The sequence below is a fragment of the Salminus brasiliensis genome, chromosome 21 (genome assembly GCF_030463535.1).
Source record: "Salminus brasiliensis chromosome 21, fSalBra1.hap2, whole genome shotgun sequence".
NCBI lineage: Eukaryota > Metazoa > Chordata > Actinopteri > Characiformes > Bryconidae > Salminus > Salminus brasiliensis.
Window position 1 is genome coordinate 33,548,782 of NC_132898.1, and position 72,089 is coordinate 33,620,870.

A 72,089-nucleotide genomic window follows, 5' to 3' on the forward strand; every position below is an offset into this window, starting at 1 on the left:
TCAGAAATATTGTAGGTTCAAAAGAGGCTGATGACCGAATCACTGATATGACGTCAACTTTCTGCAATGTTAATTAGAAGGGTGGGAGTATTTCTACCTTGTTACTGTACATTAGTCATTTTGGATGAATTGTACAAATATTATTGAGGCTAAATGCTGGAAAATGTTATTAATTATATTTCTACACAAAAATGTTTAATTTTACTTCTTGTTTTTATCCATAATGTCAAAAGTACTTATTACAGACATCAAAAGGCAAATATACTGCCAAATGCTTATCCTGTAAATCTGACCATAACATCCATAACTGTGCTAAACTATGTAAACTACCAATCACACACCACAAAACCCAGAAAACTGAGAATCCAGCTACTTTACTTTACGTTGCTCTGTATATTTACACTTCGGCTTTATTATAATATATTATTATTATTATTATTATTTAATTGAGTTTATGTTGAGTTTTTGTCAAGGTTCGAATTAGCTGGCTAGCAAACAAGCAAATGTCCATCTGCAGTCCCTCAACAGTCAGCTAAACATGTAATTAGTATGAAATGCACAGCGAGTACAATACTAATTACAAAGACAAATACCAGGTTCAGTAATCTCGCCTGTAATCCTGTTTTCTAACCTGAGCACTGACCACATATTGTGAGAATATCAGTGTCCTCAGGTTAGCGGGTATGCTGTGTTTACAGGCCAGAAGTGGACTGGGCTAGCTGCAGATAGTGCAGACTCAGCGCCCCCCTTCAAATAAAACTCCAGGGAGCAAATAAACATGAGGCCATCGGGAGACTGCTCTTCCTCTGCTGGCTCTCCGAGCTGCCAAGATCTGTCTGTTCTCTGCTGAGTGACTTTAGCAGGGACGTGTGAGCCCACCGAGCACTAACGCTAGAAGAGTGCACACCCCAGAACCGCCCTGGTAGCCTGTGTCAGCACTCAGTGAAATCCAGGAGGCCTGGAGAGGAATCCTTCTGCTTTCCTGCCCCAAACACTCAGGAAATCTTCCCTCTCTGATCAGGACATATTTTTCAAAAAGCAGCTCAGGACACGGCGTATGTAGGGAATGTCCTTTACTTTGTACATCAGACAGGCCACGCATGATGCAGAGATGTCAGTGGAAGAATGATGAAGGTTTAAAGGGACCAAATCATGGAAAATTCTCCCTACTTAAAATTTGAATGTTTAATGTAAATAAAAACACAGCATTTACCACTCCATATTTTCCTATAGTCCTCCCTGGACTCTACATGTTGGTGTGGTGAATAGTTTAGAGTGATCTGAGCAGAAATAGTGGATATCCAACAGAGAGGTGTCTCTTCTTGACCAGGTGTGTCCTGTTAGACCAACTGTCTAAACAATGAAGAGCTCTGAATGTCCACTGCTGGCTCCAGTCTGGGTTCTACCAGTGAAGAATGCATTTGTTGTGAAAAAGGATAAACCAGCATGAAGACCAGAGTTGCTGAGCTGAGAAAAGAGGGAATATTAATCAGAGCTATTGATAAAACCACAAACTAGACATTAAACAGGTCAGCCGACAGCAGATGGTAGCAGGAACGTTGTGTGAGCTGTGAAGAAAAGCAGACAGTCCACACGGCAGCGCTGAAGGTCTTACGATCTACCGTTCAAAGAAAACTTCGAGAGCTGAAATATAGAAGCCATACCAAGAGATAAAAAAGAGACAGAGGGTCAGACTGGAATTCATGAAGGAGAAGAAATGAGAGACATAAAAGATCTGGATCTGATGAGAAGATTAGCCTCTTCTGAAGTGATTAAAAGACCAAAATGTGGAAAAAGAAAGAATCTGGTCATCCTTCAACCATGGTGGAGGTACTGTCATGGCGTGAGCTTCTGTGGCTGTTCTGGACCAGGTTGACTGATCGTTATTGATGATGTAACTGATGACTGATGATGGAAGCAGCAGAATGAATTATGAAAGGAATAGGAACAGTTCTGTTAAGCAGCTCACAGAGAAACCCATCCAGTCTGATCTAGAGGAACTTCATCGTGCAGGAAGACAAAAACAAGTCTTTAACAGCAGAACGACAATCAACAGACCTGAAGCCAGCATGGATTTCACCTTCTAGAGAGCAGTCTGATGAGACAAGCCCCCTGAAACAAACAAACACAGACAGAAGCTCCAGTAAAAGCCCAGAAAAACCTGACAGAAGAAGAATGCAACAGTTTGGTGAACACTCTCACTGAGCGAATGTTGCTACATAAACTCTCCTAAAATTATTTGACTTCAGTGGAAAAACTGAAAATGCTGGGATCCTAGGATGGGCCTTTTACAGGGGCAACGTCTCTGGGCCTGGTGCTCAGCAGAAACGTTAGGTCCACTGTTTCGGGCTGATCTTTTACTGGTCAGTAAAAGGCTGGTTTTCATGACCTCAGCTTTGGTTTTCCTGGCAGCCTCTTAAAGCCCACAACATGAGCCAAGGCTAGGAATAGAGCATTACTGCCCCCTGGTGGTTAAAGGGGAGATCACATTATGTTCAGCTGCCTAGACGTATGCAGAAACTGAATCAGTTATGGATTAATTTAATATTTTCTTTGCTCAAAGTTTTTAATTCCTGCTGACAGGGGACTTGATCCTTGGCAGGATGGGGTCCTCCCTGACTACTTCCATATGCCTGCTATCAGCCAGACTCTATTTATCCAGTACTCTGTAAACGTCAATCTGCTGAACATGTATAATAATTTGCAGATGGTTTTAAAGGGAAGTAAAGCATGAACTTGTCCCACAGCTTTACCAGCACAGCCGTGCTAACGGACTGAACACTCTTCTGTTCTTTAAAACGTCTGAAACCCAGATCTCTACACTGTAAACACTGTAAACAGAATTCAGCGTCTGAACTTGGAGCAGTAGAACTGTGAGAACACTGAAGTTCTGTTGACTCATTATTAGAAGTTCAGACCCAGATTCTTGTTCTGTTAGATTACCATCAGAACTTCTGCTCCAGATTACTGGTACTGACTTTACTAACGGGCTGAAAAAGTGGAAAACCCATATTTGAAGCTTCTTGGTTGAATTTGATCATTTTAATATGGTGAACCCTGTTCTTTATATTTAGTATAATAAAAGTCTTAATATAGACTAAACAGACTAAATTAAAAGAAGCAGATCATTTTGGTGGCAGTAACCCAAAATAGTTCTGTTACACTCCTTCTTTACTAAATCATGTTCATTAAATTAATCAGTTCATAAAAGCTTAAATTTATTAAAATGTAGTTATTAAAGGTTTAGTTAAATGATATTGTAATCTTAAATTTTAACTGTTAGAACAATTACATTAGTTCCAAGATTTTAGAATGAACTGTTTCAAACAATAAAGATGAAATCTTTCAAAATCTAAAAATATTTTTGGAGATCATTTACAGTAATTATTATGTTTTATTTAATGATTCATTATTATTATTATTATTATTATTTTATTGGTCATTGGTTTGATTCTCAAGTTCATTTTTGCAGCTTGTGTCAGAAAATGAACAGAATCCTTTTAAAAACTGATGCTGCTTTTAAAGGAGCTCTATTGTCCTCTTGGGAATTTGGTGAAATAACTACTACCCAGTTCAGCTCTATTAGTGTGAGCTTTGTTGATCAGAACCTTCTTCTATCCAGAACCTTAAAGAAACCACTCAAAAAATCACTGGGATGGACGGTCCTGTGCCTGGTTCAAGTGCTCTTTAGGTTAGAGGAATGTAAAATTATTTTTTAGAGACAATTTGTCTCTTCATTATGAGGGACCTTCAGACCATCATCCACCCTCACTTGTCCTGAATTATGCATTTAATTTGTCACATTTTAGCACTTGTTCAGGACCTTATTCATGATGTTTGTGATTTAAGCTGAAAACCTGAACTCTTACAGGTTAATAGATAAAAACCCCAGATATATATACAAATATATTTTTTAATTGTTCGTTTTTAAGAGAATGAACGCATTACGGCAAGAAGTAGCACAGTAAACAGCAGGACGTTTGGCAGCTTTATCATTTTATTTGGAAGTCATTGCAGTAGGATGTATACCAGCTGTAAACTGATAAAGATCAAAACCGAAGACAAAGGGACGTAGATTCAGCCCTTATTTTTCATCAGTCCACTGTCAGAAAGGTAAATAAACAATGCTACCCTTTGATATTTCAAACAATGATGAAAAACAAATGAAAATTAACAATAGAAAGATTTTTTTAACTATAAAACAAAGAAGCCTCAATAAATATTATATTTACAATACATTAAACAAAAAGCAAACCCATGCAAGCTGATTATTGTGGCTTCTGATCAAAAGGTGACTCACAAATACGCCCTCGAATTCCTCACGTTTCTTTATGACGTAAGCTGTTGTTATTTTAGGGCTGTATAGTCTGAATGAAACCAAAGCGAGATGTTTCTCCTCATTATTGGTTGGTTGGTTTCTGGTCAACGATGTGATCATTCTGGATGATTACGGTTTATTTTTATTGTTAGGTGGGTGAATCACACTACACTCACATGGCCTGCAGGGGGCAGTATAACACTTCCGCCCCTGACTCTGCACATTCACAATGGAGGTCATCTCCAAGAAATGTAAATGCTGCACCATGTGTATCCACGTGTTCTTCATCTTCAGATTTGATCTGTGATCTGTGTTTGAAGTGCCCTTAAATCTGAAGCAAAGAAGAAGAGCGGCTGTCGTCCCGGATCGAGAAGGAGGATTTAAGAAAAAGAAAGTCTGAGCTCTCACAACCCAAATAAACCTGTCAGCACAGGACTTCACCTCACCTCCTGAACTTCTGCAGCTCACAATGGAATGTACGTTTCAACTGAGGCACAAATCTAGCAGAACATCCTCTAAACTACATCAACTAAACTTACAGCAAGCTACGTGATGCGAGATCACCTGGAATACTGCCTTCATAGACATGTGAACCTGCTGATACACTATTAGGCTTTGGAGGTGAAGGCTTCAACAGAACATACAATGCTTTCATCTTAACAGCCTTGATGGACAGCTCGGTTCTGATGGTTCCAGACAGGAACATATTGTAGCCCTTCAATAGTGTGGATTTGCTGCTACAGCGTACAAACAGTCCTTTTCCACTTTCTTAGTGTCCTGCAAGTTTTCTCTTCTACGATCAGGAATTATCTTCAAACAAGACTGGTAAAAAAAAAAGTCTTTGGAAGTACGTTATCGTTGATGTGTCAAGTTATGGTCACTGGGTTTTCAGTGATGTGCTGCTGGAAGTTCCACTGAGATCCATCTTACTCAAGTCCTCTTCATCCTGGACAGCTATGGAGATCCCTGCTGTTGATACTGTTGACGGCGACGTTGCGACTATGCAGACCACCAATAGACCAGCTAATGGCTTGCCTCAGTTTCCTCAGACACTATACCTCCCTGGAAAAGAGCAGACAAATACAAAGTCAGTACACTGAGCCAATTAATAACCATACAGCAAACACCCAACACCCTCTCATTAATGCAAATGTCCAATTAGCCAATCACGTGACAGCAGTTCAATGCATAAAATCAAGCAGCTTCAGGTAACGTTTACACCAGCCCTCAGAACGTGGGGAGAAACTGTACTCAAAAGAGGCTCAATACAGAAAACACATCCAGTGAGCGGCAGTCCAGGAAACCGAGGTCAGCAGAGAAGGGTCAGACTGGTTGGAGCTGACAGAAAGGCTACAGGAGCTCAGATAACCCCTCTGTACAGCTGAGGAGAGCAGAGGAGCCTCTCAGAATGAACAGCACCTCCAACCTTGAGGAGGATACAGAGCTCCAACAGCAGAGGAACCACGTCGGGTTCCACTTCTGTCACTAGAACACTGGACAGCTTTGGTCTGATGAATCTGGATCTCTGCTGAGGAACCCAGAGGGTAGGGTCAGAATCTGGCTCCAACAGCAGGAATCCATGAACCCTTGTGTGAACAGTCCAGGCTGGTGCAGGTGGTGTAATGGTGTGGGAAATGTCTCCTAAATCTGGTGTCATGAACAGATAATCTCTCCTAGATCATTGTATTATGGTGGTGGGAACATTCCACCATTTTGAAGCCTACACCGATCAGCCATACCATTAAAAAATGCCTTGAATGGCCTAATATTGTGTAGATCCTCCTTGTGATCTGATTTGTCCAACAAAAAATATTTTAGGCAGATAAATTAAACATTGCAGTTCCAGACCTGACTTGTGCCCATGACCTGGTCAGCGGTTGGATCACTTTTTGTTAGGTACTGACCCCTACTTAACACTACTAACAGCCCACAAGACCTGCCTGATGTTCTGGAGATGTTCTGATCCAGTCATTGTCTAGAACATCACAGTTTGGTTCTTCTCAAAGTTTCTCAGATTTTTAGTGAGCATTACAGCTGCTTGGTGTATAGGAGGTCTGACAGTGAGAGCGCCACACAGCCAGAACACAGCAGAGTCAACTGTAACACACTGTCCCAACTGAGCCCCCACAGAAATGCAGAACAGCTCTTTTTCAGAAATTTCCAGATTCAAAAGAACGTCCTACAGAGGTCAAGAAAATTAAACTTTCCGAAATTAGCTTTTCAACTTTGTGGCCAAATATACATTTCGAATGCAATGACATCCTATCAGGGGAATCGATCAGGGGCTTAATTGTACTAATCAAACGTAGTGAGATCCAGGACTTATTTCACATTGTTACACAACGCTCCAGCTGAAACCAAAAAGACAATACGCAACCTCTCTGGCCCCTAACATCTGCCAAAAATAGACTCAAAATACCAGGGAAATCCAGACGTTCTCTCTAATGGTCTACCAAGACCACACCGCAGCTCCTTAATAACTCAGGGTGGAGACTCAGATCGTCAGATAAAAGACGAGCGAGACAAAAGCCTGGACGCTGAAATGCCAGCTTCCCACAGGCTGCGAGACAATGGAGCCTGCCTATCTCAGGCCTTGCTGGGAGCAGGGCTGAGGTCACAGTTTCTCGCTCGGTCAGGCATTATGTAAAAAAAAATAAAAAGCACAAGCAGCTGCCACCTTACCAGCCGATGGAGAGTAAAAAAAACAACAACAAAAAAAGTAACAACAAAAACCAGGCTGATAATAAGTTCTTGTTATGAAAGGTCACACAGTGACCGCATGTGCAGACAATGACCCCGGGCTTTGATGTCAGATTGGGCAGAAACAATCCATCAGCAGGTCGTTTGGAACGGCTACAGGGCTTTAAGAGGCCACCTCTTAATGTTTAGTGTTGACATGACTGCAGTAGGACTGCAGCTGGAGCTGGTGGGTGCAGGATGCTGATAGCACATGTCTGGAATGGAGACTTTACTAATGTTAGCTAATTGGGGCTTAGGAGGGTGTGTGTGTGTATGGCATGGTAAAACAAGGAGTAGTGTAAGAACAGGTGTACTAGGTAGAGCACAGACTGCATGCTCTGCTACACAGCCTCATTTATTTACCCTGTTTGAAAAGCTGTAAATAAAGGTCTGGGTTTGATTCCTGGACTTGAGCAAGACCCTTAACCCTCCCTCACCACTGCTCCGGACAAGTGTGCTCATGGTCACCACCAATGGTGAATGTGGTGGTCTTGTCTTTGACATTGTTGGACTATAATAGCAAAATCTTGTATCTCCATTTGTGCCGTTTTCCACTTTTGAACCTGGCAGTTTCAGGATGAATGGACCAATAGAAACGTTACAAAATGAAATATGAAAATTGCCAAAATGCATCATCAGACCTCTCTGAGAATGGTCTGGGCGTGGTCTATTCTAATGAACATGCATGACTGACAGCCCTCTATCACTGGCTAACGAAACTTTAGTGTTGTGCTGGGTGTGAGGGAGTCAGTCATGGCTCGAGCTGGAGCTTGCCATGTTCATGTTTAGCTCTCCAGGTTGCTCAGACTCAAAAAGAGGGTGGAACCATGTTAGCCTTGTGATTGGTCAGGGGTACGCTAATATAAACCCGATCCACTTTTAGGACCACCCATTGCACACAGAGATGAGAGCAGTACTGGTGACATGTATTAGACTTTGGGAAGATCGTCATAAGCCATACTTTATTAGAAAGAAACTTGATCAGTTGCTGTTCTGAAGATACAAAGATAAGATACATGACCATCACTGCAGTTTAAGACATGGTGTATAAATGGAATTGGTATTAAGGAAACTTACGAGGCAGTGAGTGTAGAGTTGAGCACCATGGTGGTGCGTATCCTTTGCAGTTGGGCCCTGGTCAGCTTCCTATGCGGATGATGCTGCTGCGACGCCTCTGTGTCACACTTTCCCTCCAAAGAGCCAGGGGGTGATGTTCTTCCACCCTCGACCTGGCCATTAGGGCAGCTGAGAGCCCTGTGTACCAGCAAAGTCTCCGCTCGTCTCAGAGTGGTCATGACTTTGCCTGACAAAACATCTGAGTTTTGGAGCGGCTCCCCCTGCTCCCCCTGTTGCCCCTCGTTGTTGTACATGGCCTGTTTGGACAGTTGAGACAGGCTCTTGCTCATGCTGCGTTTGCTCCGGTTGCTCCAGGTCACTCCTGAGTGCGGTGGGGCAGCGAGGCGCTGGAGCAGGTCATCCTCGGATCGTGACCTCAGGGCAAAGTGCTGCAAGTAGTCTGGACGAGGCTGGACGGGCAAACGGCGGCGCAACGTCAGCAAGCGACATCGCGTATCCTGAGTGGAGTTAGTCAAGTCTTCGGTCTCCTCTGGTTCCTCCACCAGCTCCTCCTGAAGATTAGAACGGTCATCCAAGACACAGGACTCGTTAACAGTGACCTGAGAGCCGTTCCAGGCTGTGGAGTCCTCTTCATCCGCATCATCATCGTCGTCATCATCATCAGCATCAGCGTCATCACCATCATCTTCCTCAAAAGCCTCCTCTTCTTCCCACGTGTCCGTCTCCTCTCCCTCGCTCTGCTCCACCACTCCCTTCAGCTCCAGCTCAACGATCAGCGACTCGGGGGAGAGGGTTCCATAGGCACTGTCTATAGACAGAGAGCGACTCTCTGAATCCAGCTCCATGGCAACCAGATCGCCCAGCCCCTCCAGAGCTCGGCCATCGTTGGTGGAAAGCGAGTCCCGTGGGCTCGACGAATCAGAGTGCAGAGAGCTTCTCAGAGATGCCTGCTCTGTCTCCAGGGGCAACGAGGACCTGACCTCATCGTGCTCGTCCATTGCAACTACCGAGAGGGTCTCTGTGGAGCCGTCAGAGTGGCTGGGCGAGAGGGAAAGGCTTTGGAGAAGACAAAGGATGTCCATTAGAATGCTAATACGTCTATAAATGGCCTAAATTTATCAAGCCATTCAGAATACAGGCTTAAGGCTTTACCTCTTGCCTAGTGGCTCTTTATGCTGTAGAGAAGGAGAACTGGATGTGGACATGCTGCTCTCGGTCTCGTCCTCCTCTTCTTCCTCTCGCTCGTCCCTCCGCGACTCAGAACGAAGCTTCTCAAGTTGATTCTGAAAGAATAAAAAACAAAAAAATATATATTTTTAATTATTGATCCTCCCCAGGATTTTGTTTCTACTGCCCGGACAGCTCTGCATTACGCTATACTTGGTGCTACCTATATTTGTCGGTGGCTTGTTGAGTACAGGTAAGAAAGGCTAACTTTCTGAACAAGCACCTGAGCGTTGTAAACGGCCTCCACCCAGCTGCGTCCCTGCGTGGCGCTGTTAGCCTGGAAGCAATAGGAGGCCACAGCAGTGCGGAACTCATTGAGGTAGATGAGGAGGAAGGCCCCTGGGTCTTTCAGCTCTCTGCAGACCACGTTCTGAATGACTAGCGGCTGCCGAATCACCTTCACCTTCTCAACGCGCTTCACCGGCTTGGTAATCAACAGCACGTCCGTGAACAGGAAACAGTACACATCCATCTGGAGAGAGAGAGGGAGAGAGGAATGACCAAGGGAGGAAGAATTACAGAGAATGTTAATATGCACAGATGGCTGCGTCCTATTGTTAAGACTCGGGTTTGAGTTCCAGTCATTCTCAGTCAGAACGCAACCACAACAAACAGCATCTCCAGAAAGACTCCAGTTTGCATTGGTTTGCATGAAGCTACCGATTAGTAATCCTTATGGTGTAATAAAAGTCCCAGAGCATAAAGGGTTAATCATGCAAAGGGTTCTGAGTGTTCAAGGTTCGGTAAAGAACCAGTTCCTTTACTCAAAAACCCTTAAAGAACCAGAGCTTAACCAAGAGGAGGGTCTTCAGTCAGCGAGTAACTCTGCCGTTCGGACACCCAGGGGAAGCTCGTTCCACCACCACTGCCATCAAAGCCCATAGCTTCAGAGAAACCTGAATAATTTCATGGGTAATGTTGGGCAATGGGGAACGGACCCAGGCTATGGAGATTGTACAGAATTATCTGCACACTGGACCTGGGTATGGACAGTTCTGAATTCAGATAACTTGACCATGGCATGCTGCACTGTCTATTTGCTATTAGTCACTTTGTCTTGTAGAAGTCAGCCAATCATAGATACTGAATCTGCCAGATCACAGAACTGTGCCATCAGTGTTCATCTCCCCAATGCAATGATTGTCTAGTAATTTTAAGACTGGATCCAGTGAGAAGATTAAGTCCATTCATTTAGATTGGAGGGATTTCTTATCATGAACTGGATGGAATGGGTAGATTTCTCACCCTGCTCTCCTTTCCCTCCTTCATCTTCAGCGCTCCTTCCAGATGAAGTTGCCGTGTCTCTTCTGGTGAAGCGCCCATCACTGGAGCAGTCAGGTCAAACTGATTGTACTCCCTGAGGATCTGCGGGTTAAAGAAGAGCTCAGATGGTCAGTGTACCCTTTTTCCAGTACTTATTGGGGTTAAGGCTTGGCAGGTGTGAGAATTCTTGCCGAACTGGTTCAAGTCATCTCACCTTTTCTACCTCCTCGCTAGCACCTTCCACAGCTTCATAGGCCTCGATGCGGCTAGCGATAGCCGCCAACTTCTGTTTCTCTTCTCGCTGCCTCATCTGAGAGTCCACGCTGTTGATGAAACCCTCCACTGCAGCAATCTGAAGTAAAAATGGGGTGGAAAATGTTATAGTAGCTCTGGAGGTTTAAACCAACCCAGACTGAATAGGGTTTCGGATGGGGTCGACTGATTGGACAGAAATCAGACAGACATCAGATCTTACCATTCTGGTGATGGCCTCTCGTGCCGCCTGGTCATCAGTTTTTTTCAGCACACTCTTCAGGAGCAGTGGGTACTTGGTAAGTCTCTGGTGAGGCTTCACTAGCATGTCAGTCAGCTTTAGTCGGCTACACTGCTTATGAGTCTCCGCCCACTGCAAAAGATCAGTCAAAACACAGTCTGGCCTTCAGCCACAGAACAGTACCAGTAGACTGGTGCTGTAAATGCTTCCACTAATGCTGTGTTCCATACACCGCATAATAACTGTACACATTTCCAAAACACAGTTAGCTAAACCACAGCTGGTTTGATGATCCTTTACTGCTGTTTTAGAGTGAATTTAACCAAAATACCAAAAAACACTTTTTATACCTTAGGTTAGCACTGTTAGTCATAGTGGTTGATAACGCACTCATCATGGAAAGACGTCCACAGATAGATAGACGTGCTAATAAGCCGTATAACACTACTGCTTTTACTACTGCGAAAGTGCGCTGCAGCCATCTTGAATTTTGGGCTGCTGAGGCTCTCCCAACTTTCCGAGTAGGAAATCCCACTTGTCTGGGGGTTCCAGTTAAAATTGCCTAATTGGAACTCAGAAAATCCGACATTCCAGCATAACCACACAAGACGAAAGCAAAACGAGCCTTCATCGATGGAGCTGGAGTGTCTGGACCACAACAATAAATATACAAACTTCCTGAACTGGAGAATACGTCTAGTCTCGCCACGTTCTCGCTCTGTACCACATCAACAATGAAAACAGCCACCAACTGGGTTCTATATAAGGACCTGTGATGACTAAACAGCCCTTGCAGGGACACAAGCCAACCATTTAGAGCTTACCGCTTCTATTTGCTGCTGGTTATTGTGCTCAGTAGAGGCGGCTTTTAATAAAAAAGTAATACTAAGGGTTCTTACACATGTGCCACATAAATCTTGAGAGGTGTGTTAATGCCAAGAGCTTTTATTTAGTCCTCAAAGACCTCTCTCTCCAGCCAGTATGTGGCTTTGTTCTATGACAGGTTCTGACATACACTGGAGGAAGGGTGTAGAGAACAGTGCAGAACCTTTGTTGGGAATTAGAAAAGGTCAAATGCAATGTAGGACTCATCAGAACAGCTGTTTGACACATGTTGAATTTAATGGCACTTGTGATTATTATAAGCCACTCACCGTCACATAGATCCTAAAGAGCTCGTTGTCCTTCAGTAAAGTGCGCATGTACTCCATACAGCTCTCCTCCTCCATGCAGTAACGGATGTAGGGCTTAAATCTGTAACTGAACTACACACACACACACACACACACACACACACACACACACTTACTTAGCCTTATAGAGGTATATCTAGGTCTCTTGCATTACAGAAATGTAATCTGCACTAGTTTGTAGGCTGTCTTGAAATGTATTGACTTGCATCTCAAAATGAAAAGGTATTGGGACACCTGTTCATTCACTGTTTCTTCTGCGATCAAGAGTGTTGATCAAAAAGTTGTTTGAGAGAGTTTGTTGGAGTAACTGTCTCTACTGTCCAGAGAAGAAGACTTGAAGCATTGCTATGAGGATCTGATTACATTGAGTTAAAAGATATCACCATCCCACCTCATTCCAAAAGTACTGGATGGAGCTCCTCCACCATCATTTCAGAGAACACAGTTCCTCCACTGCTCCACAGCTCCTCAATGCTGGGGGGCTTTATACCCCTCTAGTCCACACCAGGCATTAGGCAGCATGGAGCCAATAGGGTCATGATGTTGATCTGCTCCAGAGAGTCCTATTCTATTGGCAGTACTAATCTACAGGGACTAGACAAGCTGTGTGTGTGCATTTGTACATCTGTGTCAGCAATGGGTGCAGCTTAAAGTAGCTGAATGCATTCATTAGAAGAAGTGTCCACAAACATTTGGACAGATAGTTATTGGGCTGAAGTGAATGGGCTGTTGTATTTAACAACAGCGGTTATGAGAACTTTCACGAGACAAAGCAGAGCAATGCCATTGAGTGTGAAAGGAGCCTGTGTATGTGTACACTCACAGTGCTGAAGCCCTGCTGCAAGTCCACAGGGTCGAGCAGGGTGTGGTTCTGTCTGGCCCGCTCCAGCACGGGCAGCAGGACCTCGGTCCACAGTGAAGTGTGCAGCAGAACGATCTCCTGAATGTTCCCAAAGAGACGAGCCGGTTCAACCTCAGTCAGCAGCCCACTCTCCTGCAGGTTCAACAGCCCGCAGAGGAACAACTGTACACACACACACACACACACACACACACACACACACACACACAGGTTAATGAGTGCTTAAAGCCAAGCAGCCTGGCATTAAATTAGAAACCTGACAGCTGAAGCTCAACTGTTAACTGAGTGTCTGAACTGATTACAGGGACAGGCTACTGCAGGCTACAGCGTTCTAGTGTGAAGTGTAATCCAATATTCCTCTGTCAGCACTTTCCCCACAGTCGAGCTTACATCCGTGATGACGTGCAATTTCTTAATGTAGTCTGACTCGGTCTGCAGCAGCTCCCAAATAGCTTCCTGCTGGTGGCACTGTCGCTTCGGCAGCCTCTGTGTAAAAGAAAGAGGAATATTGCAGACTGCATGAGGAGACTGTGTTTAGCTTGGAATAGCTGAATAATCAGAGCTTGGTAAATGAACCTCAAACACAGCTGTGAAACACAGGCCAATTCCAAAACGTAACGGCCTTGACTCGTTATATTCACACCCCCCAAATCAGCATGAACCCAGTCCACATTCTAGCCCTAGCTTAACGATGGTGATACGGTTTCATGCAACAGCCATATTCTGAGAATATTTTTAATAATTTATTATAATGAGATGTTGAATGTGTGTGAGCCCATCATAAAAACCCAGCTTGTTTCATTAAATGACCTAAATAACAGGGTCAAGCTACAGTATGTTAACGTGGTACACAATATACACAGCAGACTGACCATTTCATTACAAAGAGTGTATTTTAGTCACGGTGAAGTGGATGGAGTCTGCACATTTAGATGCGTTGTATATAGATCTGCCACTACTCCCACAATAAATACTGTTTACTGTGAAAAATGTCTTTAAATACTGTAATATCATATTTTACTATATTGCCCATCCCTACACGATTTTCCCCTTTATTCCAAATCAACCACGGCAGGTTTGAGCACTGGAGTATCAAGTAATTGAGATGTACATGTATACCCCACATGTAGATAAGCCATCAAAGCATTTGATTCCAGTATGACGGCAATTTCTGTATTCAGTTGTGAAATGAGCTTGTCCACTTCTAAAGCCAACAGTATACCAAACAGTTAGCTACACTGTCAGATCCAATCCCCATAAAGAATGTGCTGAGAACCAGGGCAAAGTTAAATGTACTGTTTGCTGGTGCTGGGCTGACAGATGGACATCATACGACAGCTACAGATTCCAGCAAGCCATAATAGCTGTAGATTGCTGTCTAGGGTGTAGACAACCAAACTAAAACATCTAAACCAATCCAATCTCCACGATGCAGCTGGATCCAAACACACACACACACACACACACACACACACACACACACACACACACACACACACAAACATAAATTTAAAGCACTAAACTCTTCAATCCACCACTGATTACTACCATGAAATAAGTTGTTCTCCCTCCAGAAAACCCGAGCAGGGCTTTAATCTGGTGTTTACTGTGGGTCATAACGTCATAAACGCATGATCATGAAAACGGATCCTATGTGCTTCGCCACAGGTATCCCAGCGAGTGTCATTCACGCAAGTGAGAAAGAGAAGCTGTAACGTGGCGGACTGCAGGGCTGTAAATTTCCCCGTTATCTCGGTTTCTGTCTGCGTCAACCATCAGAACAACACTCCGTTAAGTCTGTGGTCCAGTTCATATTGTGTAAAGGTCAGTGTAGAATTCAGAGTGCTGCTTGTTGAACATTACCTTAAAAGAAGACAGTGGTGTGTGTGTGTGTGTGTGTGTGTGTGTGTGTCTATCTACCTCAGGGTTCTCCAGTAACATTTTCCAGCTCTCCTCTAGTTCCAGATTAGGTTCCTCCTCCCAGGAATCTCTGTGGAAGGAGAGCTGTTGGGGCATCTTGGGCAGTCCGAACACAGTGTAGGAGTGAAGTTTGCTCTGCAACTGTTCCACACGGTCACACTCCTGCAGAGAGAGAGAGAGAGAGAGACTCCATCAGATCCTAGTGTCTGCACTGTCAGTCTTAGAGGAACACTTCAGCGCTTTATCGGCTGCCTCTGCAACATAGTTCATTACCATGAAACATCATTTTGACCCATTTCTCAGAAAACCAACCACTAACCGAATAAGTCGAAGAAATCTGTGAACGCTCTATACCAAGAATTTAAAACTACCACCACCATCTGCAAGACTGCAGGCCGAGACAAACCAAGTCCAATCACCCAGCTGATAACTGCAGCAAAATGAAAAAGGAAAATTAAAAATGAATCATTTCTTTGAACTGTTCTTTTTCTGAGTGACAAAACAATAATTCTGCGCAAAGGCGTTTCCTGTGGAGGGGGGGGGGGCATTTCCTGTGGGAGCATCCATTAGTGTTCCACTAAGCTTAACAGTTGGTCCAGTGTTCTTGGGGTTAAAGCTGAGGGTGAGAGTTTGGGTCTTCTTCCAGACCGTGGCGAATATCCTGTTCTTACGGACAGCTGTTCGAACTGAAGAGACGATCCTGACGTCTGTAGATTTATAATCACCCTTCTCAGATCTGCTCAGGGCTCTGGACTTTCCCACTATACTGTGTGTTCCAAACTAGTGCTGTCAACCAGACCATTTTTATATGGCTGCAGAGAAGCTACCAGCTGTAGCCCATCATGATCACTAGCAGGAAGTTAAGAGATAAGAGTTAATCCAAGTGTGTTTATATATATTTGAGACACAGTGTTGATTTCAGAAACCACTCTCATACATTTATACAACAATTATTATTTAAAATTAAAGATTTATGTTTGAACACTTATTCTGACCAAGAATTAAATTAATATAAAGAATTAAAATTTTGTATATAATATACATATCCTCCACAAATACACCTTGGCTTTCATTAATGTTGTTTCACTAGGCTCACCACCATCACTAATTCATCCCATCTCTGACAGATTCTTGCCTATACCTTTATCAGACAGACATGCAAACTGCTCTAATCTAAACAGCATTAGCCATAAGAGATAACCCAACTTCATGTCCTGAGGGCAGTGGTGTACGGCTGTAAGAACATACACCATGTCTGACTCAGAGGACCACCTCATTGTGTACGGCACTGTTTATTGCACAAAGAAAAACTCCCCAGGCACCTTTTAAAAGCTCCTTGGGCCGTGCACACCACACAGGAGGCATTGTTGTCCACACCGGACCAACGTCAGGCCATTAACAGAAGCCAGGCTGACACAAAGAGAGCAGGACATGACCTCTGCCACCGAGCGCGTCCTCCTGGGTCTGCCCGCAGGCATAAATGCACTTTGGGCACGAGAGTTGCGCAGGTTTCCCCCTATGTTACCAAACAAGACACATCTAGTAGGAGATCCTGCATGTGTAAATGGGTGCAGCATATGCACACCCTACAAACACTTCATCGACATCCTGTGTACACAGCCAGGAAAGCTCCACTCGTACGCTTTCCTCTGGTCATCCAGGGTTCAGCTCGGAGTAGAGAAAAGCTTGTTAGCTTTGACAAATGGACGTCCCTTTCCTTACGGCTGAAGTACGAGTGGCCCAAGTGTGAGAAACAGCCAGTCTGCCAAGTGAGGAGGGCTAGTGATCGTCTGGCGATGGTGAGTGTTTTGATGCTGCATGTGTAAAACACTGACCTTGCCCACAGAGCCGTTGCCCAAGCCAGAGCTGAAGAGGCCACTGAAGCGGCTAGCCGCCCGGTTCTTCCACCGGTCAGCTCCCGTGGCTGAATTTGGGAGGGAACCGCTCAGCTGGGAGACCGAGTCTGGGGGGATGCTGGTATCGCCCAAGAACTCAGTCATGTTCTTCCGCCGACGTGATTGACCCTGGAAAAAAGAGAGAGGGAGAAAGAGAAGGAGAGCGGGAGGGAGGGAGATATGTTAGATTTGGACTTGATGAAGTGCATTTACATTATCATAGACAAACCATGAACCTCACACACTGCTGTCCTTCAGAAGAAAATCTGATATCCCTGTTTACTTCCCTGGGTGTTTTGGTTATCTGTGCTGGGCTAAAAGCTAACGCATTTACCATCTCCTCTCTGCAACATCTGCTCACCCGAAAACAAATCAGACTCCCACAGGTGAACCAAGCTGGAGCTAAACTCACATCAGAAGGGAAAGACCAGGTTATTTATTTATTTTTTTAACCAGTAAACTTAAGAAAGTTGGGGAAGCGAGTGCGGACTAGGCTAAAAGCTAACCGGGTAGGACTTGTGTTTAAAAAACCACAAAAAAACAGCAAAGCTCATTGCTAGGCCTTTGTAAAAGGTACGTTTTGTTCTGAGGCTGTAAACAGGCTTTTAAAACGGCTTCTGGCCCTTTAGGCCCCAACCGAACTCACATGCTTTGGCAGCTTTAAGAAAAGCTAATACCATGGCACTGTTTCCATGCCTGTCTGCTGCAGTCTGTCACAGACCATCACTGATTTCACCCATTCTGCTTTCCAGGTTTTTCTTTTATTTTTTTTTTCTTGATTAATGGACCAACAGAAATGCTCCAAAAAGCTTAATATAAATAAAATGAATTCTTTTTTAAAGTTGCCATTTGCCAAAAGTTGCCACGAAACGCTGCATCGGAGTCACCAGGTTTTGTGCTTTTTTCTGAGTACAGGAAAAGGCCTGTCTATGTTAGCAGACTGAACGCTCCAGATTAGGGTAAAAGGCCTGAAGTATTCATTTAACCCCTCTGACATGCGATCAGTCTTCACCACAGAGGAAGAGGAACTCTCCTGTCATACAAACTATGAGCCGCTGCCCAGAGCTCACGAGACCTTTCAAGCACTCGGGTTGGGCCGTGGTATTTTTTAAGTGTTCCCGACCCAGACTTAGCCTGGAGCCTGACAGGTAGGGAAGCACCAAGACAATGCAAACAGGACATTTGTACATAAACAAAGACCAGCGAGTCCATCTGTACGTCTCCACGAGCAGCCTTTACCTCAGGTCTGACAGACAGAGCTCAAAGCTGAAGCCCCAAAACCTCTCTGCTGTTAAAAGCCGTTGACGTCATCTTGGTTTTGCCAACAGTGTCTGTAGGGGGAGGTCGTAACCTCACGGATTTGACTGACAGCGGAGTCGTGAACCCTCTGACCCAGGAGAACAGGAGCAACCCCTGAGTCACAACAGGAAAAGAGGCAAGGCAACGTTCGGAAAACACGGGAAAGGCTTTTCCCTGCTGGCGACAATGGGGAAGAATTGAAGAATGTAAGAACAGGCTGAGGGAAAATCGCTCCACGTCCCTGGGGTCGAATGACTTAAGCGTTTGAGACAATGTGTTCTAATGATACACATCATTTTTCAGTTAAAAACAAAACAAAACAATGGTGTAAAAACAGTCCTTTTCCAGGAACAATGAGGGTTTTCAGAAGTGCACCTTGCTGGGATGATCCTCAACACCGGCGTCTCAGTTTACTGTACACTTGCTGTCCTACAAAGAACCTGGTCATGATTACAATCAGCAGAAGTTTAAAAGTAACCTTTAGAGTCAGAGCTGGGTTTCAGTCACCCGTGGTTCTGTTAACACGTCTACACGGAGAGCTCCTTAGGCTTTTAAACTAGCCTAAAACTCCCTGGGCATGCAGCAGCAGTATCGGCTGGAGAACGGTATACACCAACAGAAGGCAAATCGAGGAAGTACTTCACAAGCGAGGGCTGAAATTACACCTGTGAGTGACTTATCATAAGCAGGAGGAGGAGAGATAACTGCTGTTGGTTTGCATTGCAACATCGATGGCAGGAAACTCATTAGCCTTATTATCAGTGACCGACTCGCTGAGTGCGAGCGACCCAGGAGAGCCAGTTTAGCTCAATTAACACATCAAACCCACAGACAAGTCCAAGACTGATGGTACATTCCAGAGGAGCCTGCGTGTCAACCTGAATACCAATCAAGCACTTGCTTTACTGAAGCCAATATTAGTGAAGGCCTTCCAGTTATTCATTCACACACACACACACACACACACACACACACACACACACATACACATACACATACACATACCCATACACACACACATACACAGGCAAGAATACAAAAGGAAAAATTTCTTTCAATCTTCATAATGAAGATAAAACACAATGTAAACAACAGTCAGATTCACATTATGGCAACAAGCAAAAATGAAGATAAGGTTTTTTAGCATGACAGCAATAAATAATAATAATAATCAAATATTGATTCTATATTGATATAAAATATTGATTCACAAAGCAATTAACCTGTACTAACTAACTCCCAGCTTAAAATACACACTTTTGTCAGAATCCATCCATTGTTTCAATAAACAATGAGAGAGAAGTAATTAATGATGAATCAAATCATGTTTGTTATTTATGGGGAGAAGAGTGGAGTTACATGGTTCTTTGAACTGTTCTAAAGAACCGTGTCTGTCTCTGAGGTGTGTGAGTGTTCAAAGAACCCTGAAGCACCTTTATTGTAAGAGTGTGAAAGGTAAAGTCTGATGTAAAGGATTACAAACACAGTAAAATGGAGAAGACACAGATGGTTTAGTGTTCAGCTGAGCACTGATCAAACGTTCAGCTTATCTGGAGCCAAAACTGCCTGATCGAGCACTGTTCTGAAACACGGGTCCAATCCAAACATCTGCTGATATCGCCACAAAGCCAATCTCACTGTGCCTCCATAATGAACACTTTTCATTCAGACGCATTACATAACGGTCAGTCCTCAGGATCTGTGCCATACTAGAATCCTGCAAACTTACAGTCCCTGAACACAGTCACTGCCTTTCAAACGCCACAATCTCCACCCAAATCTGAATTCAAATTCTGCCAGGAGCTCACCGTGGATGTGAGAGGCATTTCCAAAACGCTGTTCACCATTGCACTACATCAGAAGCGAATCTGGAGCATCCTGAAAGCTCTGAACACGAAACTCCGGCAGCTGCCTCCTTCTTTAAACCATGCCGGCGGTGCGCGCTGCTGCCTGGCTGAGACGTCACTCCCTTCCAACAGCACAAACAGAACCGGGCGTTCAGATCCACCTCTCTCTGCCCCTCTGTGTGTGTGTGTGAGTGTGTATGAGAACCTGAAGGTGGAGATCTGAGGCAGGAGCTTGGTGCTGCATTGCTGTAGAGGGCTGGCCGGCTGTCATGGAAACGGCAGGATCCTGCCCTCCTATTGTGTGAACAGGAAGAGAGGGGACAGGAGCAGGGGCAGGAAAGGAGGGAGGTGGAGCTCCGCTCACTTTAGTGCCTTTAGCCACTGATCTCCAAACAGCTCGCTCTTTTCTTTCCCTGATACTGGGCGCTATGAGGAACCAGCTCAAACTGACCACAGAACTGCACTTGGCATCCGCCCACACAGGAGGAAGAGCCTGTGATGAGAGTCCGCTTACATCCTGAAGAGCCGCCGGCCGACTTCTCCATTGATGAGCTCTGCGGTACTTTCCCTTGATCTCTCCAGGCAAATCTCAATGGCAGTCGGGCTCGAGGAGCCAGAGGCTCCCTATGAACACTGCATTTGTTCACCCTTTGAAGAAGGGCTCAGCGTTTCACTATTCATTACAATTCATTACAATTATAATTAATTACATTAATCAATTATGTAAAAAAAAAAAAAAAACTACACTGGATTTACGTTCTGCATTGAGTACTACCACATCTGCTACCACCACCACCACCACCACCACCACATCTACTACTACACCACCACCACCACCACCACATCTACTACCACCACCACCACCACCACATCTACCACCACCACCACCACATCTACTACCACCACCACCACATCTACCACCACCACCACCACATCTACTAACACCACCACCACCACATCTACTAACACCACCACCACATCTAACACTACCACTACATCTAACACTACCACCACATCTACTACTACCACCATCACATCTACTACAACCACCACCACCACCACCACCACATCATCTACTACAGGACCAGTACTACCACCATCATGACAAATACTACTAATCCTACTGCTACAGCTACAATAATTTATAACAATAATAATAATAATAATAATACTCAATGTACTGATAAATTACACTTCTACTGTTTCAAACATGGCTAGTGCGCCCCCCAGAGATTGGTTTCGACCCCCTAATATTAATTTGTAAATGTGCTGAGGGCAGGAGACCCGCAGATACGGTGGGTGGATATACTCTAAGAGTTAAAGCCAATAAAGCTGGAACAGAAGAAACAAGGTAGAACCAGAACACACCTCCCGAACCTGCACCACTTGTACAGAGGGTCAGTAATTAGAAGGCACCATGATTAGCATTCAGACTCCATCTGAAGTCTGGAACCAATGATGAGTTGACTCTTTATCTATCGTAGATAGATACTTCCAGGTCAAAGTTCAGTCTGTGGAAACTATGGAGAGTTTATGAACTGCACAAGAAGTTCTTCAATAGTAATAAACTGCATATTAACACAGGCAGAGGGGAATTATGGGATTCAGAGCTGAATATAATATTTTGTCAAAAAAACAAAAGGTTTAGAAAGAGACAGCCAACGAAACCATTAACTAAAGCCACATTTACACATTAACCTACATGTTGCTTAGTTCTAGGTCATGAGTGTGTGAGTCTGTGTGGGATTTCCTCAATTTTGTCTTATGCACCTCTAAGAACGGCCGTAATTTACACCTACAGGTCAATAAAGCAGTAAAGTGCAGTAAAGACAGATGAAAAAAAACAAAGGACTAATAAAATAAACACAGAAAGACACAGAATGTACCAATGAATAGTTAAACATTAATGCAGTAATAACTCGCTCTTTATGACAGTGTAATATAACAAGTTTCGTTTTCCTACAACTGAAACCACACAACCTTCCTCCAAAATCCCAGTGTTTGAACTCGGGGATCTGATGCTGCAGCAATTCTGCAAAATCAATGTATAAATCTAACTTATGGTCCAATGAGCTCACAGACGGTCACATTCACTTTTACAATAATAATTAACTTTATAGCTAATAAACCAGCTGTTGGCTATGAGTTTCTAAACTGTCCACACTGACCATGCCTCACAACTCAAAGTCCACAGCACCTGCAAGGAACGCCAGTGTCTTGTTGAAACGTCTTAAATCTAGTCCAAAAATGTCTTATTTTCAGCCTAGCCACTTATTAATATGCTTTTAATTTTTTCGTTTTCTAATATTTTTTTGTTTTGAGTTCTTTCACTGCTAGATTTAAAAAGATTTCTCTTGTCACGATACAGAGATCATTTTACAGCAGGAAACCACTTCCTCTCAGCTAGGCTATTTTTGATTATTTTGGAGCATTACATACATTTATTCTGAATATCTGTGTTATTGTCCATCTGGCTCAAGCTCGCCATGGTTTAGAACGAGAACTGTGGCGCGTGGACCATCGCCGTAGCTGCTAAATGTGTAGCCCTTATTAATAGCAGGAGTATTTTACTGCTGTTAAACAGTTTTGTTCATAGTCAAATCACAATAACCTCTAGGTCAGCTCTGCTGCTTAAGACTACATCTATACTGACTTGGCCCCTTTCCCTTTGAGATATCCAACAATCTTCAGTTGAACAAACAGTAATTTAATGATCAATAAAATGGCATAGACTAAAAAAAGACTAAAGACTAATCTATAACCTACTATTGTGCTCCTAACCAAAGGTTTAGTTTTGCAGCAGTTAACATGATCTGCAGTAATAACTGTGGTAATAAGATTTTTTAGAGCTGCGTTACACATCCATATAATCTTAAATCTTAAATTCCTACTATAATCTAGAACATCGCTGGAGTACACTAGTAAACCACATAAACAATCCAAATTGACCTTAAGATTACAAACTTAAGAACCCTACAGGAATTCTCTTAGGGTGAGGGTCCCAGACACCGTACAGGAATTTCCCTTATCAGACATTTGGCAGGGCATCAATACCTTGCTTCCTTGTTTAGTCTCTGCTGGTGGATCAGAAGGGCAGCTGGTCGGGGAGGGAGAGTCCACAGACATGGGGCTGGGAGGAGGGGTCACTCTGGCCTCGAAGCGCTGCACGCGGGCTGCCACCAGCCCCTGCGTCTGTGGCCTGCATGTGTGCTGCAGACTGAACTCACTCAAAGGACTGTAGTGGGTCAGCATCCCCCCTGGCTTCTCTGGAAGGGCTGAAAGGCTGGGCACATGCCAGGTCCTCTGACGGAAATTCGGCATTTCCACAAAAACAGAAGCCGTGAACGCGTGAACTCAAAACCAGAGGATGTGAACTTCTCCAAAAGGTCCCAAAAACTCAAAACCTTTTAATAATTTTAATAATTGTAGACATTTTTAAGTCCCAGGAAGACAAAGAGGGGAAGGATTGACCTCCACCATCCAAGATGCCTTTCTTGGTCAGTCCTTGAATACAGGGCTGTAGGACCAGAGATGACTAGATCTTCTCGAAGCCTTCAGCGTCTTCAGGCGTAGCAATTCATGTCTGTTGTCTGCACAGCTGAGCCACTTTAATTCTGGAGTCTTCAGTCCACAAAGATCTTTTAGATGTGATTCCTGTTTGGAGTTTCTATTCTTCTTTTCTTCTCTATCCTCTTTAGCTCCTCATAGGTCTCTCACAAGCCCATCGAGTGACCGTTCTCCTCCAGCACTGTCCTTTGACCCCTGCGGCAGGGCTGATGGGGGTGGTGAAGAGCTCCTGGCACTGCTCCAGCCCGCTCTGCCACCTGTCGCCGGGATATCACACGGCACCGCACCTATCGTTCTCAAGAACTCTGGCACAGTGTCTTATCTCTCGCAGCTTTATGGCAGGTTACATAAGCCATTCTGGGTAAAGCACAGCACAGCACAGCCAACGTTTGGCCTCCTAACCTCAGCGGCACAGCAGACCAATGCACTCTCACCCGAACAGCCTTACAGCAGAAAAGCCAACAGAGGTACACTGTTACTAAAGACAAGGCAAAACCATCACTGCTGGCGCTGTCATCACATACAGGTGGCTCCTGCCCTTGCTGTACAAGCTCAACCTTCCGGACAGGTGTTTTTTTTGTTGTTTTTTTTATAAAATAAGACCAGGATGTAGTTAAATATATCGTCTACTGGACATGCTGATGAGGCAGATGTTGCTTTTAGAGAATCACGAGGAAGCACTAACACACAAGGCTTTGAACTTTGAACACCTGTGGAGGGCTCTATGCAAATTGGTCATGCAAAACAGCATGACTGACAAATCCTAAACAGCCAATGAACCGAGTGCCCTTGGTCTATGGGTGCAGGGAATGCTTCTCGCCACATTTAGGACTCGGTGAGTGGTGGATATGTTGGTGGGACACAAGTATGCCGCTGTGCTGCAACAATCTGCACGGCTGCCATCAGCCAAACTTCAACAACAAACTGTGCTGGACACTGGCCCACTCACACTGGAGTATAAGGGTCTTTGGGCAAGAGACGATCTGAAGTCACACCAGGTGCAACACGCAAGCACAGAGTCCATGATCCAGCATCTTCAGCATCTACAAAAAGGTTTTAAAAAATGACACAAATAATGTTTGGAGAAGGACAGTGAGGGCAACCCCCCCCCCCCCAAAAAATAAATAAATAAATAAATAAATAAATCACCCGTTCTGTTGGTGCGGCTCATCTGCCACAATACTCTCACAGGCGGTGTGAACACAAGAATCTGTAAACATTGGTGCTGAAATGGAAAACGGAACCTTCTGTTTGCTGACCCTACACAGAGACCTTCCACCACCTCTGGCTCTCAATGGTTCTACCATACGCTTCAGCTGAATACTTCCAGTTGGACGTTCATTCATTCCTTAAGCTGCCATGTGTTTAAGTGAAAGCTGAGTCATAAAGGAGCTCAGTCCAGATTTCTGTATCCAAATATTTCCAAATCTATCATTTTAAATGATCCAACCACAAACATTTCTTGCTAAGGTTTTCCACCCGCTGCTCCAAAACCTACAGTTGTGCTGTACCATTTGTGGGCGGGAATCACACCATACATGGACTATGAATCAACAGATCACACTTCCCGAAATCACTGGGTAAACATCATCATCAGAGGCTTTACAGTCTAGAGGTTTAAGGTCATGAACTTTCAGGACGTTATGTCTGGTCTGCAGGAGGTGCTTTACAGCTTAAATTGTACACTCAGAAACTGGGGCCTGACCAATAAAGTGGTCTTAGGAAAGCATATTTTAGTCTGATATATATTTCAAAGGCAAGAAAAGTATTTGTACATTGAAACGCCAACATCGCCATTTTTACTGCTCACATTAAAAACAGCTCTTTCTCCCGTTATTCCAGAGCATTGGTCATTATGATGGCAATACAGATGTGATTTTCCTCTAAAGATAGCCGAGGTCAAAACTTATTAAAGAACTTCTGGCGAGACTCAGAATTTCACAAAGACATTTCCATCTAAAATGAAATAAATGGATATCCATATGAAGAGACCCAGTAAATCAGGTGGGTGTCCACGGTAGGTTAACAGCTAAGCTTAGCAGACCCTGCTACAATCTCTACAGCAACTGGACACTGAGAGGACACTGAGCAGCAACACTACCTGAGAAGAATCAGGAGCCAAATTACCAAAGAACGATGAGGTTCATTTTATACATGATATCAAAACCATTTCCATTATGAAAGAAAATCCATACAGCAGCCAAGAACTGACAGTCAACTGAACTGAATCTTTCCTGGCAAACGGAAGGAGATTTGTTCAGAGACCTGTAGGTGCTGATGATCAGGCATTTGGGAAGTAGAGAGAATGCTGTGGAATCCTGGGATATTAGAAATAACAGAAACAAAATTTTTGCCCTAAGGGTTTCCGGTTCATGCTTTATTGCTGAAAGCTGGCCCTCAGGGAGAGGATGGAGGCCAGAAAACGAGGACAAGAGAGAGATGGGAGGAATAAAAAGAGGAAAATGAAACAACTCACCAAACTTACGAGCAGATCTGCTGCCTCCCGCCGCCCCAGAGAGCCGTGCTCCACACGGTCGGTGGAGGCACTGCGAGAGCTGGAAGGCCTCATGATGGGAAGACTGAGGGACCGAGGGTCCTTCACCCCTCTCTCCACTCTCAGCTCCTCTCCAGGTCGTGCTGAACACACACACACACTTTTGTGACACAGTTTGTTGGAATGGCTTTACCATTTCTATATTATTTCTATATTCTGTATTATCTATATAGCTAACCCTAGTTGACAATCTCTTCAGCTAGCTAACTGCACACCATGCTGACTGGACACAGAGAGGACCCAAAAAGCACTGTAATGCTGTAAAACTGTTAAAAGAGCAATGCTATGTGGCTACTGTAAGCTGTGGCAGTGATGTGAACTATTTATTTTCTTATCATATTCTAAAATTAGTAAAGATGGAAAAAAGAAAAACCTGCCTGAGCAGCTCCACTGCAGCTCAGCATTTTTACTAACTAATTTTAACACCTGGATTTTCCATCTCTAAAAATTCTATTAAAAAAGGGCAAAATAAAATAACAATCACATCAAAATGTAACTGAAATATGAAATAATTAATAAATGCAATGGCACCTTTGTGCGGTCTGCTATAACGTCAACTGTAATCAGATGTGTTGCAGAGAAATGAGATGTGATGAGATGTTCTCCTCACCTCGTACTCGAAGGTAATGTCCCCCAAAGCGGTAGGCCTCGAAGCCCAGGGAGAGGGGGGTGTTGGACTGATCCAGAAACAGATCAACACGAGACAGTTCGATCCCTTTCCTCTCAAATACAGTGCCCAAAACCTCCCTGGGAGAGAGAGAGAGAGAGAGAGATACAGTATAGCATCAGTATAGACCATCAGGTAATGCATGTTTTTGGTTACCATTAGTCATAGAAAATATGATACGGGACACAGTTCCCTATATTAACAGCTTTAGAGCTGGTCAGGTCTGCGGGAGTAATTGAGTAAAATCACCTCAAGGTTTTCTTTTTCACAGCCGGGACCACCTCCATTCCTGTGTCCACGTTTAAGTCAAACTTCAGAGTGAAGCACTCTTTACTGGGGTCCTGCAGAGGGCGACAGAGAGAGACGTTAGAGCCGGATTTCTGAGGAACACAGATTTAGCTTCAGCTTTTAGGTCCAGAACATGTACAGGAAAACGCTCTTACAAATAAAGGTGCTGCAGAGGGTTCTTTGAGTGACACCACAGACGGTTTTAATGAAGAACCATGTTTGTAACAGAGATGTGGGAGTGTCTGAGGAAGTCCAGGAGCATTATTAAGGACTCCACCCACCCGAGCCACTGCCTGTGATGTGATGGGACAAGTGATGGGGTCTCTCCACTACCGACTACATGGAATTTAACATGGACTCTAACTATTCGCTACTATTATCATTATTATTACCACCAGCCATTATAACCATCATACCAATCCCCCCAGGTTTCTTCCTCCAGCTCTGAGGGAGCTCTTCCTGCCACTGCTGTCTTTAGCTTGCAGACGCAGCTCTGCTCTTACGATGATGATCCCACTGTCCTCCTAAACCTTCCTAAAACTGCAGAAGTGGGCTTTAAGAAGATAGACCCAGTGTTCCTTAGACCTTTAACAGGTTCCTTACACTCACACATCTCGATTGTGAACATGGTTCTTTATGGACCCAAAAGTGGCTCTTCTATGATTTTGCACCTCTCACCTCTGTGTATCTCCTCCTTGTTTTCTTCTTCACTAGTTTTATAGGGCCACTCCGACGATCCCTAGAGAGCACAGACACCTAATTGATCAGTAAAACAGTTCCCACACTCCGTCAGGGCCACGCCTGCAATTCATTCAGCAGACCATGTCTTTCCACCATGAATTTATTCAGCGAAAATAAGCGAAGTGCTTATTTACAATCTTCTCAATACATTAAGACCGCCATTTGATCCGGAGGTAAACCCAGGAGCTCATGCTTGATTACTATCAACACTGATTCAGTGAACACAACTAAGCCTAGTTTGACCAAGGTTTGATTCAGTTCCATAAAATAGGAGTTTAGCCCAGTACTAAGTTTAGGACTATGCTGAATAGGCCCTCAGGCTTCGGTTTCCCATTTCCCTGAAATGCCTCAAACAGCTCAACAGTCAAGAGGAAAAGACAAACACCCTGAGCGTCTCTCTCTGACGCCACTGGAAAGTACAGGAACATCCTCTTTCGCTACTCCAGCAAAGCTCTGAAGTGTGCTCAACACGGGCAGGATGGAGAAATAAATGAAAAAAGGAGAACTGACCCCAAATCGAAGCCCCCCTCTTCCCCCTCCTCCAGGTCAGAGGGGGGGCCGGTGCGAGGGGGACAGGAGCGAGTGGACACGTTGCGGGCCAGGATGGAACCTGCCATTGGGACAGGAAGAGAGACAAGACTAGCATCCTGCCGAAGACTGCTCTGATCTAACTTTATCCACACACTCTCTCTCACACACACACACACACACACACACACACACACACACACACACACACGTTCACTCCAGTTTTTTTCATTTTAGTCCTTTTTGCTTTTTAGGATTAGATCAGATGAAAGTTTATTAAAATGTAAACATAAATAAAACCCATAAAGCTCTTCTAGAGAAATGTCATACCTTGAGGTTGCAGATCAAAGCGTGGGTGCCTATCAAAGTGCATGTTGCCATCAGCAACAGGGTGGTGGCGGGAGTCACATGACTCACATAGGTGCAGCGGGCTGCCGTCCCTCAATTGCTGACACAGAGGATGGTGACACACCTGGAGAGAAGGACAGACAGACACAGGCACAGATTTTAGTAAAGAAGCTCAGTAACACATACAAACACACACACACACACACACACACACACACACACACGTTTTCAGTGATTCACCACTCTCTAATAATTGTGATGATCGTGTTTTAGAATAATTAATCTGACATTAGAGAGGAAACGGTCTTAACAGGTTCTATCATGGAAAACATTTTAACTGAATAAGTAATAAATCTATAAATAAACACAGTTAAAGTTCTAAAACGTGACGTTTATTCAGTTCATATCAGGAAACTAGGCTGTAAAGCAGCTCATTTATAATTTACATATCTCCACCCATTCATTCTCCTGCAGTTTAGCCCCGCCCACTCATACTTATTCTCAGGGTTTGAGCTCAGAGTTCTTTTTAAATGAGGCACAATACAGGACAGCCAATCAGGAGAGAGATCATTTAGGGGAAATGGTCGTATACACATGAATTATTTTTGGAACATAAAATACATAAATACAGAATATGGACTGATAATATCAGAATTAATACTTTTTAAATAAAATCTTTAAATAAAGTATTTTAAAATTTCATATTGGAAGTAAACTGTCACAAAAACCTCGCACCTCCATTTAAGTTGACAATGTGAATTGTGACAAACAGATCAATAGAAATGCTCCAAAATAAAATCCGTTATACTGACTTCCACTAAAAGTTTAGAAAGACTCCCCTCCTCCTGTAAAGCTGCTGTTTTAGAGATATGAGGTTTTGCGTGACAGTGATGAAGCATGCCAAGACGATGCGTGTTTACATAATTACAATCCGAACACTTCACAGCTCAGTGCTGGTTAGTGTCATACTGGACAGCTTTAAACTGGAACTGTTTGTCCTGTTTTTGCTGAACTACAGTTTCATTAAATATTATATTACTGTCATAATTAAAAATCTTCTGTATTTTAACAACATTGTGAGAATATTTAAAAACACGCACTTGTGACATTTTGGGATGATATGGCAACACCCTGCTCACACAGCTGAACTCCTCATTAAATGAGTTTACCATCTTCACCAAACTAAAGCTTCATCTCAGAGGGAAAAACTGCAGGAGGGGGTCCAGGTCATTCTACAGGTAGGTTTTGCTGAATGTACCATCTTCTGCTACTCCATAGCTTTAAGCAGTGCATTCCATTTGTCTTATGAAAGTATATGAACCCAGTAGCAGCAGGAACTGAAAGAGCGGAAAGACAAAGAGAGACGGGAGGGAGGGAGTGAGGGAGGCAGGGAGAGAGAGATAGAGCGTGAATGAGAGATAAAGCCTTTCAATGCACTTCCTTCTATTGTTCATTTGATGAGCTGTTCATCTGCAGCAACTGATGCGAACACTCCTCCTCTGGCGGACGTGGAAATTATGTATGCAGTGCTGCACGCATGTGCTTATGGCTGACATGATTAAGCCTCCCATCTCCACAGAGAAATTATTATTATATAAAAGTTCTTATTATTATGACTATCATCATCATCACATAAATAGAATTTAAGAGGCCAAGATCCAGATGACAGTGACAGACGTAGGCTGTAAGACCCTTCTGTTTCTAAAGCAGGTCAATGTCCTGTGAAGGGTCAGTCTCCTACATTTTCCAGCATTTTCATTTTTCCATTTTTCCAGCATTAACCAGGATTCATCTTTACATGATCTTCCTCAGCCTCTCTTCATCGCTTTCGTTTCAAACCCGTTAAAAGTAAAACTGTGCATGAGCTCTGTTCTGATTGGTTGCCCTGTATTGTGCCATGTTCAAAAGTTTGAGCTACAAACAGTCTGAAGGTGGGACTAAACTGCTGTAGCTAAACTGACTGTAAATGTGTCGTATTGTTATCGTATTACAAAAACACCCAGAAAACCAAGCTTCAGAAATCTGCGTTCTTGCAGACAGTGGAGTTCAGATGGTTTGGCACTCCTGCTCAAAATTTCTCCACAGAGCCGGTGAAAGCTTTAAGAAAATAAAGCTTCTTCAATGTTTCCTCAATTTGTGACGTAATTAAGAAACACTGGAGGTAAAGCTGGAAGACCAAGAAACTTTCCCGGGATACCTGCTCAGAGGAATGCAGTGAAGGCAAATCACTCAGTAAAAGGAACTGTGCAGAAAAAGCTGCACAATAGCATGAACACTTCTCCAGCTGTTAACCACTGGGAGCAGGGGGATCAATCGGCCTCTGCAGTTGTGCTGCAGCCAGTGGCATGAGTACGATTTCACTGGTGGAGAATTCATTCAATTAAGCAATTCTGGAGGTGAATACCACCGTCTGTAAACCTCAACATCCACAATAAACCACCACCACTCTCTCTTGCCATGTAAAACATTGCTTTTACTACATTTTTTTATACTAGGACAGTTTTCTTAAATATGTATCGCAATATTTTGACTCATAACCCAGTGTTACAATATGCCTCATACTGACAGGATCCTGCCAATACACAGCTCAACTTTACAGTAATGTCATATCGTCCAGCTCTAAGCGACTAATCTCCATTCCATTCGAGCTCCATCACCAGTACTCTTCAGCAGGTCAGAGAGCGGAAGGGTCAGAGAGGGGGAAACTGCAATTAGACCACAAGAGCAAAAAGAAAGAAAGAAAGAAAGAAATCTGGCTGAAAGAGACAAAACGGACGAAACTGAAATCTAACAGTTGTCAACCTGCGGCCAGCGGCGAGCGCCACTGCTCCAGACCTAATCTGCCCAAAATATCTCCTCCAGGACTTTACACACAAACCCACACGCAGCAAAACCTGCTGCAGGAGCCAAAGCAAATGTGTCTGCTGGACCCAAACGGAGTGACGGAGCGAAAGGCTGGAGGCTTTTGAGGAGAAAAATAGATTTCTTCAAAAAGAAGAACGCAAAAGCCAGACAGACCCAACAAACAATGGGAGAAAAGCAACTCGGAAAAAATGAGAGGATACCAGCGAGGCTACTTCACCTTCCCCGCCAGAGAAAAACAACATAGCATGAAAAATAATCAGAGTGATTGATGAATGAGTTTAACAGAGGATAAATAAGCTAGAGAGGGGCTGATGGGTATGATCCATGATTGCATTTCTTCTAGAAACGCTTCCAACTGTCCAGGAAGAGCAGCAAGTCGCAAGCACGTATGTAGGAGAGCAGGAAAAGCCAAAATAAAAACGGCCAATAAAACAGCAGGTCTAGCCAAACTGTTACTTAATCTCACCTCCGTCTGTTTTTTCTTTGCCTTCTTACTTTGAGAGCATTAGTGCTGATTTACGTAAAGGTCAGTTTGGCCTCAGAAACGTCTCTTCAATGCCAAGAGACCCACTCAGTGTGAAACGAGGCCTCCGCCATCAAGAACTCCAGTTTCAGAATCTAGAAGAACGCTTCTGCCCTCCAGCAGTGCTGAAGGAGACAATACGCTCTTACACACCGGTTCCTCAAAGGGTTCTTTAGTAAAGGCGATGGTTCTATACAGAACCTATAGAACCGGTCTACTCAAAGTAACTACTAAATGCATGAAAGGTTCTTTGTCTGGTGAAACCTTGTTTGTATGTCAATAAGTCTGGAGTACACTTCAGGCAAACAGGGGTTTCTATGTTGAACTATTGTCTTTATTAAAGAACCCCTGAGGAACCCTTGTATCACCCTGTAAATCCCACATGGGGAGTCTGAGTTCTTTGTAAGCTCCAATATTTGATTCAGTGTTGTAGGAGTGGGAGATTGTCAGCTGTGATATTAGTGTATGGTATAAATGCAGGGGGATGATAACAAGGTTTAGATTACTGTAAAAAATCATCATACTGTCACTGAACCTCTGAACTGAAAGAGATCTGCCATGGCCTACATCCACCAACCAAACACCTCTTTAACTCTGGGGTAAAGGGTATTTATATGCAGCCACAGCAACCAAACAAGCACCTGACTGTTGTGAACATGTACAGCTGTGAGGAAAGAGGGATGAAGCCCCCAGAAACCATGAACACTGTCTAAACCCACCTTCTCTTCCTTCCCAAAAAAGTGTGAAGGAGCATTTCACATATCTGAGACTGTCCTGCCAACATTACATCAGTACAGAGCTCACAATTCTGATATCATGACCAAAGGTGACAAGTTACAAAGTATTGGTACTTCATTACTGCATTACTGCATTTCTGAAGTACGGTTTATGAAGTATTTGTAAATGTACTTGAGTATTTCCCTCCTGACTCCTGCTCCTACACTTCACAGGTAAGATCTGTACTTTCTACTCACTTCATTTTCTGAACAGGCTCGACACTCGTTTATAAACTGCTGCTGTTTGTGAATCTGAATCTGTGAAGCTTCGGTTCGTGTGAAAAACACACTGAGCTGAGCTTCGTAATCTCATTTTAAACATGAACTATTTAACTACTGAAAGTGATGAACCGCACCGACAGATAACCTCTAACTGACACACTCCCGCAGCTTCACCCCCCCGGCGATTTCAGATGGGTGATGTCAGGTTTTTTTTTTTTTACTGGTTTAAAAAATGACTGATTTAATATAGTTATGGTACCAAAGAAACAGTAAATGTGTTCAAATGAATTTACTGAGAGAAAAGACAGAAACAGGGCGTTAGTGTTCAGATCATCACAGTTCTTCTCTGGGAGCTGAATATTAAACCAGTTCATTTAATCACAGGAGTTTTAGTTTTTTTTACTTTTTGCTGAAGAAGAAACCAGAGATTATAATGTGGAGTCTGATTTTACAGACGATGCTTCAGTTCTAGCATGAACCTTTACTCACCCTCAGTGTGAAGGTTGGGTTCATCTGTAACTCTAAACACATTTCAAGAAATATTTAAAGGAAAATTAGAAGCTCCTTTTTAAAAGAAACACGTTTACTTTTTAAGCACATTTAGGAGCGAGTACTTTTCTACTTTTACGTGAGTAAAAAATATAAATCATACTTCAACTTTTGCTGAAGTATTTTCTAACAGGAATATTTGGGTCTTGTGTACTTCTTCCATATCTGATCATGACAACCCTACTTCTAGCTAGATCAGCGTTCCTGGAGCGGCCCTATCCCCAACACTGACTCAACTCATCTGCTCGTCTACAAAGGTCTTTAAAGCAAACTTTACAAATAAAATGAGCCCATTTAGAAAATAAACCATCGTAATTCCACAATGACCTTTATTTGTGTTACTACATATTTACTGCACAACTGCCAGTTTACAGGCTTTTTATAGTCGGTCTAAATCTGCCCCCCTCCTAAATCAAAAATCTGAACATGTCCCACATATTGCTCAAATATCTGGTTTTAGAACTTTTTAAAGTTCCTGTTCATTCAAAGAGAGTTTAAAGCTGAATCATCTCATCACAATTTCACAATTTCGCTTAGTTAAAAAAAAAAATGCAGTGCTTTTCTTTTTCATCATTTCTCAAGATCATGCACCCAAGTGAACCCGAGTCAGTTGTGCTGTTTCAGTTAAATACAGTGTCCTGCAGGTGGTAACGCTCTACTGCTTATTGTTATAATTAACATAATTTATAAAGTTACATTACTTTATAAAGTAAAGCTGAAATCTCTCCCATTGGTTTCTGGCACCTTCTGTTTGCACAGTTTGTTTGCAGGTCTTTCCCCTTTACTTACTATCAGTGTGTGTTTAATCCCCACCACCCTTCCTTCCCCTGTGTGTACACCATGTTTTATACGTTGGTTAACTGCCTGTGCTGCAGGCTGTAAGAGCAATTACCATATTCCTGGTTACTCAGTGTTGGCTGAGTACTACAGAAACCACTCTTCAGAGATTTGGTAAAGAAAATAAGTGCAATTTGAATTGAGCTTTTGAGGTTAACTCATCAAATCAGTGTAACTACATATTCTAATATATACAGTTAGGACTGTAAATACATCAAATGAATTTGTTAGTTCAGTAATGTGTCGTTTTTAGGGTCAATGGGTTAACCTCAATTTTTTTAAGTTAAGTGAACTTAGCTGGGCTTAGAGTGCATTAGTGGAGGTTAATCACTTCTCAGACAAGACAAATGTGTCGGACACCACACAAACACGTATGGCCAAATAACCTAATAAACTGAAGGTGCTTACAGTTAGGTCAGCAGGTACAGAAGCACTGTCCAGTGTGTATTTAATCAAACCTATCCTTCAAATTACAGACCTCATTACAGACCTCATTACTGATTGTATTAGTAGTTGAGTAATCAGCTGATTATTTAAGCGATCAGAGCGGAGTGTGAACTGCAACAAAAAAAAATACTGTAAAAAAAAAAAAAAAAAAAAACTCTAAATACATTATAGAAGTCTATACACTGAATAAAAGCACACATACGCTGGTAAGAAAGGTAAACCAAACCCCTCAGGAGGGTCAAGAGTGTAATGCGCCGCTCCCCTGTGCAGCGCTGCTTTAAAAAACATCATCTTCAGTGTCTGAAGTTCTACAGAACATTTAGACAAGCCCAATGAGGTTTGGCAACAAACACTGGACTGATGAAGTCAAACTAGACCACTTTGGCCACAATCAGAAAAGGTATACTTGGAACACATTGCCAACTGTGAAGTTTGGTGGTGGATCCATCATTTTTTGGGGGTGGTGTTGCCAGCAGTGACAACATTGAACAGGTGGAGGGAAGAATGGATTCCACAAAATATCAGCAAATCCTGGATTTATGATATGCAAACATATCAAAACATCTGTTAAAAGACTGATGCTGGAATGAGGATGGATTCTGCAGCAGGAGAATGATCCAAAATTCACCTCAAAACAACCACGGAGCACCTGAAGAGACATTTGGCCCCACAGTCCCTGGACCTCAACATCATGGAACGTTTGGGAATAGACTTTAAACAAGCTGTGCTGCAAAATCACCCAATACTACAGGCCTTCTGTGAAGAAGAGTGGAGAACAAAATCCAACCAGAGCTGAAAGACTCTTAGCTGCTACAAAAGCTGTGATTTCAGCCAAAGGGGGCGTTACCAAGTCCTGACTCTGACTCTGTAATGTGCCCAAACCTTTGTTATGAAAGACAGGGTAACGTTTCCCATTGTTTCGACTGGTTAAAATATGCAGAGCCTCGTTCAAACTGTCAGGTATTTATCTCCAATTTACTGAGAATACAGTTCACTGATATTCCACCAAATCTAACATTTTAATGGAGGTTTTCTCTCCTGTGACATCCTACTGTAAATACTTCAGATTTGAGGCTCAAATACCAATCAAAAGCCACATGAACGCTGTCTGAAACAGTAGAACTCCTCCACAGTCCAGCTCTTTGTTACTTTGTTGAGTCTTGTGTCGACCACACAGGGCGACGAGCTTTACACGCATTACCCCAACACCGTCCCACATGACACCTCCGGCCACCAGGAATGTGCAGCCACGTTAATAACAGCAACTTGTGATTGCCTTGTGCCGTCACTTACAATGGCCCGAGAGGGAGGCAGGGGAGGGGAGGGCAGAGAGGAGGGGGGGAAAAGTGGCCTCAGTCGCCCTTTCCTCACATTTGAACAGCCCAAACACACAGGAGATCTCAACCCTTATTAAAATGCTTTTTCTAGCAAATTCAGCAGTGATGCCCACGGCAGTATGGCATATCTCTCACACTTGCACAAAAGGGCCAAAAGCCTCCAAATCCAGCTGGAATTACACTGAGCAGAGGAACCAACATCAGAACTACAACCAAACAAAGTCAAATACCAAAGAGAGAGGAGAAACAGTCAGAGCAGAGATAAAGCCCTGGTAAAGCCCTGCAGGTCTGCCATCATGTCTCCAAAACCCCTCAGAGCTTTTCTGAAACTACAGTGCGGCTGGAAGGTATAGCCACCTGACGCTAAAGCCATTAGTAGACTGCAGTGAGAGAGTACATTCACTACTGCTGAGTCTCTCTCGCACTCCCTCTCTCTAACCTGCCTGTATGCCTCACTCCACAGAGACCTTTCACGTGTCTGTGGAAAGAACAGCAGCCCCTCAGAGCTTTTAGCACTGCAGTCTGAACCCCTCAGCTGAGCGCTGACGCTCACTCTGCACATGCAGGTCACTCACCTGCTGCTGCGGACACGTGCCCGCCTCTCCTGAAGTGTCGGCCTGTCGGCGGTCCGCGTTCACGTCGTACAGAGTGGAGAGGAGTATGAGCACAGCTTCACTCCCTGAATGGTCTCCCTTCTCTCTCGCTCTGTCGCTCACTCCCACCTTCCCTCCCTCCCTCTTTCCCCTCTTCCCCTTCCCTGGCTTCCTCTCTTTCTCACTGCAAGCTGCTGCAGGATGTGTGTGTGTTTGTCTGTGTGTGTCTGTGTGTGTGTTTTCATACGTTTCAGGAGAATAACGTCCTAACTTTGTAAAAAGCAGAAATAGAAAACAGGCAAAACTTCAACGTGAGGACGAGAGCCATGATCTTTCAGCCAATAAAATATATTATTATTTTTTGGTTTAGATTAAAGGCATGTTTGAGATTTTATATTTCAAATGTGATAAACATACACTAATATACAGTCAAACGAGGTTTTCAAAGGAACATCTAAACTAGTCTGATGCCTTTTGGAAACGCTTTGGCTGTAATCAAAGATATGTAAATAGGTAGGTAGATAGGTAAAGATATGTTGGGAGAGCAGAATGTCATGAGAAAAGAAGTCCTCTCCAACTGTGAAGCATTGGGGTGGATGGATCGTCGGCTTGTGTTGCAGCCAGTGGTAGAGGGGAAATGTCACTGTTAGAGGAAGGAATGGATTCAATTAAATGCTGGAAGCAAACATCAAACATCTAAACTGTAAAACAGCCAAAGATGAAGAAAGGATGAGTTTCTATAGCAGGATAATGATCCTAAACATGATCCTAGACCTCAAAAGATCATGGCATGCAAGATGGCCCAACAATGTTACAGAAATAGAAGCTTTCTAAAGGAGGACTGCCAAAAAAATCCCTCAAATAAGAACGGAAAGACTCTTAGCTGCTACTGTGATCCTGGCTAAAGGAGGGGTTACCAAGTACTGATCATGAAAGACACCCAAACCTTTGCTCTGGGCCCGTTCCTTTTTAGCCATTTTGAAACTGTGATAAATCTAATATATAAAAAACAAACAGTCTCATGGTTAACCTGAAGTTTTAAATGTATAAGGATAAATCTATGACTTTTTAAATATTCTGATTGCGCGTGCGCGCACACACACACACACCTGAGAATGTATAAAACTAAGCTGTTAGTGTGAGTATCAGGTGGAGAATAACAGCTGTAGATGCTAGGCGATATAATGAACACCTACATAATGGTGTGTTTATAGACCCACCCTCCTCTAGTGTTTATACTGAATAGTAACACACAACCCTTCAATCATATTCTCTCTCTCTCTCTCTCTCTCTCTCTCTCTCTCTCTCTCTCTCTCTCTTCTCTCTCTCTCTCTCTCTCTGATAGAAAGTGGTCTTATATTCTCTATAACTCTGTGGTACGGCAACTGCACAGCTGTTGCACCCCACAGAAGTGTTTTTGGGCACAGCTTTAGAAATCCTGAGCTGTGAGCTGCCTGGAGACTTGCAGAGAGATATTTCTCTAATATCTGAGACCTGCATTCGACACAGAGGTCTGAAAACACTGCAACCCAGCTAACCCCCTCCTAACAGCTCATCAGAACTATACGTCCTACAGTATTTACTGATAGTATTGAATGATAGCATTCTGACTGTGTTTCCTTTGAATATATGGTTACTAGGGTTTGGGCAGTATACTGTAACTGTGTCTCCAAATGACCTTATACCTTATATACCTTATATCCCACCCAACGCGACCCTCATCCTTACTGTTCTTATGATCAGGTTTTCACACTCGTCTCTGTTATTGTTGTTTTACTGTGAGTGTGACCTCACTGAGACATTCCTAATTACAGTACTAAATACTGAATCACCGATCACTGCACTGTCAGCAACTGCACACACACACACACACACACACACACACACACACACACACACACACACACACACACACACACACCTTGAGCAGAAGTGTGATTTTCAAGAATGTCCTGAACTCTGGGCCTCACCAAACCGGTCTGTATCCACCTGCTGAACGCACAACGCTCCCCGTATGAGTTACAGCCTTGCTGTGCAGCACAGGAGACAGAGAGAGGTGGTGTGATCTGAACCTCGGCACCGCTGCCTGTGTTTTACAGTACGCTGGCCCAACTTGAAAGGAAATCATGCCTTTCAGTAATAGTTCAGATTCAGGCCAACAGCAGGAGCACACACCTGAAATTCAGCTGTGTACTCTCTCTAAATCCTTACAGACACAGTGGAGGAGGAAAAGGAAATAAATATATATATATATATATATAGATGCAGCATCTGACAATATGAAGAACTGCCAGATTCACATTATGGGCTAGAGGGGTATAAAGCCCCCCAGCATTGAGCTGTGGAGCAGTGGAGGAACTGTGTTCTCTGGAATGATGGTGGAGGAGCTCCATCCAGTACTTTTGGGATGAGGTGGGGTGGCGATTATCTAACAACCTTTGATTGCAGAATGCAATCAAATCCTCACAGCAATGTTCCTCCAGAATCTAGTAGAAGGTATTGTTGTTTGGACAGTAGAGACAGTTACTCCATCAAAGCAAGATCAACTCTATGTATAATTCCTATGTAAGCGTGAGTGTAGTATTTTTTCTAATTTTAATTCAGTACAAGTACTCTATTTCAGTAATAATTTCTCTACTGAAATCTTCAGTACTTAAATATTACAACAAGGTACTTTTTCCTCCCCGGGCTTTTTCAGTGGCTAAGTGCCGATTTAAAAACGGTTGAAGCTTAAGCTAAGTATTAGTACTGGCAGATACTCAGGGGCTCAGTACTGGAACGATTATTAGGTAATATTAGCAGAGATACGTAGAGATCGTCTTTACAGTTAACAGTACCTCCACTATGCAGTGCATCTCACCATGTAGTAGAGTTCAACATTTAATGTGTGTTGATTACTAATTCGCTCTCCCTGCCGGCACACCCTTCGCTCCAACAGTGTCCGTGTGCGGAGCTGCAGGGGGGCTGGGGCTGGAAGGTGGGGTCAGGAAATCCTGCGCGAACAAACGCTTGAGGCTTTGAAGCCAGAGCACTGACTCTATACGCCAAATCCAGCACATTACACTATCCTCAGCCCTCTTTCTATCACTCCTCCCGTCTTCCTTTGCTTCCTCTCTCCGGCCATTTAAGGTAAGCCGATATGAGGCAGCGATGCCAAACGTTTCGGTTCTAAATAACCCACCAAGACAGACCTGAGCAGGCGCTTTCTGTGGCACTGCTCACTGATACGTACAATGTAGCGATACTGCATGGGCTCTGTGTGGCCCACTGCAAAGGTCACGATGAGACTGATTAGACAGTAGAGCTGAATTTTGACAACGACCTAATCATATGATCCATCCCTATACAACACAACCTGACACAGAACACCAGAGGCACCACATAACCAGTGCTGGGCAGCAGCATCAGCAAGTCACACAGTAACAAACTAAAATATATTTTAGCTCTGCACTTTATATTTATATTTTTTATATTTAATTAATTCTAAATGTAAAGATTTAAAGCTTCAGCCTGACCCTCCTGAACAAAAGCAGCAGGCAGGTCCTCAGGCTCCTGTTTGTCATTTACACTCAGCGTAGTCAGACGCCAATCTGCTTGAGCTAACGGGTTACAGCTTTCTGGGTGGAACTGTCTGTATGACCACCTTCACTTAACAGAGTAGAGTTGTATATGTCCCGAACTATCACGGTATCACGCGTTAAGCTTCAGGACGACCATACACACCAATACATCACTAAACTGTTAACAAGCACATCAGCTAGTGCAGCAATAACATCTACCGTATTAAGCCAAAGCAGTTCTCTCTCTGTTTGGGGAAAGTCCCGACATCTGCTGAAACAGAGGCTCTCATTTGTTCCACAGCCGAGTTTGACCGTGTCTGTTTATCCCAATAGGTCAGCGATTGAGGCAGTTAGGGTGAGCGGAGGTTTTTGATGGCGTAATCGGCCCGGGGTCAATCAAAACATGGTGGGGCATTGCCCCAGTACTCTTCGCTACCCGGTCATACTGACATTATGTAAACAACCCTTGACACCTCGCAGAATTCTGCCTGAAGCAAAAACAAGCGCCTTGCCCTCTAGCTGAGGCACAGCTGACCGACGAGAAACAATGCAACAAAGAACGCAGCAGGTCAGCTAAAACACGTCCCAGAGGACCGCCGTTCTAAGCCACGCGAAAGGCCGGACAGCGGCAGCGTCCTGTGAGGGACGTTTCCAGCAGCGTGGCGTCAGTCGTATGCCCGTTTCCTGTTTTTCCCCCCTTTTGCTATACGGTGACAGCTTCCTCCAGCCACGTCTCAGGGTCTTCCCTCCAACAGTGTGTGATGTTTTATGAGTCAGGGGACCACGATAGTGCACGAGAGCCTATTGTGCGAGCCCTGATAAAGACACACCGGCCTGATGACGACGATGGAACCAGCGCAAATATTCAGACGTGAAAAATGTCCTGCTCTGGAGAGATCAGACACGAGGGTCATATCGTGCTTTTTCAGAAAGTTCTTGGAAACACAGTCATAAAACTGCTAAGGTGTCATAAATTTTACAGCATATTTGGTCAGGAATAACAGAGACATAAAGGCTCAAATCAACTCCAGACAAAACACAGTCTAAGTTTCAGGAAGGTTTTCTGGAATTTCTGGAAAGTTGATTTCACTAGTTTAGAGTCCATAAAGATGCGAAGGCTGCGAGTGGCACAAGAGCATAAGCAGAACCTTTTAAATGTCCCATCATTATTTCAAAAGCCTTTAAAAAGACTTTTAATCATACATTTTAATTCTATTTTTTTTTTTAACACATATTCCTGACATTCCTAGTTTACACTCGCTGTGCGTTGCTCTGATTTCCTGCGTGCTGGTATGAACTCATTTTCGTGTCTCGAGGGAGAGCGATGTTGGGTTGTCCAGCACACGGCCTGAAAGTGATTGTAACATTACACTTGAAGGGGTCACGTGTCGAGCACCCTTTGTTCATCCCCCTGGGTCTTAATTCCAGCCTGGTGACATCACAGGTCTCCTTTAAAGGAAAACGTGAACGAGAAAAGAGCTGTATTTGGACATGTGGAGATAAAAGAGAGCAGGAGAGGGAAAGAAAGCGAGGGAAGCGAGGGAAGCGAGTGTTCCACTGCGATATCTTGACTATAGTAATTGCTTAATGTAGGGATATGCTGACAGAGAGGCCAGACTCAGGGCAGAAAGTCTGATGAATGCTTACACTATCTGAGGCCTCCAACGCAGACCGGACAACTTTATATAACAACACTGTTCCTTAGAGACAATCTGCATACCTCCAGTAGTTCTGAGCATCTACATAAACTCAGACAGATCACATTTTTCAATAAACAAACCTGACGAGTGACGGCATTGTGTAATAAGGCTGGCAACGTGCAAACCTGCTGCTGGTTTATGAAGCCACTGTTATCTGCGTCGTCATCCTTCACTGGGATGACTCACTTGCCAATACGGCGTCTTGGCGGCCGCAACCCTGAGCTGCGGTGCCAGCACTGAAACCACAAAGCTACTGTGAACAAACACGTCAGTGTCTTCTCCTCAACCTGATACAAACACACCAGTGTCCTCTCTCAACTTTACACAAACACACCAGTGTCCGCTCGCTCACCAGCTCCAATCACAAAGCTGTGAAGTCCCAGCGATGGAAAACAATATTCCTCAGGACATCATTTCCAGTGCCTGTTTACAAAACACTGACTTTCATCAGGACCTCATTCTGCCTCGTCTTGCTGGTTTTTTTTTTTTTTACAGGAAAACCCCAAATCAACCCAATAAGAGATTTAATCCCAAACATCAGACTCCAAAAACCAGTATGCTCGTCTAGTGCCACTACATGAGACAGCGGTGTATAAAATGTTACTGGACAACATTGTTATGGGAAAAAAACACAATAAAAATAGATATTGTGATATAATATTTATCTATTTGCTAATTCTAGCTTGATTATGCCACAAAAAACCCTCCCAATCTGTCCAATACTTTGTTCAGGGTTTTAAATTCATGTTTAGTGTATAAAGATGGTTTTACAAGCTGGTTTACAGTCCTTTTATTGTGTCTCAAGCTGAAAACACAGTTTTTCAAATTAAGAAGGGCTCCATCACCACCAGATCATGGCAGACATGCAGCATAGCATAGCCTAGCCTAGCCTAGCACTGTGACAAGATCATGTTTTGTAATTATTCTCAAGTCTAACCGAACAGTGCTGCTGTCCAATCAGTGTTGTTAGCTAGCTGAAATAGTTGGCTGGGTTAGCTTTTAGCCTAGCCCAACACTTAATCACTTCACCGGTTTCCCTGCTGCGCACAGCGGCCCACCAGCTCCCGGGTTGACTGTCTTCCCTACTTCAGTTTTTAGCTGCTTCTCCAGTTTTCCTCTGGATTAGATCAGGAGACGCCGCTGGTTTTGACAAAACTGATTTGTCCCTAAAAAATTCAGAACCAACACTTTAAATCCAGAAGAAATGCATTCTTCCACATTTGAATGTATAGAGGTGGTTCTAAGAGTCTATTTACAACCCTGTTACTTTTCCGCAGAACAAAACACACCTAAAACTAAATTATCCAGCCCCGCATCTAATTAGATTGAACCCCCCCCCCCCCAATATTGCCTTTATTTTTTCAATAAAGTACACAACTGTGGGCTGATCATATTCTGCATTTTAACAATGGATACCACAAAGCAGTTTTAAAGATATCCAGGTTAAAACCTTTTATAAGCAAACTGAGTGCGGCAGCACCAAAGAAACTCCCAAAGAGCCTTAGAAGAGGAGCTCAGCGTCCGTCCCCATCCTAGACAAGACAGACTGGAGACAAATCAGGTGAAATGTCCCAATATTCACTCTGTAATCTGCTGCCATCTGGTGGATTGTCTCAAATTTATAGTCAAACTGTTCTTCAGATTTCAGAATCTAAAAACACTGGCAAAGTAACCCTGAACCTGAGCTCCTGAGCTCCACCAGGCCAGCGCTCTTCTGTGTATGAGAGCTACCTCTGTCTGTTCTCACAGCGTGTCGTCCAGCAGACAGTGATTTATATTGGTAATAATGGAGGCGCAGACACAACACAGACCCTGTGCTCTGCTAGCTCCTGACCTGCACACAGATTTTATACTGTGCTCTACAAACAAAGATTAACCCTGGATGAGGCAGCTGACCTTTAAGATCTTAATATCACAGAGATATTACAAACCTTACATCTTCTTTCTACCCGTTCAACCACTCTGCTCTAACCAATGAAGGACCAACAAACAGCGCAGGGCTGGGGTCGACCCATCTGAATCCACCAGAATAGGATTTATTTGTTTTTTGGTGAATCTGTACCACAACCAGTGGAGAACAAGAGCCCTGCATGTGAACACTGCTGCTGCGGCTGCTGCTGCTATACCCAGGAACACCAACTGACTCTCTTTATTTTCTGTGAAAATTATAAAGTAACTGTGAGTTCCAGAAGCTCTTTTTATTACTTCTCAATAAAAGAAAATAACAAATATGTCATTTGGCCAAAAGTGCACAACATTTCACTTGCTACTGTATATAAGCCATCCTTGCAGCTGCGTATTAGGCCACCAGATACTGGCCAATCCATCGGATTCATTCCTGGCAATGTAAAATATAACAGAATAATAAAATGATGATATTATAATCAGCCTAATTACATACTGTATGCTGTACAATGTAAGGACAAAATGTCACATACTGGATTACAACACAAAACCAAAGTAAGATAAAAGTGAGGGAACGTGTTCCCACATTTCATTTCTGAGAGTGTAATCTCAGTGCTCACTCCGTCTCTAAATAGGCCCTCTGTCAATAATGAGCCATTTTATGGAGCGTGGAAGTTCATGGCCGCTCTGCACTGCTGACAGACGTCTGCTACCACTGTCTGAAAAGTTCTACGCTGGAAAGAAAAGTGGCTTCAACAGGATGCCAGGTTAACCCAAGGCCTCAGATTAAATGTCCCGCTGAACACTGAAAAGCAATTAACCTACTTTAAGACCCAACCAGAGCCAGGCGGCCCAAGACACTGGCACACTTTTAAGGGCAAAAGGCTGGTCTCTTCAGATAAGCACACGAGTTCAGAACTACCTTCAGTCCACACTGGTAACAGGTAATTTCACGTGTGTTACGTGAGTTAGACTCAATGAATAAACGGAGCGTGAATCAGAGCCTAAATTACAGCCTGCCCCTAATGCCAGTGTTTATCAGAAAGAAATTAGAGTTGAGTCTGTGTGCCGGCGGCCGAAAGAGACAGACTGTGCGTTTCATCTCCCGTCACACACACACACACACACACACACACACACACACACACACACACACTTGAGTGTATGTACAGGAATAGTCTCTATTCAAGAGACATTAGAGGGAACGATTACTCAGGTGTGCGCAGGTATCCCGGTTGTGAGCAACATTCACAGCTGCAGTGGAGACGCTTCGCTGGCTGCTTCAGACTGTGTTAAAATAACAGTTTAAAATACAGAGTCGTACTCTGGTAGTGTGGTTTGTGTCTGGTTAACATTCTCATTACAGTGTAAGCTTCCCTCCTACAGTAGTGTTAAGAGAAACAGAACATATACCTCAAACTAATGGTGTAATGGTTCGGTTCACATCGTGGTTCGGACCTCGCGGCCTGGTATGGGATCAGTACAATGAAAGAAATCCTCTACATCACTCAGCTACATAAGGCCATGTTGATTTTTCACTTATTTAAAAACAGACAACGGCTTCGCCTAGTGTCGTAAAGCGCCCCCCAGAGGCAGCTGATACAGTCTGTAGTGTGTAGCACACACTCCAACACTGTCCAACAATGCAGACACACCCTCCTTCTCCAATCCACCATCATTTCCTGATTTATAATAAGGTGGGAAAAGGCCAGAACGTTGGTGTCCCAGCAAACAGAACAGTGAGAAATAAAGAATACAATCAAACGCATCCAAATTCAACCTTTCCCTGCCATCAACTTACAGCTTAAGGTTTCCAGATGGAACTCAGGATTGCGAAATTTGGTTCTGCATTATATTCATATCGCTCTGTTCATAGTTTACCATATTCTATCTACACTGGGGTATGTGAAGAGTATCACTGAACTGTAGTCAGTGTCTAAGTTAAATAACAAAGGCAGGTCTTCTTCTGAAGGGTTTCTCAAATTCACATTAATAAATGTACATTAATCAGTCCTACTCTACGACTCAGAGAGTGGTCTTCTCTCAGTGGAGGAGGAACAGAAAAACCTGTGGGTGTTTTTTTAGGTCTTCTTTCAAAGCTTAAACTGGTTATACTGACTTTTCCCTCAAATATTAAAGTATTATTCGGAGCAGACCACCTAAATACTGAGTCAGGACAAAAACTCATTTCAAAAACTCCACATTTCACCAACAGATTCAATGAGAGCAGGCCCAGCGCTCTGCACCGCCTAAATAACGTAACAGCAGTAGCTATTAAAAAGGCTGCATGGATGGGTTTCTTTAGTGGTATATTACCTTTCTTGCTACATTATGCCAAAATATTGTATGATTATATACCACTAGCTCATATTTACCACTAGGTTAAAATCTATTATAAAATATTTTAAACAAAACAATAACTCAACAAGCAGCATAAAGATCACCCTGACTGAAATGTAAAGTGGTGGTCTGACTTTTGTGCAGTACTGTAGGTCAATGTCATAGGACTTAACTTTCTTTTAACAAAGAATAACAGCACTCTTCTTCATCATCATCATCATTGTCATCATCATCATCATCATCACAACTGCCCAATAAGTTCTTTGGAGTGACAAAGTTCATCAGTCCCGTCCAGCACTAGTTTCGCCCTTTGACCCCTGATAGGAGACAGGAAGCACAAGCCTAAATGTCATGTGCTGACTAAAAACACACATCCCCCCCAACCCCCCCCAAACCCCCAGTGAACAGTCCATGGTCCCTCACATACATAAACAGACATCTGTTCGCATGCACACACAGGAACACACACTCTGAAGTCCTCTCTTTGTCCTGCTCTCTTTCTCTACAGAAAACCTTTTCAAATAAACATCGGTCCTCTCGTACGCTCATCTCTCCATATCGCCCGCATAACAGCGTAAGTGCAGACCACTGCTGAAGAAAACACTGGTACATTAACTCAAGTCTGGCTTCGATCACGGCCCACCAGAAACAGAACTGTTTACCCCGGGAGTCCCTCGCTAAAAACTAAACCAAAGTTCAGCGGACACTGGCAAAGCCGTGGAAAAGAGGATTATGGGATCTTATCAAGAAGAGCAGCCATTAGAGCCATGTCCAGCTGCTCTCCAATGAAACACACACCAGCTAGTGGCATAGCTCTGTACAACCGCGCTCTTCCCACAGTAACCCTGGCCTGGCACTGCCGTTCCTTATTAGGAGGGGCAGTGTCCTAATTCGGCGTCTCGGGAGGGGAAGGGAACACCTGTTAAAATATTAAAGGGGAAAACACTACTAATGAATGGAGCGCTCGTCTGCCAGGCTGCAGAGAAAGAGGAAAAACTGAGTTTTTAAAAAGACGAAGAGCCTGGCAGAAGCACAGTGGGCGCTGTAACTGAATACATTTGGCTCTGAAGCTGCGATAATAAAAAATAAATAAAAAGAGTCAAGTCAGGAACCGCAGAGGGAAATATAGCAAAAATAAAATATCACCAAAAAAAATCATCAAGGAATATTCACGATACATAAAATGCATTCTGAAGTTTAAAACAGACATAGTAATAAGATAAATACCATTAAAAAGCTACACTATATGTCAAAATGTTTGTGGACACCCTTTCTAATAAATGCATTCAGCTACTTTAAATTGCACCATTGCTGACACAGATGTGCAACTGCACACACACAGCTTGTCCAGTCCCTACTCTACAGAAGATTCTCTGGAACAGATAAACATGAACTTACTGGCATTAGGCATGATGGCAGGCGTGGGTTAGAGGGGTATAAAGCCCCCCAGCATTGAGGAGCTGTGGAGCAGTGGAGGAACTGTGTTCTCTGGAATGATGGTGGAGGAGCTCCATCCAGTACTTTTGGGATGAGTTGGGGATGATGAGGTGGGGTGGTTATCGTCTGACATCCTGAATTCACTAACACTCTTGTGGCTTAATGCAATCACATCCTCACAGCAGTGCTCCTCCAGAATCTAGTAGAACACCTTCTTCCCTTGGTTTTAGACATAGTTACTCAGCTTCTCTTCCTTATGGATCTGTAACACTTCTCTGTGACTACCGCCCGGCTATTTACAGCACTGGACACTGAGTGCTACGCTAACTTTATCTCCAAACCTGCACAATATTAATAAACAGCTTTAAGCCTCGGTCACACTAGACCTCTGTCTGCTCAGTTTTGCAAGTGAAATGACAATACTTCCAGCGGGTTTGTGTGCAAAACCAGATGGACTTTGGCCTGCAGCGCTCGGCTCAGTCTGCGCTGATCTCTGAATGGATGGCTCCACTCTGAACACTCAAAGAAGAAGAGACGCTAATAGAGAGAGAGAGAGAGACTGCACACAGTCGGTCAGCAGACTGCCTCAGCTGAGAGGGTCTGACACTCCAACCACCCACAGCCTCAATCACTGCACTGAAGCGTCCAGTTCTGAACACTGCACTGAAGCGTCCAGTTCTGAACACAGCACTGAAGCGTCCAGTTCTGAACACAGCACTGAAGCGTCCAGTTCTGAACACAGCACTGAAGCGTCCAGTTCTGAACACTGCACTGAAGCGTCCAGTTCTGAACACAGCACTGAAGCGTCCAGTTCTGAACACAGCACTGAAGCGTACAGTTCTGAACACTGTACTGAAGCGTCCAGTTCTGAACACAGCACTGAAGCGTCCAGTTCTGAACACAGCACTGAAGCGTCCAGTTCTGAACACTGCACTGAAGCGTCCAGTTCTGAACACAGTACTGAAGCGTCCAGTTCTGAACACAGCACTGAAGCGTACAGTTCTGAACACAGTACTGAAGCGTCCAGTTCTGAACACAGCACTGAAGCGTACAGTTCTGAACACTGTACTGAAGCGTCCAGTTCTGAACACTGCACTGAAGCGTCCAGTTCTGAACACAGTACTGAAGCGTCCAGTTCTGAACACAGCACTGAAGCGTACAGTTCTGAACACAGTACTGAAGCGTCCAGTTCTGAACACAGCACTGAAGCGTACAGTTCTGAACACTGTACTGAAGCGTACAGTTCTGAACACAGCACTGAAGCGTCCAGTTCTGAACACAGTACTGCGCTGAGTGAGGAACTATCTGAGCCATTATGCTAACGGTCAAGTTAGCTCTTCAACTGAGCTCTGCTGATGAAGTTAGCCTAAATCACCTCACTGCCCCAAACCACGGCCGTAAAGGTGGTGTTCTGGTAGAGCTCAGTGTGTGCTGTACTGTAGTGAGGATATAATGATCTGGCAGGATTATTTTACTTGCTGTTTTTAGTAGCTGTGTTAGCCTGTGTTAGCTCCAAGCTAGCACAGTTTTCTACACTGCGACTGGGTTTGCAGCGCTGTTCTCTCGGCAGGATCAAGTTATCAGATTATTCACAATCATTTACAATTATTTACTTTGTGTTTTCACCATTTATGGTTGGCAAGGTAGCTAACATTAGCATACCAACAGCACCAAAACAATGGGTTTTTTGTGACCAGGCGGGAGCTTATTGGGTAACTCTCTAAAAATTGAACTGCTCAACCTTTATTGTGGAAATATTAGATAAATTATAATAATGTGGTTCAAATCTATAAAGCTGCTATGCTCTAATTTGTAAACACGGTCATTGCTGTGATTTTCCCTACTATGATGACGTCCGCCACTCCAAAGGGTCTAAAGACAGAAAAGCTTCCTGTGACATAAATGACTGATTTATACTGTATTATCGTCCGTCCCTGGAGGCAGGATACATGGGAGTTTAGGAGCAAGCATGGTTCTGAGCATTGCAGCGTGTTAATGTGGGAAATCAGGACAGGGTGTGTGTATGTTTCCATGCCGGCATCACCAGAGTCCCACGAGAAGGCTGCCGAAATGGCCATTATTACCTCACGTCCGTCCTCACACGTGAGAACATTCAACAGCCTGAAGACAAACAAAACTTTCGTTTTTCCTGTCTGTGTCCCATATGCGGAGCCCGATGAAGGATCACTGCGCTGGAATATCCCATGTGATGAACGCAGCGGGCATTCTCTGCCTGGCAAAGCCCATAAAAACACAGAGACATCAAGCTGCCTGGTGATGCCCGCCTGCAGAGGGTCACTGCAAAGGTTCTGAAATCTTACCTTGGCAGCGAGGCGGCGTTCTGGACAGTTAGGGTGCTGGCACAGGGTGCCACTCTTCTCCTCTTGGACGGGCTTCTCACCTGAAACACAGAGGTGAAAGGTCACGATGCTTACAGTGCAGTAACCCAACCAAAGGCAATTAAGGAAATTAAATAAGAAAGGAATGAAGGTTTGATCAAGGCCAGATGAAAATATCATGGACTGACTCCCATGAACACAATGAACCTGCGGGGGATATGTCCTTGGCTATGGGCCAAGAGACATAAAAGCATTATTACAGAGGGAGAGAGAGAGAGAACAAGTGGGGGGGGTGCAGAGGGTATGGAGGGAGAGAAAACACAGCATAGTAAAAACTCAATCAGTGCCAGAGGAGTAGGAGCAAAGAGCTTGAATATGCAAAAACAAGCCCCCCAAAAAAGACGACGACATGGTCAAGCATGAATGGAGTGGACAGTCAGGGCAGTATGTACAATCTGGCTGTGAAATGCAAAGTATGTCTCATCCTAACATAATAAACATCTTATTGCGTCTATAAATCAAAGCCCTCGTCCCTTCACTCCGAATCAGTGCATGCTTTTTCCAGAGGCTCAGGAATGTGAAGAGAGAGAACAGAAAGACCAGTTCAGGCAACCAGGGCAGATGACAAAAATAATGACAAGCAAAGTAATCTTATTAAACACAGAGAGAGAGAGAGAGAGAGAGAGAGGGAGAGAGAGGGAGAGAGAGAGAGAGAGGGGAAATGACTGGGGGGAGGAGAAAGAGGAAGAATAATAAGAGCAAACCGAGAGAAGAGAGAGACAAACAGGCAGAGAGAAAACTGGCAGACAGCTGAGATTTCCAGACATTACAGCGTTGCTGGATGGTAGGATGGTTTTCCTTTAAATTAGCGAAATGATTCCTCCCCTTGAAAACCCACCAGACCTTTATGAGAAAATGGCTTTTTTTGGGCCAAACCTTTCCCCCCCCATTTTCCTTTCTCTATTCTCAGCCCAACAGATATAAATAACACCACTTTAGTTGGACCATCACATCCAGATAAACAGCATCGGTGGATTTCCAGAGTCAGGGAATGCTATTTTCAAGCTACCATAGAAAAAACCTGCAATTCTTTATATAAAAAACAGCGCTGACATCTGGGTTTTCTCCCACTGCTCTCATTAACACCCCTAATGTGATCCTATGCGAGCCTAAACCTCTAATCGTTCAGAACAGAGATTCCCAACAAGCCCTGAGGGACCACATTATTCCACATTCTTGATCAATCTCCACTGAAGCTCACCTGATACTCAGTGTCACAAACTGAAACCATCAAGCTTGTGATTCCATAATTCCGGCATGCCGCAGGCCGTTACCGTGTAAAGCGTCCCCATACAGATCCTGATGATCTGATGAGAAACGATTCGTTAAATGGACCCACCGCTGACGGCAGCAAGTGAGGGCTCAGCACCTGGGCCTGTTCTGCCTCACCCTTCATTCCCACATCCTGGGAACAGCTCACTACCTACCGGTCTGGACCAGGCCTTTCATCATCCTCCACCACACACACACACACACACACACACATTCCACATTCCATCCCTCTCCTGCCTACCATCCTTCCATTTCAGAATCCTCCAGTTCTCCTTGTTTAGGCAAAGAGGCAAGGGGGAACCTCCAGTGCACGGTCCATGTGAGGAATGTGCAGAATGCCAGGGACTGTTTTTCATGCACCTCTGTTTATCCAGCCTCTTTCAGAGCCTCAGAGGAGGTGAGCGTTCTGCACATCCACCGTCTGTGTCTGAGCCGGAAATACCTTTATGTAACACACGTCTACTTCAAGTCTCCTGGAGGAACACTAGGCTAATGCCAGCAATGCCAGCTGAAGTTCTAGGAGGACACAGCGTATTGAGAATGTCAAAACACAACCAGCAGGAGGTCTTAAGTTGTCCTGGTTGTTGGAGGCTTTGGATCCAGGATTATCCTCCCCCTTGCTCTGGATTTACTGAACTAGCTGTAGTAATCAAGCAGCCGGGAAGAGGTTTTCCAATGTAACCAAATCTTCCTGGAGTCAGTGACAAACTAAGCTGGTGAACATGCTACTATAAAAAGAACACACCAAGAACGTGAAGAATGAATTCATTTCTTTTCGAGCACTTGGTTATACGTCCCTTCTCACGTAACTCTCCATCTGTGTCCTGAGATCCCATCTGCTTCTACCCACACTTCCACAAAATCAGATGAAGCTTGGCATCTTACCTGCTGTTCCAGAAAACTGGAATTAAGGTCTGGTGATTTTGCAGCTCCGTCAAAGTGCCTCAGGGTTCCATCATGGGACACTTTGATTTTGACCTGTGCATCCTACAGCTGTCGTCCTGGAATGTGGCTACTTAGCCAATGAAGTCTGTGCTAAACCTGACAGGAAGACTGGTAATAATCCTTACCTGACGGGATTGGCCCGTAACAAAAACACTACGCATGTGAGCAGTCGTTTGTCTGGGAAGCTCATAGCAACTTCAAACTAAACAGCAGGTTAGCAGACAAACACACTGCTTCATCATCTCTTTGAAGTAAGCTCTGATTCAGACGATTCAGAACCTGGAGGCTCTGAAGAAAGACTAGAGAAGGTCTAGTGCAGAGCAAGCAGCACACATTTCTGTAGTGGCAAAGGCCATCATTAGTGGGAACTAACTGCCTCATGAGTCAGGAGATCAAAGAATGAGAGCAAGTCCATGGCTCAGAATTTCCTCTCTCCCCAACACAGCGTCACTGAGACCTCCGAGACCACATGGTGACGGTCTGCAAACCAGCAGGTCTAAAGGAAAGGTACAGAGACTGGATTGGAGACATTCCTGACTCAATCTATGATATAATATTCCTAAAAGTGGGTCTCCTTCATCCCAACCAGGTTTAGGTCTCAGCTCAGAAGCACATGGCTGGGATTGAAACAAGTAGCCGCTGGGAAAAGGCAGTCATCAGTTGTTGTGTATCTGTTATCTCGTCAAAAGCCAAATGTCTGAAGAGGTCAAAGCAGTATCTCCTAGCTTCTTATCATACTGACCACTCTATGAACCCTACCTGAAAGCCTTCTTCAAACAAGCTCACGACTCGCTACTTTAACTGGTGATGAGAATCACAGGGCAGTGGGGGCTACTGATGACATGGTTGTGAGTTCGATACCCGAGCTTGGTAAGCTGCCACGGTTGAATGGGTTAGCCAGTGTGTAGCTGGCCGCCAAAGCGGAGAAGCAGAGAGCTGTAGGGCGCTGGACGGCAGGGACGATGGGGCATGCGGGGAAGAACTTGTGCCCTATTTACAGGCTGGTAACTTGGTTCCAGATATCAGAACCTCTGTAAACCCTAAAGATCTGTGAAATCACAGCACATAGATCAAAATAAAAAGCTAAAAACAAACAAACAAGCTCTGTTCGCCAGTGATAGACGGCTGTCAGTCATACACGTTTATTAGAATATTACCCAGAGCAGTCTTAGAGAGCTTTGAACACCCAAGTTAAGAATTCCACAGAAATGTGCTCCCAGTCATGAGTGCAGTATTTTGGTCTGCTTCAGCCACATCCTCAAGGACAAAGTCAGGCCAGCAAAGACACACAGACTGATAAAAAGTCCCACTCTGTCTCCACAGGCCCGTCCCACCCCAGCAATCTGTTCAAGGGCCTTACCACAGGAAACTTGGATGATGTCCATGAGTGAAATCCAGGTGTACTTCTCTGTCTCCAACTCCTCTGATGAGCATGAAAGAGTCTTCAGCTCATAGGAGCCATGCCGTCTCCGGTGGAACATCGCGCCTCTCGATCCAACCGCTAGTGACAGCTATAGAAGAACCTCAGCTCCCTGATTCGAAGTTCATTCTTCTGTGGAAATTCAGCTTCACTTTGTCTCTTTGACATCAAGGACATGGAAGTCAATGAAGGCATCATAACTCTTAAGACATCGAAGACATCCAGCTTCAGAAAACAGAGCAGCAGTCCTGAATGAGTTCTCCGGCAGGGTTCACTTCCCAGAAGCCAAGCTTCCCCAAGCTTTCTGGGCAGACTGCTGTAGATTCTACGAGCCAGTGTGTGTGTGTGTGTGTGTGTGTGTGTGTGTGTGTGTGTGTGTATGTGTGTGTGAGAGAGAGAGAGAGAGAGAGAGAGAGAGAGAGAGAGAGAGAGAGTGTGTGTGTGTGTGTGTGTGTGTGTGAGCAATGTGTGTATTGGGGAAAGGGGGGATATCTTGACCTACACAGCAAGACAGACAAGTGCTGTATTCATTGAAATGTGAAGTGCATGCTGGGATGTGAGAGAGACTTGGACCTGTGACTTTTTGGAACGTTGGGAGATACAAAGCTCTCTTTTCAAGTCGTCCACCTACAGTGAGCCCACAAACTCCACGCATCTTTATGAACGGGTCGTCCTAGAATTACAGTATCATACAAAGCTGCGACACAAACGCCCGGCGGCACCGCTGACATCCAATCCTCCTGCAGAAGAAGGAAAAGAGAGTTGCAGAAGGAGGAGGAAGACCAATTTCCTGCTCCTTTGTGGAAGGTGAGAAAGGGTTAAGACTAAAACTCAGAGCGAGTGACTACAGGGAACCGCCAGGCCTCCAGCCCCCCCACATATCTAATTTTGCTCTGACAAATTAGAGAGTAGGCTGGGAGCTTCTTAGCTGCTGGGAACCAGCCTTTCTCGAGCATATGGTAGTGATTTGGAACGGCTTCATGTGCAGGGGTTAGTTTTAATGACAAGGCTGCAAGTGGCAGTCAAGCCTGCAGACCGCACGCTCTCTGGACTGGACTCCGAGTGAGCATGGGCAGTTTTGAGATGCAGGTCTGTGAAACCTGCTTACTCGTGTGTTGCTGTGTGTCCACCTGGGAGGCGTTCTGAGAGATATGCTGTACTCACAAGCAATACAGAGTTATTTACAAGTGCTTTTGAGTAGAATGTGCATCATTGTTCTCACATGAGAGCTGCACCCATAACTGTGCAGCACACTGTGAAGAGCAACTGCTGGTGCATATGTGATTATATGATATTCATAAGGTTTATGGCAAACACATTACACCCTGGAAGCTCTGCCGATTGATGTTATCATCCATCTGCTCCAGCTGGGCTCCGCTCGCCAAGGGGCATCATAACATTTGTTTGGACATTTTTTTATTTCAGCAACATATGGCTCACAAAGCAGCCCCTCACTGTCAACCTGAAAATGGCCAAAAAAGTTTGGCGAACAGCATGAGATTCAGTTAATGATCATAAGTGCGTGATATAAAGCACTGATAATGACGGAACTGTGTGATGAACACAGCCGAGAGCTTCCTTTGTCCTTTTATTTACATGAATAAGGACATTTTTCATAGTCCCTCCATTTTCACAGGTTCAAAAGTAATTGGACAAGCTAACAATCCTAATTTTAAATAAGGAATAGTTTTTGTTTGTTTGTGTTTGTTTGTTTTTACCCATTTTTCTGCCCCAATTACCCAATCCACTCCCCCATTTGTACTTTCCCATCACATGTAATGCTCCAGACACTGGGATGATGAGGACTGGCACATGCCTCCTTCAACACATGCACGACCAGTCACTGCCTTTTTTCCAACCCAGCGCCGGGCATCGCATGTAAGTGATGTAGGGAGAGAGAGCAAGGCCAATCATGCTCTCTCAGGCTCCAGGTGCTGATGGCGGGCAGCATAATTTGAACTAGTGATTCCCGGGTCAGTGATGCAGTGTCTTAGTCCACAGGGCCACTCGGAGCCTGTAAATAAGGATTACTGGTAATACCTGGATACAAATCCGTCAATGAGTGCCTAAAGTCTGGAAAACCATGGACATCTCCAAATGCTGAGATTCATCCCTTGAGATGCTTTGCCCGGCTTTTACTACAGCCTCCTTCAGTTGTTGACTGTTTGTGGGTCTTATTGCTTCAGTTTTTAGTGAAAAGCTGCTCATCTGGGTTGAGGTCAGGCCATTTAAGCACATTCCAATTTCTGTGCCTTAAGCTTTGGATTGCAATTGCAGAAAAGTTGTGGGTCATTATCCATCTGTACTGTGAAGCACTGTCCTATCAGTGTGGCAGCATTTGACTGAATCTGAGCATTACGTTGAGCTCTATACACTCCATCAGCTTCTGTCAGTCATCACATCATCAGTAGTCATCAGTGACCCAGTCCCACTGGCAGCTTTTCACGCACACACCATAACAGTGCCTCCACCATGTTTGACAGATGATGCGGTACACATTGCACCATGAACCCTTACTTTACTTCTCCATATTCTACTGAATTCTCCAAATTCAACTCCTGAAATAAACTCCAGACCTTTTAATGTCAGTTTGTCAGTTGCCCAAATGCAAGAACTTTGATTGAGAAGATGTACGGAGGCAAAACTACAGGAAGAAATTGTGCCTGTATGTACAAAAAACCTCTGTCCTGATTGGCTGCCTTGTATTGTGTTTCAATTGAAAGCAGTCCAGGCTGAGACGCTCCTTATAACTTCAGCATGAATCCATAGGCCTAAACTTTTTATGGGTGCAATAAGCAAATGTACAAAGCGACCATCTGGCTGTTTTGGCAGCCTCGTTCCCCTAAAGGGACAGCATGAACTGTTACTGTAGAATAGAGGTGCAACATCTAACCAACATAGTCAACGACCAAATTATTTGGCAGTTAATGTAAGAGTTGATTAGGTGGACACGTCATCACGCAGGTTTCGAGTGCTAACCGGGAACTGCTCTGTACAAACGTGAGCCGCGGATTAAAAGCCAACTATTAACCAGGAGTAAGTATGGGCCTGTTAAAATTGCTGATAATTTCCCTGATCTAAATATTGATCTCTGAAATGGTTAATCCTCTGCTTTAATCCGGTTCTTTACACAGGTTGTGTTAATAGCACCAACATTCGTACAAGACAGAGCAGCTCATTTCAAACTGTGTTCAGTGACGGTTTGGACGGTTTGGAGGCTGGATGGCAAGTTCGTCGGCCAAGTGACAGTCAGCTAACGGCTTATGCCAAGTCTCCTGTGCCAAATTCCATTCAGCCTCAGGTAAACAAGCCTCTGCTAGTGGTGCTGATTATAAATACCTAAGGTTCTGACAACATTTAAACACATTTGGCACGGAATAGTCCTCAGAACTCTGCTGATAAACCGTGAACAGTATTAAAGCTCTATAAGTCAGTGTACAGTTTGACCCGGAGCGGGACTGTGCAGCTGGATTGTACTGCCACTGGCAAATCCTCTAAATTTGTCCAGTCCCTGTTTTTAAACCAAATAATAAATAAATAACGCTGAAGCGGTCAGCCCGAGTTACGGGAAAACAGGTTTGGTCATTCATGTATAAACAAAGAACTCCAACGCCACCCTGATGCTAACGCCCAGTATGTTTGCGGTACCATCCACACCTGTAACAGCTGACAGTTCTGCATCACTGACAACATGCTTTTCCAGCTTATTTGGAAGATCTGAGCGAGTGTAATCTCCCTCTGCAGCTGTGGGACTCTCATGTTTCCTCCTGATAGATGTCTCTGAGGCGAATCCCAAAGCTCCCGCTGTGCAGCATTCATGTAAATAACCTCACTCTCTGTTAAAACGACAGTCTAGTTAAAACGAGAGTCCACTCCACAACAGTGTCAGAGCTCAGGCTGTCCACTCAGCACAAACCCAGGACAAACGGCTGCAGCGGCCTGTGGCACAGTCCATTCTCACTCATCCAGACACTCGGGGTAGGTGCCTGCACGGCTCGACTACACTCCAAAAGTCTTAATTACAGTTGGGGCTCATGTTCCACCTGCCGTCCTGAGAATTCCCATAGCCTGGCTCGACACACAGAGCTTTAGCGGACTAATCCCAGTCAGAAATCAGGGCAGAAGAGACGCCAAGTAAAACAACGCTACTAATGGGAGTTCATGACCATCCCAGAGAGGAAATCAGAGGAACAGAACTGATCCCATTCCTAGTTTAGAAACTGAGCAAAAGCATGAAGACACTTGTCCTGAACAGGTAATGAGGGGGTCTAAGCCCACAGTGTTTTTAAATATAGATATTAATGTATTGGTTAAACCAGACCAGACTTCACACAGACACATTTAAAAATAATAAAAATAATAAAAACAAATAAAGCTTAATGCTTTTTTAACCCCACACTCAAACTTCAACCTGAGCTGAATTCCTCTGAGAGGTCTGGTGTGAGAGTGTGCAGGTGGAAATGTAGTGGAGAAAAACACAGAGGAGAAACTCACCGAGTCGTAGTCGGAGGCTGAGCCAGCTCTTCGGGGGGGAGCCGTACCGGTGCATTGTCTCCGGGGGCGCATTGGCGGGTCGCTACAGGCGCAGGAGCAGCTCACGCATGGCGCCGCAGTGGACAGGACACTCGCCTCTGACTGACCGGAGACTTTCCACACCGCCCAGTTAAGCTACAGGACGTCTGTCCCCACACCACACTCATACCGACAGCACACTACCGCGACCTGCACCTCTCTGCCCTTCGCTGGGTTTCTAGCCCAGCCCAGTCCTGCCCAGCCCAGCCCAGTCCTGCCCAGCCCAGTCCTGCCCTGCCCTGCCCAGCGACCCAAAGCGAGGTTCAGGGGAACCTGTTGATCAGCGGAGCTGCGGTGTTTTCAGCCTCTGAGTTCTGGACTCACTGCATCGTCCAGGAGCAGAAACCCTCCGCTGTTCTTCCCTGTGTGGTGTGAAAGCTCCAGCACAGCCCCGCACCGTGCAGACCCCTAACCCCACACTCACACACACTCACACACTCTCACACACTCTCACACACACTCACACACACTCACAGAGAGAGTTCCGAGCGGACCGCGTGACAGTCCCAGTCTCTGCTACTGCTCTGTGCTTTGCTCTGCCCCTCAGGACTGCAGGACTGCAGGACTGCTCTGTGCTCTGCTCTGCCCCTCAGGACTGCAGGACTGCTCTGTGCTCTGCTCTGCCCCTCAGGACTGCAGGACTGCTCTGTGAGCCAGCCCACATTCATGGAGCTGAAAGTCAGTTTGCTCCCTTTATTCCAGGTGAGACAGATTTCCTTCAGACTGAGTTGATTTACCTGTAATGAACCCTGTTGAACGGAGCTGGGCTGAGCCTGGGTCCTCACAGTGGGGGGTGAGGAAGTTTTATTTGAACAGCACCTTTTAACCTTTTACACACAAAGACAAATGACAGCATTATAAAGCATTATAAATATTCCATTAACATTCTAAATATTTATTCCCACCAGAAACATTTTACTTCAAAAGTAAGACCAGCGTCTACTCTGTTGGGTAAGTTAGGTTCCCCTCTGTGAACTGAGGATAATTTGTCAACAAACACAAGGTATAATAAACATTTTACTACAACAGAACCTAAATATGTCTTCAGATCTTTTAGGCCTAAATCTCGTCTTCAGACTCTCATACAATCACTTACTGTAATTAATCATTTTATTGATTATAGCATTATTAACATTTATTGCAGTATTTTCCAGTATATCATGGTGTCAGATAATATGTATGTTTGCAGTAATAAAGGTAATTAATCCATGTTTACTGAGTTCTGGTTGTCTGTTAAAACTATATTTTAAACAATTAATTTACACAGTTAGTATAAATGCAGAATCTGTGTTTTCAGAATGAAGATGTACTATTATCTATTATCTACGTTTCCTTCTGAGTGTCTCGCTGTCCCTTTGCTTCTGTGGCACTGTCAATTTCCCCACTGTGGGACTATTAAAGGATTATCTTATTTATTTATTTGAGATACACACATACATACACTACAGCTAATTGTCAGGGTCAGGTGATTTTGTAAAAATTATACCACTTAGACATTTTACAATACCTAATGTTTATTGCAATATATTGCCTATTAAAAATAGAATCTTTAAATAAAATGATTAAAACAAGTAAAAATCCTAGAAGTAAGTTACATATTTTTGTTTTTATATTCTTAGAACAGTCTGGAAAGAAGAAATATTACAGCCCCCATTTTAAAAAATGTGTAAAATGTAAATAAATGTAAATAAAAACAGAATGCAATGGTTTGCAAATCCATATTTTATTCACAGCAGAACATAAAACACATCAGATGCTGAAAGTAAGACATTTTAACACAGAATTAAAAATATGAACTATTTTAGAGCTTGATGATGACAGTAACGCAGCTCAACGATGTTGGCAGAGGGTCACGTCTACCGTTGTGTAGCACCTCTTCTACTTTTATCATCAGTCTGTGCACGTCTGGGAGTGAGGAGACCAGTCTCTGGAGTTTTGGGAGAGGTATTCTGTCCCATTCCTGTCTGATGTAGGATTCTAGCCGCTCATCAGTTCTGGGTCTTCTTTGCTGGATTGTTTGTTTCATGATGCTCCAAATGTTTTCTAAAGGTCTGGACTGCAGGAGAGCCGATTCAGCACCTGGACTCTTCTTCTGCAGTGTGATGGATGCACATGTGGTTTAACATTGTCTTGCTGAAATATGCAAGACCTTCCCTGGATGGGAGCGTCTACTCACTGTTCAGCACTGACCGTGCCTTTCCAGATGTGTAAGCTGCCCACGCCCACTATTGCAACCCCATACCATCAGAGATGCAAGCTTTTGAACAATGCTCTGATAGGATGGATGGTCCCTCTCCTTCTGAGTCTGTTGGACACGATGTCCATGGTTTCCAAAAAGAACGAAACACTTGTGATTCATCTGAACCCAGAACAGTTTTCCATTCTGCCTCAGTCCATTTTAAATGAGCTCTGGCCCGGAGAGGACGTCGGCGCTTCTGGACCGTGTTCCCACGTGGTGTTTTCTCTACATACAGCTTTAACTGACATTTGTGGATTGCACAGACTGTGATCTCTGGAAGTGTTCCTGAGCCCGCCGGCCATGTCCCCTGCTTACAGAGGTTTCTCCAGATTCTCTGAATGGTCTGATGATAGGATGTGCTGTAGGTAGAGGGGTATCCAAAGTCTTTAGAGGTTTACAAGTTTTGCTGATTTTTGCTTCAGAGAAACTCTGCATCTCTAAAACGCTCTTTTTATACCCAGACACATTTCTCCTCCAGGTTTTATTAGTACCACTTTCTTTTCCAGCCTTTTATTGCCCCGTCCCAACTTCTTTGAGATGTTGCTGCTATCAAGTGCTAAATGAGTTCATATTTTAGTGAAATGTTAAAATGCCTCATTTTCAACATCTGATACATGTTCTGAGTTCTGTTGTGAATAAAATATGATATTTGCAAATCATTGCAAATTCTGTTTTTTTTTTTTTATGTTTACGTATCGTCCCAACTTGATCACTCTCACTTACGCATATTTTCTTTTGCAGTTCACTACATGAAATATCTGTTTCCAGGCTGAATAAGACCACTCTTAGGTACTATTCCCGTCCACCGTATCACCTGAAAGTTAGGGATGTGGAAGACTGTGCTGGATACGGCTATGATGTGGAACACTAGTCTACAATAACACATTATCCAGGTTCTACAATCATCCCTGCAGTAACAGCGTGTGCAGCCAGCTGCTTAAACATGTGGATTTCCTGATCCTCCCCCGTTTAGTCTGACAGCAGAGTCAGACCCATGACGTAATGCACATATACAGTGACCTCCGTAACACCCCGGTCTTTTACAAGTAATCTAGGTGCTCGCACTGTGTGTCTCTGATAAGACCGGTCAGAAGGCCCTTTTCATCGTGTGTGTGTACGTGTGCTAAGCTCCCTCGTGTCTCCGTAGGAACAGAGCACAACAGCGGCTCCAACGAACTGCCATGTTGTTATAAGTGATTTTAAAAGGGAAAGGAATAAAAAGGTGATAAGCTGAGTGACCAAATGAGTGGACGGAAATGTTTGACTTTCCATTCTCCTCTAACCATAACAAGTCACATTCTCGTAGTCTGGTCTTTTCGGAAAAGTTGTTTTATCTGGGAATGCTCGCGGAACGCTTTCACAACAAGGCCCACCTCCTCCATCGGCAGCCTTTATAAACAAAGTAATAGGTGTTCCTATACAGTAACACCCCCCCCCCCAAACCTTCCACCCTCCACCCTCCACCCTCCACCCCACTACCCCACCACCCAGCCCTCTCATCTGATCTCTTTTAAAAACAGCCAAACCCACTGCTGGCCTGCCAGGCTGGCCATATGTGCAGCATTAACTCTCTGAAACTGCTCTCCCACCTCCCCACCCCCACCCTTTTCCCTGCCATCCTCCGCTACATCAAACGGCTCTCAAATGTGTGGTGGTGTTGGGGGTGGGGGTGGGAGAGGGGGTTACCTTGTGCAGGAGAGGCGGTGGTGCAGATAGTCTGGGAAACAAACACGTTTGTCTCTGCGTACCGTGCCAGAGCCGTCCAGACAGCCACGTGGCTTTCAGAAAGTCTCTCCCTGTCCAAGTGTGACTTGGCGGAGGAGTCCATGTGGTGTCATTCAGGACACAGATTAAGGCCAGAGTTGAATCAGATCACTGTGTTCGGTGATTCCCCCATCAGAAATCTGTCAGGACCAGGCTAAATCAGTGTCTAGACCACACTTAGTCTGGAAATGCACTCTAAGCAAAAAGAGGAATTGGACATTAGGGATGATTGTGGAAACTGATTTAAAAACTTAACCAGAGAAAGAAGCATTTCTGCATTAATTCAAGTGGTTCAGGGCTCTGAGTGGCTCGGTGGTCTACAGCTATAATAAATGCTACACTATAGCGGGGGGTCAAAAGTTCAAATCCTGAGCCATGCCACTTTACAATCAGCAGCCGGAGTCTGAGAGAGCACAGTTGGCTGCTGGTGCAACAGTGAACCAATGCAGTGATTATTCAGTAATTAGCATAACGGTAGTACTTAATATAGAGGGGTGATGACAGATTTTTCCCACATCCCACATTCTCTCCCACATTCAATACCTGCTAATCTCCCAGCCACAGCCAGGGAGGGTCACTGACCTCACTCTCTCTGGGTGGGTAGGATGGCTCGCTCCTTCCCCTTCCTGCACCTCTATGTTTAGCTGGCATCGTGTCATATGGGGAGTCCTAGCTAGTGGTGAGAACACAGGGAAGGCTTTTTGATGACTCTTCCACGAATGTCATATTAGTGTAGGTGTCTAATCTTTTGGGGTGCCCAAACTTTTGAATGGTGCCTCTTTCCTTTTTTTCTAAAGTTGTACAAAACAGCAATAATACACTAATTCGGTTAAAATGCTGAAAATATACTTCATCTTTAACTGTAGGCCGTTTGGAGATCAGCTCACAATAACAGAATGTTAATCAGTTTTTTATTAGTCATTTTTTATTTGAGTTTATTAAGTTCATTTAAATGATTTGTCAAACGAATCAGTAGCTTACTGGATTACTACTGAAGTGAAAGTAAGGACCGTGTTTTAGAGAGATCTGGAGACCTGTGTCCAGCAGCAGGGATAGCTAAATCTCTCACGGTTGAGTTATGTGTGGTGTTTGATCTCTGTTCCAGGAAGCAGAGAAAAGGAGGCACTGAAGGAGCTGAAGGTGATGCGTGAGGATTTGTTTCTTGTGTTTTGCTCAGCGAGACGCCTGGTGCCAGAGCCACTTGCCAAGCCTGGATGATCTACACAAGAGGCAGGTAAGATCAGAGCCCCCTGTCCTGCAGAGGATCGCACTTATCAGGTGTGACAAATCCCTAATCCAGCTCAGCCTCCACACCAAACACACGCTTCAGCAGGAGAGCCTAACTAGACTTTTTAGACATTTCCCGTATCCCGGGAGTCTATCCCAAAAAACAAAAAACTGACCCCTACATTCAACCGATCTCTCTGCACCCCTTCCCTTATTCTGTACAAGACCTTCTTCCTTACCTGCTCCTCACTCCCCTGTTGCAGTCTTTAATAAGCCTTACAGATCATGAGCAACAGTACTGATCTTTGTTCAGAGTTGCTACTTTATGCCCAGTTTAAAATGCTAGGCTACTGAGCTGCTCCGTTATGCTAATTAGGTTAGCTGCAAATAACACAGACCAATTTCCCATCATGCCTGCTCGTTAGCTTAATAATACAACAAAATCTACATGTCTGCAACATTCAAAAATACCCCTAGACTGTTAAACTGTGTTCATCTGCTGATGGTTGAATAGTGAGAGGTCAGTAGATGGAAGTGAGAAACCTTGAACCTCAAACACTGCTGCTCCTCCTTCAGAAGAACATCCAGCAGAACCAGAACACAGCTGGAAAACAGGCAGATTCCAGACCCCCAAACTGTTCATCACAGTCTTCACCCCCCAAAATGTTCTTAAACTCCGCACACTAGAGGATAGCCTAGGATAGTGTATCGGAGTGTATATGAGTGTATCTGAGTGTATCTGGGTGTTTATGAGTGTATATGAGTGTGTATGAGTGTATCTGAGTGAATATGAACGTGTCTGGGTGCATATGAGTGTATATGAGTGTATCTGAGTGTATCTTGGTGTATCTGAACGTATCTGGGTGTATCTGAATGTTGCTGAGTGTATCGGAGTGTATTGGAGTGTATCGGAGTGTATATGAGTGTATATGAGTGTATCTTGGTGTATCTGAATGTATCGGAGTGTATTGGAGTGTATCTGAGTGTATCTTGGTGTATCTGAACGTTTCTGAGTGTAACTGAGTGTATCTGAACGTATCTGGGTGTATATGAGTGTATCTGAGTGTATCTGAACGTATCTTGGTGTATCTGCACGTATTGGAGTGTATATGAGTGTATCGGAGGGTATCTAAGTGTATCATTGTATCTTCACCCCCCAAAATTTTCTTAAACTCCGCACACTAGAGGATAGCCTAGGATAGTGTATCGGAGTATATCTGGGTGTTTATGAGTGTATATGAGTGAATATGAACGTGTCTGGATGCATATGAGTGTACATGAGTGAATATGAATGTGTATGGATGCATATGAGTGTATATGAGTGTATCTGAGTGTATCTTGGTGTATCTGAACGTATCTGGGTGTATCTGAATGTTGCTGAGTGTATCGGAGTGTATCGGAGGGTATCTAAATGTATCAGAGTGTACTTGAGTGTATCTGAGTGTATCTGAACGTATCTGGGTGTATCTGAACGTATCTGGGTGTATCTGAATGTTGCTGAGTGTATCGGAGTGTATCGGAGGGTATCTAAATGTATCAGAGTGTACTTGAGTGTATCTGAGTGTATATGAGTGTATCTGGGTGTATCTGAACGTATCTGGGTGTATCTGGGTGTATCACCCCTGTCATCACCCCCCTATCTGAGCATATCGGAGCGTATATGAGTGTATCTGGGTGTATCTGAGGGTATTGGAGTGTATCTGGGTGTATCTGGGTGTATCTGAGAGTATTGGAGTGTACATGAGTGTATCTGGGTGTATCTGAGCATATCGGAGTGTATATGAGTGTATCTGGGTGTATCTGAGGGTATTGGAGTGTATATGAGTGTATCTGGGTGTATCTGGATGTATCTGAGGGTATTGGAGTGTATATGAGTGTATCTGGGTGTATCTGAGGGTATATGAGTGTATCTGGGTGTATCTGGGTGTTTCTGAGGGTATTGGAGTGTATATGAGTGTATCTGGGTGTTTCTGAGGGTATTGGAGTGTATATGAGTGTATCTGGGTGTATCTGAGCATATCGGAGCGTATATGAGTGTATCTGGGTGTATCTGAGCATATCAGAGCGTATATGAGTGTATCTTGGTGTATCTGGGTGTATCTGAGCATATCGGAGCGTATATGAGTGTATCTGGGTGTTTCTGAGGGTATTGGAGTGTATATGAGTGTATCTGGGTGTTTCTGAGGGTATTGGAGTGTATATGAGTGTATCTGGGTGTATCTGGGTGTTTCTGGGGGTATATGAGTGTATCTGGGTGTATCTGAGCATATTGGAGCGTATATGAGTGTATCTGGGTGTATCTGGGTGTATCTGAGGGTATTGGAGTGTATATGAGTGTAGCTGGGTGTGTCTGAGGGTACTGGAGTGTATATGAGTGTATCTTGGTGTATCTGAGGGTACTGGAGTGTATATGAGTGTATCTTGGTGTATCTGAGGGTACTGGAGTGTATATGAGTGTATCTGGGTGTATCTGAGGGTACTGGAGTGTATATGAGTGTATCTGGGTGTATCTGAGGGTATTGGAGTATATATGAGTATATATGAGTGTATCTGGGTGTATTATTATGAGTGTGTCTGGGTGTTTATTTAGTGAGGAATGGATCTTGAATTGATTGAGACTGAGAATCTCTCGATAGTCATTAGTGTTGTTATTCTCTCTGCGTAGAACAATTGATCAGTATTGATCTGGTGTGACAGGAGCCCACATTTGTTAGACAAAGTAGACTTTCATAGAACCAGAAAACCTGCATGTGTGTCTGGCACAGTAAAGGACGATCGTAGGCTCCTGTTAATCTCATTAAGGGCTTGGAAGATTAATGAATTACTTTAGTGTTGCACTGAATCATGTTTTAAACCCAGCATTTAACCCAGAACCCATCTGTTTTGGTTTGACCCCGAGTGTAGTTCAGATTCTTCAGTGGAACGTTATTATTAGTCTGTATTACTCTGTAATCAGACCTCCTTAAACTGATGCAGTAACGATCTTAAATATACTCCTAACTCTCACTAAACTCAGTAAACTGAGTAAACACTGTGTAAGATATTCAGTCTGTGTAGTTAGACATTTGTGCCACTCTTCACACTTCTGTGTCTGAGAAAGAGGGGAAAGGTCATTTCACGGCTCTAGAGCGGCCTACGATCTAACTGCTGCCCAACAAGTCTAAGGAGGTCATAAGTTCAAATCCCAGCAAGGGCTCAGCACTCCATTGTCAATAGTCTCCCAGTCTGGGGACATCATGTGACAGGGGGCGCTTCAACCTGCTGATGGTAATAAACAGTAAACAGGTTGAGGGGGCGGAGCCACAGACTGAACATCTTACTCAATGTTTCAGCTGCAGATCATTTACTGAGGATTTCCAGGCTCACCTCGAACTGTATTGTTAAACAAACTGAGCTGCAGAGCTGAACGTGTCAGAAAGGAGAACTTCAGACTGAATAAGTTGCGCCGGCTCTTTCAGTTTCAGCCTCTTTCTGTCTTCATCTCCTCCTTTCCTCCTCCTCCAGCTCTGAGCTCTGTTATCAGGCTGTTCTACAGCTGAGCTCAGATGGAGAGTGGAGGCGCAGCACGTTGGAACTGGAGAGACTGATTCTTCAGTTACTTGTGAATCTGCTGCCACTTAGTGGTAAAGTGATGTCAGTGCACTGTAGACAAAGTTCCTAAACTGACCTTTTATGAGTGTAGTTTAGAGATTATATCCTAAACCTAGAGTAAAGCTATCTTTTAACCTTTAACCCCTCTGTTTCCGTCTTTCTCTCATATTCTGAGATGAACTGGTTATGCTGTTCGGTGAAGTGAGCAGTATTACTCCACCGCCTCAGCCCACATGCTTCTCCACCTTTCAGTGACGGTTCTGTATCTCTCAGCTTGTCCAGAAGGCCATGCAAAGCCAATTTCACACTATTCTGTGATGCTGGGTATTTCACACCGGACGCCACCGGAGGTCAAAGCCTTGCATTTTCCAATCCATTTACAGAAGTCTGTGTTATTTGTATATTGTTTAAATAAGCTTCATGCACAGCCTTTCTTTAACTGTTAACAGTCTGAAAAAGGTAAAACAGTAAAAACCTGCTTGCTGCTGCGACACTCATTTTCCTATTTCTTCCATTCCATTTCTACAGTATTAGTGTCTCTACAGAGTATTTTTGCACTTCACGCGTGTTTATAACAGGTCATGGTGCTGAATGACGCACACGGCCGCTGCGAAAGGCAACATTGATTAATAGGACAGGATTGTGCGTGGCACGGCGCGGTTACCACATCTGGTGTGAAATGTGCTTAAGCAAGCACAAATTACACTTCCTGACTGTAGGGGGGGCTCAGGAGCAAGAAATACCAATTCTCCCATAATTCTGCTTTAAATTGTACTAAAAATGAAGAAGTTCAGCCTGGCTCTAATGCTGCAGCTGTAAGGCCTGTGAGGCCTGTGAGGGCTGTGAGGGCCGGCTGCTCGTGTTCTGTTCTGCACAATGGTCTAACGCTGAACGACTCCACTGAACCTGAAAGTGTCAGATGCCACATGATGTTAGAGCCAGACAGAAGAGTGTGTGTGAGAGAGAGTGAGAGAGAGAGTGAGTGACAGAGCGGCTGCATTGCCTGGAATTGTGAATCACCTGGGACCGCTCTTTTTGTTCCAGCTGTCCCTCGCTGAGACTGAGGCAGTTAACACTCGCGAGTGTGAAAGTGTGTGTTTGCTGTTGGCATTCCCCGCGGGCCTAAGCTGTCTGATCTCTCGGCTTTAGGCACAGATCTGCACTGCCTGTCTGCAGCCCTAAGGCTCGCACCAGCTGAGAACTGAGAGAACACTAGTGCTGCGGTGAAGTCGCTAACACCTGCAGTGAGAGCTGAGCCATAGCTCACTGCTACTGTTCAGATCATAACAAACTGCTTTCCAGGTTCGCGCAAACATTAAGCAAGATAAATGCCTGATGAGCATCAGTTTGGCATTTCTCTGCAGCTCCACACACTGCAGCCAGAGCCCTCCCAACAACACACACACACACACACCCTACATCTCAGTTCAGGAGCTACACTACAGTCAACACGCAGCAAACTTCAGTAGGATCACCCTGGAGGTGTGTAGGAGGTGTGTAGTGGTGGTGTATCATCTCACATCAAACTCAGATGGAAGGAGCAGACATGCCAGGGTCTGTAAGGGTTAGTCTGGCCGCTCTGCAGAGCTCCTGGGACACGTGTTGGGCTGATTTTCACTGCTACAAAATGAGACACCATAGCAACCACCCGGGACACTATATCTCAGCTAGCAGAGAGCGTTACAGTAATCTTCAGTAACGTTTTAAAAAGGTCCCAGGAAAGTTAGCCTGTAAGGTTACAGAGAAAATGTTCAGGGACGTTCTGTAAACGTGTGTAATGATGGTTTGCATCTCAACGTTATTAAACGTTTCTTTCGCAACTGAAGTAACCAAAACTAAAAATATAATAAATAAAATACAATACAATAAAAACACTGATAAAACTGATACATAATCACACTGAAATATTTATATTATATAGAATATTTTTATATAAGTTTCAATCTAATCCTGCATTACTGTGTGAAATATGTCTACCAAATCTAAAAATGTGAAATATTTAATGTTCATATTCTGTGAAAATAAACAGATGTGTAAAAAAGAAATTCTAGCTGGGTAACAACCACCTATCAACACCATAGCAACCACCTAGAATACCATAGCAACCACCTGGCATCCACTTAAAAACACCATAGCAACAACCTGGAATACCATAGCGACCACCTAGCATTCACGTAGCTACACCATAGCAACCATCTGGAATACCAAAGTAAACGCGTAACAACACCATTGTGCGGCCCACGGGAGTGAGAAATGGGGGGCACCTAATTAACTGAATGGCTCAAGAGGAGATGATTAGAATTAAGTAAGACACATCCTAACCCCAGCGACCCGCCTGCAACACACTTGTTACTTAATCACTGTTTCTAAAACTAGCTTTCAGCTCATTTCTGTTTCCCCGTGTTTAAATACTCCGCCGTGCACACTATGTAGAATCGGCCCACATGCAGGCGAACCTCTTCCTAAAGGAGCTTCTTGGCTGCTTTTTTGGGTCTGGGTGTAAGAATTGGTGATAATCTGTTTCACACGACAGACGGATTCTGCCTGCCTTTCTCTCGAGGCCTCTGCTTTTGGGGAACATATATGGAAATGAAGGTTTGCGGGGAGACTCTACACTGCACTCCTTAATTAACATTTACATAATCTCTGAACCTCCTGGATAAATCCACCCTACCTGCCTGCTCTGTGGGTGAGGACCAGATTAGATCATTCAAAGACAACAGCTTGGTGGAAACCACCACAGGCGCAAATCAATTAGTCCCCCCCTCCGAATATGGAAAGCACTTCATAGATTGTCCTGCTGCCGCTTGCTTTTCTCAGGTTGACCCCTGATCCTCATTAGAAAGCAGCCTATTGGATTTCACCTCATTATGATGGAACCAACACACAGACGCTGCCCAAACCTGAGGTCAGCAGTTTTTTCATTGCACCTCAGCCTTGGTCAGAGAAGCCCAGGAATGCAGAGATAACAATGCCACCCGCCCTCGTCTCTGCCGTCCCCCTTGCCCGGCTATCTGGAGTGCAGCTCAAGTATTTTTAGCCGGTGCTGCAGACCGTGCTTGTGAGGTGCAGAACGGCTGCTTTCGGAAATATCTGGAATTGTGCATTCCCCTCACGCCCCAACATGCATGGATCTCAAAGTGAATAAATGGATGATGGCCTGCTCAGGTCCACAGGCTTTTCAGTGGCCCTACAGTAGCGCCGCCGCGGTGCTCCGTCTCAAACCGATTACGTGACGGTGGTGTTATCATCTGTCACTGCGAGACAGGATAATGAACACACCCTCACCGGGTCCAGGTTTGGAAGTTTGGCCCGTGTGTGTGTGCATAAATAATTTATTTCATGCTAAAAATGCAGGAGGTGGGAATATCAATAATCCAGCCTCTCATGCTTGTGATGTTGGATTTGTCTGGCTTGCCGTGTCCAATTTAAATGGAAGCGTTTTTGGGGTTTTCGTGTTGTTTGCTTTTGTTCCGCTTTCCTCAGATAAACCAGATGATTTTGTATTCGTCAGTGAGCCGACCTCCAGCCTTATTCATCTTCCCAGAGCCTGTGAGGATATGCTGTATTGTACGTTTCTCTGTAAGTAGCTATTAGTATTCACCAGTGAACCAGTTGAATATACACAGGATCCATTAAGGCTCATTATTGATAGAATAAAGTGTTTCTTGATGAATGGAAGAAGTCTTGAGGGAGGTGAGCGAGTCTGGAAAAGTTTGCCGGCTAACCTGAAATGAGATCTGAACAGCATTGTTCTCGCACATTAATATTCGGGTCACGTGGTCTTCAAGCTTTTGTGTTTAGCATTTCCAAAAGACAGCTGATACCAGTCCCCTGCATCTCCATAAAGCCCTAAGACTGAAGCTGCCTCACATGGTTCTTTGAGCGATGCCATAGAACAACCACTCTGGGTTCCTTTAGAAACCATGCAGAAGCCGCTTCCACAACTGACAGGCTGCTCCAGGGGTTCAGGTGTATGTAGTGAGTGCACTGGAGAACTTGTCTCTCTGTACTGGACACTGATTGGTTTGTAGAGAGTCTTGTGTTTGACGGGTCGCCTTTCCAGGAAAAACGGAATGAACAGACTGATTTGGTTAAACTGCCGATATTACAACATAATCAGAATCAGAATCAGAATCAGACTTTATTGGCCAAGCATGCTTACACATACAAGGAATTTGTTTTTGGTTACAGTAGCTCACAGTGCACGATAACTGACATTACAGAAGTAACCACCAGTTAAACCAGCTTCAAGATCAGAAGTCCAGACTAGTTCAGCTCGTCCTGCAACAGCTATGTTGTCCATGTCAGATATAACCGTCCCCAAGTTCTCCTACTGATCAGTTTTACTTCTGTCACAGTTCTTCTTCTTCTTCTGTTGTGTTTCCTGTAATCGGTCTGAAACTCGAAACCATCCAATGAAAAGTGTTTTTACACTGCAACCAAACCCAACCATGGTTCACCCGCACCACATCAGCGTCCCACCCTCCTGCTACTGCTATCTGTCCTAGTTGCCCACCTTCCACTACTGACTGCCCTGAGGTTTACATGGACTCTATAATTACCACCATTACCCATCATTCCTCTCATTCATCACTACTCTGATTATATTAGTTTGTGACTTTTATCAATAATTTATAAATAGTTCTGAACAGAGGAGGATGGGACGGGTCCCCCTGGTGAGTTCTGGCTCCTCCCAAAGTTTCTTCCTCCAGCTCTGAGGGAGGTTCTCCTGCACTGTCG

The 72,089-nt window shown here is 44.2% G+C and overlaps 1 protein-coding gene across 5 annotated transcripts; it reads right to left on the reverse strand.

Moving 5' to 3' along the window:
- Positions 1–3,975: 3,975 nt before the first annotated feature.
- plekhg5a (pleckstrin homology domain containing, family G (with RhoGef domain) member 5a) lies at positions 3,976–58,692 on the reverse strand. Of its 5 annotated transcripts, XM_072665661.1 has the most exons (20): positions 58,448–58,692; positions 50,239–50,318; positions 28,809–28,950; positions 28,461–28,560; positions 27,888–27,948; positions 27,171–27,262; positions 26,865–27,001; positions 26,177–26,337; positions 16,928–17,116; positions 15,093–15,254; positions 13,563–13,658; positions 13,134–13,334; positions 12,272–12,382; positions 11,100–11,249; positions 10,839–10,976; positions 10,607–10,726; positions 9,585–9,833; positions 9,287–9,417; positions 8,135–9,190; positions 3,976–5,380 (listed from the first exon to the last, which is right to left on the reverse strand). In XM_072665661.1, the coding sequence occupies exons 1-20, from the start codon at positions 58,500–58,502 to the stop codon at positions 5,371–5,373; spliced, it is 3,441 nt and encodes a 1,146-aa protein (XP_072521762.1). In that variant the 5' UTR covers positions 58,503–58,692; the 3' UTR covers positions 3,976–5,370. The 5 variants fall into 5 exon arrangements, with proteins under 5 accessions (XP_072521762.1, XP_072521766.1, XP_072521764.1 ...); XM_072665665.1 differs by lacking the exons at positions 50,239–50,318; positions 58,448–58,692 and adding an exon at positions 36,958–37,053; XM_072665662.1 differs by lacking the exon at positions 3,976–5,380 and having other exon boundaries at positions 8,131–9,190.
- Between the last annotated feature and the right edge of the window lie 13,397 nt (positions 58,693–72,089).

What these genes read in the sequence shown, in the direction of transcription:
- plekhg5a (XM_072665661.1), bottom strand. Translation starts at nt 58,502, where the DNA reads ATGCACCGGTACGGCTCCCCCCCGAAGAGCTGGCTCAGCCTCCGACTA. An exon ending in CTTTGATCTGCAACCTCAAG is followed by an intron (nt 28,561 to 28,808) that starts GTATGACATTTC and finishes TCCCAATGGCAG; the next exon opens with GTTCCATCCTGGCCCGCAAC. An exon ending in TGCAGCAGGGCTTCAGCACT is followed by an intron (nt 12,383 to 13,133) that starts GTGAGTGTACAC and finishes GTGTGTGTGTAG; the next exon opens with TTCAGTTACAGATTTAAGCC.